Source organism: Bubalus kerabau, chromosome 1 (assembly GCF_029407905.1).
Source record: "Bubalus kerabau isolate K-KA32 ecotype Philippines breed swamp buffalo chromosome 1, PCC_UOA_SB_1v2, whole genome shotgun sequence".
Lineage (NCBI taxonomy): Eukaryota > Metazoa > Chordata > Mammalia > Artiodactyla > Bovidae > Bubalus > Bubalus kerabau.
In genome coordinates, this window is record NC_073624.1 from 64679873 (window position 1) to 64751961 (window position 72089).

Genomic DNA, 72089 nt, shown 5'->3' on the forward strand with positions numbered 1-72089 from the left:
TGCAATGTATCTTGCATTGCATCTTGAGATATCTTGGTTGTGGTGGTGGTTTCACAGATATATACATTTTTTCCAAACTCACTGAACTGCAAATCTTTTAATAATTGCAGTTTATTGTACATAGAAGAAAGAAAGAAAGATAGCACTAAGTCGTGTACAACTCTAGTGACCCTATGGACTATAGCCTGTCACGCTCCTCTGTCCTTGGGATTTTCCAAGCAAGAATACTGGAGTGGGTTGCTACTTCCTTCTCCAAGTGTACCTTAATAAAAATGAAAAAAAAATTGAATTAACAATCCCAAATCCTAGATACCAGCAAATCTTATGGAGCATTTCTCATATAGTTAACACTACTTACCCACCAACTCAGATGTATGTTCTTTGAGTTGTTCTTTCAAAAGAATAATGCAATAAGAACTAGCACTTTTAACTGATTGTACTGCTGTTAAAATTTGGCATAACAAATAAGATGATCAACATAAAATACCAATTAAATATTTGTCCAAGCCCATGGACATTGAACACCAAGAATGAACCATAAAGTAAACTAACAGACTCTGAGTGATTGTGACGTGTCAAGTTCATCAGTTATAACAAATGTACAGCTCCGGTGGGGGTTGTTGATAATGGAGCAGGGGAAGCTGTGCATATGTGGAGGCAAGAGGTATATGGGACATCTCTGTACCTTCCCCTTAAATTTGCTGTGAACACAAAATTGCCCTAAAGACATGTTTTGATTTAAAACACACATCAAAAAAGTACTAATAGATTTTTCTTGGTTTTGAAAATGGAGCATTTTGGTGTAGGGTGGAGAAGCAAAGAAAGAAGAGGATGGGCAAAAAAACTTCAAAAGTGACATCTGGGTCCTCCAAGATGAGGGCAAATAAAATCTAGGCCACAAGGCAATATTGTTAAGAAGCTGCATATCAGATTTATGGCTTTTTAACTTGATATATTTTAAAATATACTTCCTTTTTCTAATGTTTATTTGTTTGTTTATTAATTTATCTGGCTGCCCTGGTCTTAGTTGCAGCATGTGGGCTCTTCATTGTGGCATGTGGGATGCTGGCATCCCTAACCAGGGATCAAACCCAAGACCCCTGCATGCACAGAGTCTTAACCACTGGACCACCAGAAAGAAAGAAAGAAAAGCGAAGTCGCTCAGTTGTGTCTAACTCTTTGCCATCCCAAAGACTGTAGCCCACTAGGCTCCTCGGCCCATGGAATTTTCCAGGCATGCATACTGGAGTGGGTTGCCATTTCCTTCTCCAGGGGATCTTCCTGACCCTGGGATCAAACCCGGGTCTCCGAATTGTAGGCAGACATTTTACCATCTGAGCTACGTCCTAAATATACTTCCTATTTGGAGAATTAGAGGTGTAAGATTCACAATAGGTATTTCTTTTTTTTTTTTTTTAATTTTATTTTATTTTTAAACTTTACATACACAATAGGTGTTTCTTATAAAGGTCTCAGTAGGATGTCAAAGTCACTGTTAACAAACTGATTATTAAGTAAAAGAAAAAAAGTGCATGTGAACTGGCTTGCTGGGATATTTCATTCATATTCTAATACTAGGTTCTTACGACATTTGTTTCTTCAGGTGAATTCACTCTTGGCAGGAGGCAGTGATGAGAAATCATACAGCAATAACAACATTCATCTTCCTGGGACTGACAGATGACCCAAAACTACAAGTTCTGCTTTTTGTATTTTTGTTTCTCACCTACATGTTGAGTGTGGCTGGGAACCTCATCATTATCACCCTCACACTTTTGGATTCCCATCTCAAAACGCCCATGTATTATTTCCTCCGAAATTTCTCTTTCTTAGAAGTCTCATTCACCACGGTCTGTATTCCCAGATTCCTGTATTCTATGGCAACTGGAGATAATATTGTTACCTACAATGCTTGTGCCACCCAATTATTTTTTGTTGTCCTCTTGGCAGCAACTGAATTTTTTCTCCTTGCAGCCATGTCTTATGACCGCTACATGGCCATTTGTAAACCCCTGCACTACACCACTATCATGAACAACAGAGTCTGCACTGCCCTCGTTCTCTGCTGTTGGTTGGCTGGCCTGTTGATCATCCTCCCACCTCTTGGCATGGGCCTCCAGCTGGAATTCTGTGACTCGAATGTGATTGATCATTTTGTCTGTGATACATCTCCTATTTTACAGATAACTTGCTCAGACACAGTCTTAATAGAGAGAATTGCTTTGAGTTTTGCTGTGCTGACACTCATTTTTACCTTACTGTGTGTGGTCCTCTCCTATACATACATCATCAAAACCATTCTAAGATTCCCTTCTGCCCAACAAAGGCAAAAGGCTTTTTCCACCTGTTCATCCCATATTATTGTGGTTTCCATCACCTATGGCAGCTGCATCTTCATCTACATCAAGCCTTCAGCAAAGGAAGGAGTGGCCATCAACAAAGTGGTGTCTGTGCTCACAACTTCGGTTGCCCCTTTGCTTAATCCATTCATCTACACACTTCGAAACAAACAAGTGAAAGAGGCCTTTAAGGACACAATAAAACAAGTTGTATTTCTCACAAAGAAGTAAGAGACTATTAGTGTTTTTGAGACCAAGGTAAATTAAATTAAAATCTTAATAACTCAGAAGTAACAATTGTGAATTTGCCAAATAAATGGTTTCTTTATATTCTGCAGATTCATCAAGCTAATCCAACCCCAGGAAGATTTTTCTCTTATAATACAAAAGCCAAAATAAAGCTTTTTCTTCTTTCCTTCAAGTTTATTTCATTCAGTATGGTTTCTTCAATTAATGCATGTTCCAGAGACAAGATTCTCCAAAATAACCCATCATAAAAAAGAAATTTAAACAAATAAAATAATATTTCTGATCATATAACCATCTCATGACACAGAATATAAATGCCCAGAGAGCATTTCTCACTCATTGGGAAGACTTCAGTATCTAAGACTCATTGGGAAGATACTTCCAGTATCTAGTGTTCAATTGTACAAGAGTCATTAGTCATTAAAGATTCTTTACCAAAGCTTTAAAAATGATCTTTAAAATAGTAAAGCTCTCTTTCTCATTTTAAAATGTTTATTTTTCAGGAATGAGTAGATGGTATTAATAGAGCAAATTCAAAATCAGTGAAGATAATTATATTCTTACTTTTAAATCAATTTATATACAAAAATATTTCTGCTGGACTTTCTGAAAATTATTTGGCTGTACTACATCCTGAAATATATGATTACAGAAGAGAAAGAAAAAGAATTCCAAATGCTGAAGACCTCTACTGACATTACCATCAATGGTGCTTAGACATAGACACAAGAAGAACAAGCCATGAATTTAGGAATAAGATAAGTAAATCTTAGTTAATTAAGTTCTCCAGTATCCAAACTTTTACTATCCCTTGATTTAAGGAGAAAGTTAGAAATTAGGAGGGTTGATCAAAACATCAGACAGTCCATGATTTGGGAAGGATATTCTTTTTTTAATATAAATTTATTTATTTTAATTGCAGGTTAATTACTTTAAAATATTTTATTGATTCTGCCATATATCAACATGAATCTGCCACAGGTATACACGTGTTCCCCATCCTGAGCCCCCCTCCCTACTCCCTTCCCATACCATCCGACTGGGTCATCCCAGTGCACCAGCCCCAAGCAACCAGTATCATGCATCTAACCTGAACTGGAGATTCGTTTCACATATATTACACATGTTTCAATGCCGTTCTCCCAAATCATCCCACCCTCTCCCTCTCCCACAGAGTCCAAAAGACAGTTCTATACATCTGTGTTTCTTTTGCTGTCTCACATACAGGGTTATCATTACCATCTTTCTAAATTCCATATATATGCATTAGTATACTGTATTGGTATTTTTCTTTCTGGCTTCCTTCACTCTGTATAATAGACTCCAGTTTCATCCACCTCACTAGAACTGATTCAAATGTATTCTTTTTAATGGCTGAGTAATACTCCATTGTGTATATGTACCACAGCTTTCTGATCCATTCATCTGCTGATGGACATCTAGGTTGCTTTCATGTCCTGGCTGTTATAAACAGTGCTGCGATGAACATTGGGGTACACGTGTCTCTTTCAATTCTGGCTTCCTCGGTGTGTATGCCCAGCAGTGGGATTGCTGGGTCATAAGGCAGTTCTGTTTCCAGTTTTTTAAGGAATCTCCACACTGTTCTCCATAGTGGCTGTACTAGTTTGCATTCCCACCAAAAGTATAAGAGGGTTCCCTTTTCTCCACACCCTCTCCAGCATTTATTGCTTGTAGACTTTTGGATCACAGCCATTCTGACTGGCGTGAAATGGTACCTCATTGTAGTTTAGATTTGCATTTCTGGATAATGAGTGATGTTGAGCATCTTTTCATGTGTTTGTTAGCCACCTGTTTGTCTTCTTCGGAGAAGGCAATGACACCCCACTCCAGTACTCTTGCCTGGAAAATCCCATGGGCGGAGGAGCCTGGTGTGCTGCAGTCCATGGGGTCGCTAAGAGTCGGACACGACTGAGCGACTTCACTTTCACTTTTCACTTTCATGCATTGGAAAAGGAAATGGCAACCCACTCCAGTGTTCTTGCCTGGAGAATCCCAGGGATGGGGGAACCTGGTGGGCTGCCGTCTATGGGGTCGCACAGAGTCGGACACGACTGAAGTGACTTAGCAGCATGTCTTCTTTGGAGAAATATCTATTTAGTTCTTTGGCCCATTTTTTGATTGGGTCGTTTATTTTTCTGGAATTGAGCTGCAGGAGTTGCTTGTATATTTTTGAGATTAGTTGTTTGTCAGTTGCTTCATTTGCTATTATTTCCTCCCATTCTGAAGGCTGTCTTTTCACCTTGCTTATAGTTTCCTTTGTGGTGCAGAAGCTTTTAAAGTTAATTAGATCCCATTTGTTTATTTTTGCTTTTATTTCCCATATTCCGGGAGGTGGGTCATAGAGGATCCTGCTGTGATGTATGTCGGAGAGTGTTTCGCCTATGTTCTCCTCTAGGAGTTTTATAGCTTCTGGTCTTACGCTTAGATCTTTAATCCATTTTGAGTTTATTTTTGTGTATGGTGTTTAAAGTGTTCTAGTTTCATTCTTTTACAAGTGGTTGACCAGTTTTCCCGGCACCACTTGTTAAAGAGATTGTCTTTAATCCATTGTATATTCTTGCCTCCTTTGTCAAAGATAAGGTGTCCATAGGTGTGTAGATTTATCTCTGGGCTTTCTATTTTGTTCCATTGATCTATATTTCTGTCTTTGTGCCAGTACCATACTGTCTTGATGACTGTGGCTTTGTAGTAGAGCCTGAAGTCTGGCAGGTTGATTCCTCCGGTTCCATTCTCCCTTCTCAAGATTGCTTTGGCTATTCGAGGTTTTTTGTATTTCCATACAAATTGTGAGAGTATTTGTTCTAGCTCTGTGAAGAATACCGTTGGTAGCTTGATAGGGATTGCATTGAATCTATAGATTGCTTTGGGTAGTATACTCATTTTCATTATATTGATTCTTCTGATCCATGAACATGGTATATTTCTCCATCTATTAGTGTCCTCTTTGATTTCTTTCACCAGTGTTTTATAGTTTTCTATATATAGGTCTTTAGTTTCTTTAGGTAGATATATTCCTAAGTATTTTATTCTTTTCATTGCAATGGTGAATGGAATTATTTCCTTAATTTCTCTTTCTATTTTCTCATTATTAGTGTATAGGAATACAAGGGATTTCTGTGTGTTGATCTTATATCCTGCAACTTTACTATATTCATTGAATAGCTCTAGTAATTTTCTGGTGGAGTCTTTAGGGTTTTCTATGTAGAGGATCATGCCATCTGAAAACAGTGAGAGTTTTACTTCTTCTTTTCCAATATGGATTCCTTTTTAATCTGGCCTGTAGGTTATTTTCTTTCATCACTTTAAGTATGTCTTGCCACTCCCTCCTGGCCTGAAGAGTTTCTATTGAAAGATCAACTGTTATCCTTATGGAATCCCCTTTGTGTGTTACTTGTTGTTTTTCCCTTGCTGCTTTTAATATTTGTTCTTTGTGTTTGATCTTTCTTAATTTGATTAATATGTGTCTTGAGGTGTTTCGCCTTGGGTTTATCCTGTTTGGGACTCTCTGGGTTTCTTGGACTTTGGTGATTACTTCCTTCCCCATTTTAGGGAAGTTTTCAACGATTATCTCCTCAAGTATTTTTCTCAAGGTCTTTCTTTTTGTCTTCTTCTTCCGGGACTCCTATGATTCGAATGTTGGGGCGTTTAACGCTGTCCTGGACGTCTCTGAGATTGTCCTCATTCTTTTAATTCGTTTTTCTTTTTTCCTCTCTGATTCATTTGTTTCTACCATTTATCTTCTAATTCACTAATCCTATCTTCTGCCTCTGTTATTCTACTATTTGTTGTCTCCAGAGTGTTTTTGATCCCATTATTGCATTATTCATTATATATTGACTCTTTCTGTTTCTTCTAGGTCCTCGTTAAACTTTTCTTGAATCTTCTCAATCCTTGTCTCCAGGCTATTTATCTGTGATTCTATTTTGATTTCAAGATTTTGGGAAAAAAAAAAAAAAAGATTTTGGATCATTTTCACTATCATTATTCGGAATTCTTTATCAGGAAAATTCCCTCTCTCTTCCTCTTTTGTTTGGCTTGGTGGGCATTTATCCTGTTCCTTTACCTGCTGGGTATTCCTCTGTCTCTTCATCTTGTTTATATTGCTGAGTTTGGGGTGTCCTTTCTGTATTCTAGCGGTATGTGGAATTCTCTTTATTGTGGAATTTCCTTGCTGTGGGTGGGGTTGTACAGGTCCTTGTCAGATTTCTTGGTTAGGGAAGCTTGTGTCGGAGTTCTGCTGGGTGGAGCTGGATTTCTTCTCTGTGGAGTGCAATGAAGTGTCCAGTAATAAGTTATGAGATGTCAATGGTTTTGGAGTAACTTTGGGCAGCCTGTATATTGGAGCTCAGGGCTGTGTTCCCATGTTGCTTGAAAATTTGCGTGGTATGTCTTGCTCTGGAACTTGTTGGCCCTTGGGTGGTGCTTGGTTTCAGGGTAGGTATGGAGGCGTTTGATGAGCTCCTGTCAATTCATGTTCCTTGGAGTCAGGAGTTCCCTGGAGTCGGGGTTTGGACTTAAGCCTCCTACTTCCAGTTATTGGTCTTATTTTTACAGTAGTTTCAAAAACTTCTCCTTCTATACAGCACCATTGATAAAACATCTATGTTAAAGATGAAAAGTTTCTCCACACTGAGGGACACCCAGAGAGGCTCACAGAGTTACATGGAGAAGAGAAGAGGGAAGAGGGAGTTAGAGGTGACCTGAATGAGAGGAGGTGGAATCAATAGAGGAGAGAGCAAGCTAGCCAGTAATCACTTCCTTATGTGCGCTCCACAACTGGGCTGCTCAGAGATGTTTACGGAGTTATACAGAGAAGAGAAGAGGGAGGAAGGAGACAGAGGTGACCAGGAGGATAAAAGTGGGGAATCAAAAAGAGAGAGACAGATCCAGCCAGTAATCAGTTGCCTAAGTGTTCTCCACCATCTGGAAAACACAGAGATTCACAGAGTTGGGTAGAGAAGAGAGGGGGTAAGGAGGAGACAGAGGCGACCTGGTGGAGAAAAAGGAGAGTCCAAAGAGGGAGACAGCAGTCAAGCCAGTAATCTCGCTCTAAAGTAAAAATCGGTACTGAAGATTGGGTTCTTAAAGGTACAAATTCAATTCAGTTGCTCATTCGTGTCCGACTCTTTGCAACCCCATGAATCGCAGCACGCCAGGCCTCCCTGTCCATCACCTACTCCTGCAGATAACTCAGACTCACGTCCATCGAGTCAGTGATGCCATCCAGCCATCTCATCCTCTGTCGTCCCCTTCTCCTCCTGCCCCCAATCCCTCCCAGCATTAGAGTCTTTTCCAATGAGTCAATCTTCGCATGAGGTCACCAAAGTACTGGAGTTTCAGCTTTAGCATCATTCCTTCCAAAGAAATCCCTGGGTTGATCTCCTTCAGAATGGACTGGCTGGATCTCCTTACAGTCCAAGGGACTCTCAAGAGGCTTCTCCACACCACAGTCAAAAGCATCAATTCTTCGGTGCTCAGCCTTCTTCACAGTCCAACTCTCACATCCACACATGACCACTGGAAAAACCATAGCCTTGACTAGACGGACCTTTGTTGGCAAAGTAATGTCTCTGCTTTTGAATATGCTATCTAGGTTGGTCATAACTTTCCTTCCAAGGAGTAAGTGTCTTTTAATGTCATGGCTGCAGTCACCATCTGCAGTGATTTTGGAGCCCAGAAAAATAAAGTCTGACACTGTTTCCACTGTTTCCCCATCTATTTCCCATAAAGTGATGGGACCGGATGCCATGATCTTCGTTTTCTGAATGTTGAGCTTTAAGCCAACTTTTTCACTCTCCACTTTCACTTTCATCAAGAGGCTGTTGAGTTCCTCTTTCTTCCGGCCATAAGGATGGCATCATCTGCATATCTGAGGTTATTGATATTTCTCCCAGCAATCTTGATTCCAGCTTGTGTTTCATCCAGTCCAGCATTTCTCATGATGTACTCTGCATATAAGTTAAATAAGCAGGGTGACAGTATACAGCCTTGACATACTCCTTTTCCTTTTTGGAACCAGTCTGTTGTTCCATGTCCAGTTCTAACTGTTGCTTCCTGACATGCATACAAAATCTCAAGAGGCAGATCAGGTGGTCTGGTATTCCCATCTCTTTCAGAATTTCCCACAGTTTATTGTGATCCACACAGTCAAAGGCTTTGGCATAGTCAATAAAGCAGAAATAGATGTTTTTCTGGAACTCTCTTGCTTTTTACATGATCCAGCGGATGTTGGAAATTTGATCTCTGGTTCCTCTGCCTTTTCTAAAACCGGGTTGCACCTCTGGAAGTTCACGGTTCACATATTGCTGAAGCCTGGCTTGGAGAATTTTTAGCATTATTTTACTAGTGTGTGAGATGAGTGGAATTGTGTGGTAGTTTGAACATTCTTTGGCATTGCCTTTCTTTGAGATTGGAATGAAAACTGACCTTTTCCAGTCCTGTGGCCACTGCTGAGTTTTCCAAATTTGCTGGCATATTGAATGCAGCACTTTCACAGCATCATCCTTCAGGATTTGAAATAGCTCAACTGGAATTCCATCACCTCCACTAGCCTTATTCTTAGTAATGTTTTCTAAGGCCCACTTGACTTCACATTCCAGGATGTCTGGCTCTAGGTCAGTGATCACACCATCGTGATTATCTGGGTCATGAAGATCTTTTTTGTACAGTTCTTCTGTGTATTCTTGGCACCTCTTCTTGATATCTTCTGCTTCTGTTAGGTCCATACCATTTCTGTCCTTTATCGAGCCCATCTTTGCATGAAATGTTCCCTTGGTATCTCCAATTTTCTTAAAGAGATCTCTAGTCCTGCCCATTCTGTTGTTTTCCTCTATTTCTTTGCATTGATCACTGAGGAAGGCTTTCTTATCTCTCCTTTCTATTCTTTGGAACTCTGCATTCAGATGCTTATATCTTTCCTTTTCTCCTTTGCTTTTCACTTCTCTTCTTTTCACAGCTATTTGTAAGGCCTCCCCAGATAACAAATACCAAAAAGCAAAGATTAAAACTCTAAAGTAGAGTTTGGAATTTCAAAAATATAATATTAAAGAAAAGAAGAAAAAAGAGAGAGAGAGGAAAAAAACTAACGGAGTCACAAAAATTATAAAAAATACATACATATATGAAGTTTTCTTTTAAAAAAAATAGGGTCTCTTTTTTTTTTGCAAAGTAATAGTAGGTTATAAAAGTGAAAATTAAAGGAGTAATAGAGGACCTAAATTTTTTTAATTAAAAAAATAAAAGAATGATTGTAAAAATATATCTAGGACTTTCTCTGGTGTTGTTGTGGTATTGTGGGGTTAGTTCATTTTCGTATAGTTGCTTGGTCCGGCTTATATTCTCAAGATCTATAGGCCCCTTCCCATGTAGTCGGTATAATGACAGGGTTTTAATCTATTGCACCTGTCACTTCCAAGGCAGTTTCTTCTGTTTAGCTTCTGTTTGCTGGTCTCTTCAGTATCTGATTTCCATCCTGACACAAAGGGGGCGGTGGTGGACACTTCCTTTTAGTCTCACTTGTTCAGTCGTGCTGTGGGGAGGGAGGGACACTGCAAGCAAATAACACTGGCATGTGCTCGCAGTGACTCAGCCACACTAGGCCTGCCCCCACTCACGGCACGTGCGCTCTCCCTGTCCATCCTGCTCAGACTCTAGGTTGCTCCACCAGGGACCGTCGGAGGCCAACCCTGGGCTGCATGCACCTCCCAGGTCTAAGCCGCTCAGGTTCAGGCACTTGGGTAGTCCTCAGAGGCACAGACTTGGCTGGGCCTGCGTTTTGTGCCCTTCCCATATCTGAGCAGCTCAGGTGATGAGGTGTTTGGCGAGCACAGTCACTGCGACTTATCACCTCCCCAGTCCCTGCCACTTGGTTTTCTGGGTGTACAACCAGCGAACATTCTCAGGCTGATGTTGACCATCCAGAACCCCAAATCTTAGTTAGCAAAGAAGCCTGCTTGCAGTTTGATAGATAATGTCTCTCTGTGGCTGTGATTGCCCCCTTCTGGCTTTGGCTGCCTGTCACCAGAGGGGGGTGGTCTGCAGCCCGCTATCTCTGTTTAGTCCTTTGTTCTATGCACGGGCCTGGCGGTGTCTTAGGTTAGGGCTGGCTTTGTGTGTGGTAGCTATCCCACAGTCTGGTTTGCTATCCCAAGTTAGTTCCCTCAGATTGCCCTTGGGGCATTCAGGCCTGGTCCTTACTCTAAGCCATGCAACCCACGCCTCCCTGCCCAGCCCCTGCTTGCCAGTGCTGGGTGCAGGCATCTGTGCTGCTTGTCCACTTGGGGAGTTACTGTTGGGCTCATAATCTGTGGGTTTTAATTATTTATTTACTTTTCCTCCCTATTTACTTTTCCTCCCTGTTGCCCTCTGTGCTTCCAAGGCTCGCCACAGACTCGGCAGTGAGAGTGTTTCCTGGTATTTGGAAACTTCTCTCTTTTTAAGACTCCCTTCCTAGGATGGAGCTCCATCCCTACCTCTTTTGTCTCTATTTTTTGTCTTTTATATTTTTTCCTACCTCCTTTCAAAGACAATGGGCCGCTTTTCTGGGTGCCTGATATCCTCTGCCGGCATTCAGAAGTTGTTTTGTGGAATTTACTCAGCGTTTAAATGTTCTTTTGATGAATTTGTGGGGGAGAAAGTGGTCTCCCCATCCTATTCCTCTGCCATCTTAGGTGGGTCCTGGGAAGGATATTCTAAGGAGTGTTTTGTTGCTTATCCTAGACTACTGAAGATAAAATCCAGGTATAGTGTGAAAAAAATGATAGACTTACAGAAGATAGAAGCAGTAAAACAGGTAACAGTTACACAAGGACCTTGGATCAAATGATTAAAATTCTTTCTATTAAATGGTAATGACAGTCTTTGTAATTCTGCACTTGTGAAAATAAAATTTTGTGCTTTCACAATATTATCTATGTTTATTAACCATCACCTCGTTGCTCAAATGTACTTTTTATTTTGATCATATTTTTAATTGTTTTTTACATGATAGTGGCCATAGCATGAGTGCAAGCTTCTTCTATACTTCAAAAATATTCAGGGAAAATAGGACTCTATTCTCCAAGACCTTTCTTCTTTTTCCATTTAAAATTTCTAAAACACCAAGAGTCCATACTGATACAAATAAGTGATGGAATAAATTAACAAAGGAGGGAAAAATATTGTGCAGAAGGATCCCAAATAATTCATATAGATACTCCTCTTATAGAGGAGAAACTAACAAACACTACATCAGTCAGATGATCCAGATCAACATCATAAATCATGTTGATAGTACGTATCCTTGACAGCAAGTGAAAAAAAAAATGCCACTTTACCTCTGTGGTCTTCTTCCCAATATTGTCAGGCAACTTCTTATATTAATAAAATATCTAACCAGCAATCCTCAAAGCTGCCAAAGTCTTCAAATATAAGAACGTCTGAGAAACTGTCACAGGTAAGAGGAGCCTAAGGAGATCTGACGACTAAATGTAGCATAGTGTCCTAGATGAGGTCATGGAAGAGGAAAAAAAAAAAAAAAAAAAACCTGTGTAAGCTAAGGAAAGCTGAATAAAATGTGGACTTTATTTAATAATAATATATCAGTACTAGTTCATTGGGCTTCCCTGATAGTTCAGTTGGTAAAGAATCCGCCTGCAAAGTAGGAGACCCGGGTTTGATCCCTGGGTTGGGAAGATCCCCTGAAGAAGGGAATGGTTACTCACACCACCATTCTTGCCTGAAGAATTCCAAGGACAGAGGAGTCTGGCAGGCTGCAGTTCATGGGGTCTCAAACAGCTGGACACGACTGAGTGACTATCACTTTTATTATAGTAAATTTATTCATTATAGTCCTAAACTACTTCCCTTGTGGTTCAGCTGGTAAAAAATCCGCCTGCAATGCAGGAGAGCTGGGTTCGATCCCTGAGTTGGGAAGATCCCCTGGAGAAAAGATAGGCTACCCAATCCAGTATTCTTGGGCTTCCCTTGTAGCTCAGCTGAGAAAGAATTCGCCTGCAATGCGGAAGACCTGGGTTCAATCCCTGGTTTGGGAAGATCACATGGAAAAAAGAAAGGCTGCCCACTTCAGTATTCTGGCCTGGAAAATTCCATGGACAGTATGGGGAATCACAAAGAGTTGGACACGACTGCGAGACTTTCACTTTCACTTTTTCACTAGTTCATTAATGGTAACAAATGCATCATCCTAATGTAAGATTTTAAAAGGATAATTTGGGTATATGGTATACAGGAATCACCCTTAGTATTTATTCTGTGGGAGATCAGTCATGTCTGGCTCTTGGTAACCCTACGGACTGTAGCCCTCCAAGCTCCTCTCTCCATGGGATTCTCCAGGAAAGAATACTGGAGTTGGCTGCCACATCCTTCTCCAGGGGATCTTCCCAATCCAGGGATTGAACCCGTGTTTCTTACATCTCCTGCACTGGCAGGTGGGTTCTTTACCACTAGTGCCACCTGGGAAGCCCACTACCTTCTCCATTTTTCTGTAAATCTAAAATGTTCTTTTTTAAAAAAAAAGTTCTTAAAAAAATAAAATCTATTAAAAAATAAATATAAATCCTCAAGTCAAATAGCAACTATTTCTCCATGCTGAGAAAAATCCATGGTTACTTAAGTGATGGATTTGAATGAAGACATAAAGATGTGTTTTGCTGGCCACTCAATGCAAGGATGCCTCCCAACTCCATTGTTCTGTCTCTCATTCTTCTCCTTAGTCTCCTCATGACCAGTATTTGATGCTCTCATTGCAACTTTCTTACCAATCTCTCTGGGATGACTTCTCTTAAACATCTACTTAACTTTGTTCTTGGAGATGGCAACAAAATGTCTTTATTAGTCCCTCAGAACCAGGATCCCTAAGGAATGTATTGTTTCTCAGCACAATTCATCCCAATGTGGCTGTTCTGAAGAGAGAAAAAATATGTTACTTTGGATGTTTAAAAACCTCTAAAAAGTTAATGATAGTGCAATGGTAAAGAACACATTTGACAATGCAGGAGACACAAGAGATGCGGCTTTGATTCCTGGATGGGAAGCTCCCCTGGAGCAGGAAACGGCAACCCACTCCAGTATTCTTGCCTGGGAAATCCCATGGACAGAGGAGCCTGGCGGGCTACAGTTCATGGAATCGCAAGAGTCAGACATGACTGAGCAACTAAGTATGCATGTCTGGATCTACAGTCTGTGTATATGATGGAAGCACAATACTACTTTCTATTCTGGCAGGACCAATAAGGGGATAGAACCCACCTTAGACTCAGAAAAGATTAGAAAAGTGGAAAAGTAAGCGGAGAAAAGTGGAAAAGTAAGCAGAGAGCATTTCTTTAAGAAAACTGGATCAACAAATATAAGAGTCTGTCTTTTAAAACTCTTTGGGTTAATAGTTCCACCTGGGCAAAATGTTTTATGCAAATATAAAAATTAGAAATAATTAATGATATTTACTGGCATTAATACTAGATGAAAGCAAAGTATAAGTTTCTTACAGAGTTTCAGTCTGGATGACTGGAATTATACTGCTCTTGACACAAATAGGCAATTAACATGGAGAATCAGCATTGTGCTTTTTGATCATTTCTCCAAATTGGTCTTTCCACCTTCTTTCAAGATTCTTACTTCTTAAATCCACATTACTACTTTTTCCAGAATAATCTTCCATAAATGAATTTGAGCTTTTCACATTCCTCAAAAAAATTCTTCAGTGCCTCCTTGAGGACAGATTTTAGTCAAATCTTAAGATAGGACTCTAGGACTTGAGTACATCCAGTGTAAAAATTCTTTTTCACTGTCCTCTTCTAATATTTCAGGCCTTCTATACAGTCAACATGAGATCATGCAGCAGAATTTCTGCAATGCAGTTTCTTCAGTCTAGAAGATCCATCCATTTTTGAAAAATAATTGCTTCTAACATAAAATTGTAAATCAGCTATACCTCAATAAAAAGAATTTTAATAAATAAAAAATAACTGCTTTATTGATATATAATTCACAAACCATAAAACTCATCCTTTTTAATTGAAAGATTCTTTAAATTCTATAGTGCTTTACAATTTTCAAAAATTCCACACATATGCTTTCATATAATCCTGTAATAACCTTTCTTTTCCCTTTCCGTCTCCTTACTGGTAACCACTAGTTTGTACTCTATATTGCAGAAGTAGAAAACAATCTTATGGCTCTAGCAGGGTGAAAAAGGAATAGGGCTAAATTGGGAGATTGTGATTGACATATATACCTTACTATATACATAAAATAGATAATTAATAAGGACCTACTGTATAACACAGGAAACTCTACTCAAAATTCTATAATGGCCTATATGTGAAAAGAATCTAAAAAAGAGTGGATATATGTATGTATATAACTGAGTCACTTTGCTGTACAGTAGAAACTAACACAACATGGTAAATCAACTATGAAAGTGTTAGTCGCACAGTCGTATCTGACTCTTTGCAACCCCAGGGACTATAGCCCACCAGGCTCCTCCATCCATGGATTTTCCCAGGCAAGAATTCTAGAGTGGGTTGCATTTCTTTCTCCAGGAGATCTTCCCAACTCAGGGATAGAACACAGAGTCTCCTGTGTCTCCTGCAGTGACAGGTGGATTGTTTGCCATCTGAGTCACCAGGGAAGCTATAAATAAATCAGTCTGGCTTCCCTCAGGGAATTCTGAGCAGCTTCTCTCCTAAATTCATCTGAACTATCTCTAGGCCATGTGGAGAGAATCAAGTCTTTTGACTTTTCATCTGATTCTTTATGTTTTGCAGATGACCTGTTGTTGCATCTTCCTTTCTCCAAAGACACACCTCCCCTGATGTATGATGAAAACTTCTATTTCAAAGAATTTCTTCAAGTTCAATACACTGTAGATTAATTAGTGACTTTTGAACCTGGGCTCCCAAGGGAACCTTGAGTTTGTTTAGTCTGTTGTTCCCTTCACATCTATGGTGGACTCAGCAGATATAACTAATCCTGTTCTTGTAAATGTAAATTTTAGGAGGAAACCTGTCTCCCTGTTTGAAAAGGCCAAAATCTCAATTTCTCAAACTGGAGAGAGTTGCAATCAGCTTCCACAGTCTTTTCATCTTCTCAGTTAACCATAATTCAGTTCAGCTCACTTCAGTCACTCGGTCGTGTCTGACTCTGCAACCCCATGAACCAGGAGGCACACCAGGCCTGCCTGTCCATCACCAACTCCTGAAGTTCACCCACACTCATGTGCATAGAGTCGGTGATGCCATCCGACCATCATCCTCTGTCGTCCCCTTCTCCTTCTGCCCTCAATATTTCCCAGCATCAGAGTCTTTTCAAAATACATGAACATTTTTTCCTACTGATAGAGTGGAACCATAAAACTGAAATTTGGTTTTTTTTTTAATTTCTTAAAAGGAGAGGTGACTGGAAATTAATAGGCATTGGTTACTGACGAGAACATTCTCACAGAATTTTTGTGAAATACTAATGTGAGGTGCACACAAACAATGTGTTAAAGTCTACACTTACTTGCCTTCAGTCATCCATTCTTGTCTAGCTTTGAGTCACACGAAGGACTTTTGTGATTAAAGTGCATGCAGAAGCCATGAAGGACCATCAAAGAGGTGAGTATAATCAAGCTAATATTTTTATCAGCATAATGACTTTAGCAGAAGACTGTAATTTGGGACAAGCTGCTATAGCAAAAATTATAGGCAAGTCGAACAAGCAAATAAGAAAAACATTACTTTGTAGAGAAAAGAGTGGAAGTTGGAAGGAGTTGTTTCATATGAAATTCCTTGTAAGGAAAGTGAGTTTATTTTTTTAATTTTGAAGTATAGTTGATTTACAATGTTGTGTTAGTTTCTTCTGTACAGCAAAGTGACTCCATTATACACGTATATATTCTTTTACATATTCTTTTCCATTATGATTTGTCAAATGATATTGAATACAGTTCTCTGTGCTGTAGAGTTGGTCCATTTGTTTATCCATAGGTCCACTGTTTATCTACCCTATATATAATAGTTTGCCTCTGCTAATCCCAAATTCCCATTCCTTCCCTCCCTTACCCACTGCCCTTCAGCAACCACAAGTCTGTCCTTGGTAAGGAAAGGAGTTCAATAAATAAATAAGTAATAAGTAAATAAGTATAGTGCAGTAGTTTCCATTGGCTGGGCCTGTTGCTGGGCAAGGAAAATTCTTCCTGTCAGGGTCTGTGATTGATGTCAAGTTGTAGTATGTGAAGGTTCTTCCTTCTGGCCTTCTGCCTCCATTTTAAATGAAGTTTCCTTCAACTTTTTTCACAGCATCCTGTTTCCTTCATCCTGTATCATTGCTCTCCTCTGTTGACATATTTGGTTTTGAATAATTAAACTTTACAACTGTGAAGTATAATAAAATTTGTTCTGTAAGTTTGTTGATTTTGACAGATATTCACCACTCGAAACTAATAGACTCAAATTTAGGTACTAAATAATGTTGACAATATTCCAGAAGAAGAATCAACAGATAGTTCTGAGATATTGCCTTGTCCTATGACATGTGACATGATTTTGCACAAGATCTTTGAATAATGTTCATGAAAGGGAGAATGGTTAAGAACAGAGACCAATAATTTATAGAGGATACAGTCAATAGGAAAAGTTCCAAGAAAGCCCTTTCCTCTCAGTCTGATGATAATGTCTCCCTCATTTTTCTCCACTACACAATCTAAATCTCCAAGCTGAGAATATAATCTTCTTTAATGAGCTTTATATTTTATAACACATTTGTCGCCATGTATGTAAACACATTAGGCTATTGGTCAATGAATACATTAAGTCAGGACATTTCTATGCTATTGCACAGGAGTTTATTAATTTATTTCCCAGATGAAATTGAAATATGGAAAAAGTAGCTACTGACAGGGAAAAAATAAGGAAGTTTTCAGGGACCAAAGAATAGTCCAGGGCAAGGTATCATATGAGGCTACCTGAAGCCAGAATCAAAAATAAGAGATAGAATCAGGTAGATAAGATGGAAAGACAGTTGGAAGTCAGAGATTTGGCCTTGCACATGAAGTCTCCTGTGATCAGTCCCTGAGTGACTGTATTACCTAGAATGGCAGCAGCTAGCAGATAACAAAAGCCATTTCACATCCCCATAATGCCATCTGAAAATCAGGTGCATCTGAAAGCTCTGCAACTGGATACAGTCCATTCCCTCATTGTGGAGGGCAAAGCCATGTTTCCTTAGACTCAGGGGAAACCCACCTCAAGCCTCTTTGTGGAAAATATTTTCCAACAACCAAGTGAAAACCATTCTTGCAAAAAAACTAATTGGTGTTTACTGGGAAGATCCTGTTCTAAAAGGGAAAAATCAGGAGCCCTGGAGACAGAGTACAGATGGGAAACATTTGAATAGCTAGAGTGTGATTAATCATAGGTTTTAAAGAGCAATTGTCTGCCTACTACTGGTCCTAATTCAGATTCAATTAGTTAACTGACATTTACTTTGGTCAAATAGGCAGAGGTGGCATCATATAAAAGATTGATTCTCGACTCAAAAAAAACAGGGGAAATGAGAACATGGGGAAGTCAGTTATCCATGTCCTCCCATCTGCCCAATAATGAAAAGCTATACACAGGTAAAGTGGAAGGAAGTTTCAATGGCAGTATTCTTCAATGTTTAAGAACTGAATCTTTGGAATCAAATTATTTGTCTTCATATCCCCACTTTACCATACCTTTGATGGATGGTAAACTAGATGGATAATTTAGGTTCCCTAATACTTATGAGGAGCTTCATTCAAGGCTCACCAGTAAAGAACCCACCTGCCAATGCAAGAGACACAGGTTCAATCCCTGGGATGGGAAGATCCCTTGGAGAAAGAAATGGTAACCCACTCCAATATCGTTGCCTGGGAAATTCCATGGACAGAGGAGCCTGGCAGACTACAGTTCATGGGGTCACAAAGAGTCAGATATAATTTAGCAACTAAAAAACAATACTTACTCCTCATCTTCAAAGTGTGAATTGCAATACTACAGATCGGCAGAGAGTTGCTACATTCAGTTCAGTCACTCAGTCGTGTCCGACTCTTTGCGACCCCATGAATTGCAGCACGCCAGGCCTCCCTGTCCATCACCAACTCCCGGAGTCCACCCAAACCCATGTCCATTGAGTTGGTGATGTAATCCAACCATCTCATCCTCTGTCATCCCCTTCTCCTCCTGCCCTCAATCTTTCCCAGCATCAGGGTCTTTTCCAATGAGTCAGCTCTTCGCATTGGGTGGCCAAAGTATTGGAGTTTCAGCTTCAGTATCAGTCCTACCAATGAACACCCAGGACTGATCTGCTTTAGGATGGACTGGTTGGAACTCCTTGCAGTCCAAGGGACTCTCAAGAGTCTTCTCCAACACCACAGTTCAAAGGCATCAATTCTTTGGCGCTCAGCTTTCTTTATAGTCCAACTTTCACATCCATATATGACAACTGGAAAACCCATAGCCTTGACTAGACAGATCTTTGTTGGCAAAGTAATGTTTCTACTTTTGAATATGCTGTCTAGGTTGGTCATAACTTTCCTTCCAAGGAGTAAGCGTCTTTTAATTTCATGGCTGCAGTTACCATCTGCAGTGATTTTGGAGATGAGAAAAATAAAGTCTGACACTGCTTCCACTGTTTCTCCATCTATTTGCCATGAAGTGATGGGACCAGATGCCATGATCTTCGTTTTCTGAATGTTGGGCTTTAAGCCAACTTTTTCACTCTTCTCTTTCACTTATATCAAGAGGCTCGTTAGTTCTTCTTCACTTACTTCCATAAGGGTGGTGTCATCTGCATATCTGAGGTTTTTGATATTTCTCCTGGCAATCTTGATTCCAGCTTGTGCTTCCTCCAGCCCAGCATTTCTCATGATGGACTCTGCATATAAGTTAAATAAGCAGGGTGACAATATACAGCCTTGACGCACTCCTTTTCCTATTTGGAACCAGTCTGTTGTTTCATGCCCAGTTCTAACTGTTGCTTCCTGACCTGCATACAGGTTTCTCAAGAGGCAGGTCAGGTGGTCTGGTATGTTGAGATAAACTATGTCATGTGTTTAACACTACATCTGGCACCTAGTTTAAGAAATGTTAGCTGTTAGCCAAATAAAATTTGGAAGTTAATTTGAAGGAAGAAAAATGGACTTCCTTATCCAGAAGCATCTTTTTATGATTGAAATTTATTAAAAGAAATATACTTTCCAATTAAAACAAAATATCTCTAGAATCAATAGTTCAAAATATTTTGAGTTTTTTAAAAACTTAATGAAGCTTTCAAAAATTTAATATTGAACCATGTTCTGACTTTACAACAAGAAAGCTATTAGAAAGAAGCTTTCTGAAAGAGAAGAAACCCTCACTAAGTGGTTAACCTTTCACATAATAAGTAATTCACTTATTAAGTTTTCCAGAGAATTTTAGAGACTAAGAAAACGAAATAGGTGAACTAGTAATTGTTGGAAGCTAGAGAACACTTTAGAGTTAGAAAATCTGAATATCACAAAACAGATTCCTAAAACTTCTTTTCCCACACTTTTATAGGAAAGAAAATATATAATTAAGATTCAGGAGACAAATTTATTTTCTTGCCAATTATGAGACATTTATACATATACTTCCAACAATTTGTTCTCAACATCAAAATTAGAGGACTGAACAAAATGGTTGAGAGTATCAGCTGCATTTAAAATTGTATTGATATTTTCATAATTTATAAATAAAATTTTTATATAAAGGGGACTGGTATTCATTATGTTTGAGTGCTTTTTTTAATAAACAAAGAGATAAAAGGAAATAAATAAGAGTGTGGAAGAGACAGCTAAGTTTGCAGCACAGTCTGAATGAGGTATTCTGATTTGGCAGAAGGTTTTGAAAGGTCAGGGTACTAGGACAAGTCCAGAAGCTAACTTAAAGTTATGTGCATGTGTAGAGTGAGTTCAAAAAGAGGTGAATGGATTAAGAAATATGGTCAGCATGTTATGCCACAAACTGCAAACAGTAAATGACAAACCTAAGTACTTCTTTCTCTCTTGGAAAGAAGAGATCATACTTTGTGCTACGTATATGAAGAGCTCTATTAATAATTAGACTTTCCAAGGAAGCACTACTTGTGAGACTCCAGAAGTCCTCAAAATAAAAGTGGATAGAAAAGTTTATGGAAGTCTGGGAAATAAATTAAGGAGGATAGAACTATGATCACAGTGAAGGAAAGAATGGAAAGGGTACCAAACTTCACTTAACCAAAGAGGGAAAGTAAGAGACTTCCCTGTTGGTCCAGTGGTTGGGAATTTGCCTTCTAATGCAGGGAATGCAGGTTCAACCCCTGGTAAGGGAACAAAGAGCCCATATGTCATTGTTGTTTAGTTGCTAAGTCATGTCTGACTCTTTTGCAACTCGCCAGGCTCCTCTGTCCATCGGGCTTCCCAGGCAAGAAGACTGTACTGGAGTGAGTTGCCATTTCCTTCTCCAGGGGATCTTCCCAATTCAGGGATCAAACCCAGGTCTCCTGCATTGGCAGGTGGATACTTTACCACTGACCCACCAGAGAAGCCCAAGATCCCACATGCCACAGGGTAAGTAAGCCTGCATGCCACAACTAGAAAGGCCTGAGAGCCACCAACTAGTGAGCCTGTGTATTCCAAAGCCCGTGTTCTGCAAGAAGAGAAGCCTGCAGGCTGCAGTGAAGACACAGCGCAGCCAAAAACAAACAAAACCAAAGAGAGAAAGCACTTAGCACACACAACTCCTTTTTAAGGGAAAAAGAAGAGTGAAAATACTCAGCCTTTATTTAGTATTAATAATGTCCCTAAAACTATGCTAAGAACCTTGGGTTTAATCTTACTTAATTCTCACCATAATTCAATGAGGCACATGATATTAATATTTGCACTTTTTGGGTGATGAAATAAAGAGAGCAGAGGGTGGCAGATCCATTATTTGGCTCATTATCCAGATCATTACAGTAATCTGACTGATTCCAATACCCCAGTCCTTCACCATTACCATTTACAAAATGACCCAGGTAACTGAACTCTGCCGATTCAGGAATTACCTTTCCTGAAGTCTCAACCAACCTCCTAGAGAAGAATTGGGAATGGGGGTAGACTCAAGGGCTTGAACAGAATTCAGTCCTATAGCAGCTCATTTCCACAAAACATTTCTGCACATTAATCTTAATAACATAAAAATTTTTGTCTGGCTTACTCTTGGGCCAAGGCAAAGACACCTGGTGTCAGTTGAGGAGAGGGGCTTCCCAGGTGGCTCAGTGGTAAAAAAATCCGCCTGCCAATGTAGGAGCCATGGGAGAGGTTCAATCCCTGGGTTGAGGAGATCCCTTGGGGGAGGAAATGGCAACCCACTCCAGTATTCTTGCCTGATAAATCCCATGGACAGAGGAACCTGGCGGGCTACAGTCCATGGGGTCACAAAGAGTCGGACAAGACTTAGCAACTGAGCAAGCATGCACCCACGTCAGTTGAAGGGACTCAGGTAAAAGTGATCTCTTTACCCTTGATGCCAAACTTAGTTTCAATAAGTTTTGAGACATTATGGGAGGTAAGTAAGACTATATGGAAATAGATGAATGATGTTTCAGTTTAAAGGAAATCAGCCAACTTATTTCCATGTATAAAATGCTTGGTCCTTCTTATTGACTTGAAAAATATTTATTTAACTCTTCCTGTGTGCCAGACATGTTGCAAGGCAATCCACTGAGAATAGTGAGCAAAACAAATATGATTTGTGTTCTTGTGTGTCTTATAGTGGGGTAAGAGAATAAAGAGATGAAGTTTAAAAGAAAAATACATAATTGCAAATAGCAAAGGTGTGCCATAAGATAAACAGTGATGTTCTGAAAACCCCAAGTTCACAGGTTTGTTTAGGAGAGCATAGGACCTGCTCTCTGAAGCTGGAGGAACTAAAAAAGGGCACACTAAATGGGACCTGCCGAGTGAGAGAAGGAGTAGAAAAACTGAGGTTGGAGAGAGATAAGGAAGCCAGGTCACGTGGGAATTTTCAGGCCAAAGTGAGAATTTCACTTTAATTCCAAGTTCAGAAGGAAACCACGGAAGGAACTGAAACCAGGAAATGACACGGTTCAATGTATCAGCTTAAAAGAGCATTCTGGTTAATACGTAGAAGATGCCTCGTTTTCTTTTTTTCTAGTTTTGAAAGTAAAGAGAGTAGAAAAGCAATCTTTTTTTCTTTGCAATTGTTAAATGAGCATGTTTGGCTGTGGAATTCAGAAAAGACAGAGAGTGATAGAAAAAGCTTTAGGAACATTCCACCTTTCATTATAGTCAACTCTGTTTACATTCCACTGAAAGAAGATACACAGTATTTATGACCAGAAGGATTATTGGCATTCATTCTGAAGTCTTGTATAGAATAATAATAACATAATCATATATGGTGTTGATTATATTTCAGATAATTTTCTAAGTGGTTCAAACATATTGACTCGTTTATTCCTTTAACAACACTATGCAATAAATTCAGCTATTCTCCATGGAATAAAGAAAATGATACACAGAGATTAATAGTTTGCCTAAAGTCTGTGCTAAATAATGATAATTTGAGCCCAGAAAATCAGGCTCCAGAGTCCATGCCCCAAGCCAATGTGTTGTGCTGCCTCTCTGGTGTCTTTATATGATTCATGATAAATAACACTTTTGCCTTTATTTTTTCCTTTTCTACATGACTGATGTCATCTGAAAGAGTTTCATTCTCTAGACGGCTTTAATCTGGAAGTCCTTGTATCACAGACTTATAAGTATAATGATAAGAATGTTTAATACCAGCTTTTGGCCACACTATTGTATGAATCTTGGACGAGCATGAGTCACCACTGCAATCACATTATCAAATAAAATTATATTGTCTTGCCTGGCATTCTTACTCTACTCACATTTTTAAGCCATTTGAACCCTACTCAGCACCCCACTCCAGTACTCTTGCCTAGAAAATCCCATGGACAGAGGAGCCTGGTAGGCTGCAGTCCACGGGGTCGCTAAGAGTCGAACATGACTGAGCGACTTCACTTTCACCTTTCACTTTCATGCATTGGAGAAGGAAATGGCAACCCACTCCAGTGTTCTTGCCTGGAGAATCCCAGGGACGGGGGAGACTGCTGGGCTGCCATCTATGTGGTCACACAGAGTCGGACACGACTGAAGCGACTTAGCAGCAGTAGCAGCAGCAGCAGCATATCCAATTTCTACCTTATTTTAAGCAACAGAAGGTGCAGAAGTCAGAGGTCAGTGATGAAACATTACACTGTGTTAACACATTCATCCCGGTATGACTGACAGATGACCCAAATTTACAGATTTTGCTTTTTATCTTTTTGTTCATCACCTATCTGCTGAGTGTGATTGGGAACCTGACAATCATCACCCTCACCTTTATAGATTCTCGCCTTAAAATACCTATGTATTTTTTTCTCCGGAATTTCTTCATTCTAGAAGTCTCTTTTACCACTGTCTGTATTCCCAGATACCTGTATACCCTTGCCTCTGGGGACAATACAGTTACCTATAATCTTTGTGCCACTCAATTCTTTTTTCTTATTGTCCTGGGTGTGACTGAGTTTTTCCTCCTGACGGCCATGTCCTATGACTGCTACGTGGCCATCTGCAAACCCCTGCATTACATGACCATCATGAACAACATGGTCTGCAACAAGTTCCTCATTGGCTGTTACATGATTGCTCTAATCATCATCATCCCACCATTTGGCATGGGCTTTGAGCTGAGTTTTGTGACTCTAATATCACTTTGGGAGGGAGGAGCCAAGATGGCAGAGGAGTAGGACGGGGAGAACACTTTCTCCCCCACAAATTCATTAAAAGAGCATTAAAATGTCGAGTAAATTCCACAAAACAACTTCTGAATGCCGGCAGAGGACATCAGGCACCCAGAAAAGCAATCCAACTCTTCGAAAGGAGGTAGGAAAAAATATAAAAGACAAAAAAAGAGACAAAAGAGGGAGGGACGGAGTTCCGTCCAGGGAAGGGAGTCTTAAAAAGAGAGAAGTTTCCAAACACCAGGAAACCCTCTCACTGCCGAATCTGTGCCGAGCTTTGGAAGCACAGAGGGCAACATAACAGGGAGAAAAAATAAATAAACAATTAAAACTCGCAGATTGCGAGCCCTACGGTAACTCCCCCAGTGGAGAAGCAGCGCAGATGCCTGCACACGCCATTAGCAAGCGGGGGCTGGGCAGGGAGGCGCGGCGTGGGCTGCATCACTTAGAGTAAGAATCTGGCGTGAATACCCTGAGCGCTATCTGAGCGAAATAATTTGGGCTAGCAAACCAGACTGTGGGATATCTACCACGCGAAAAGCCAGCCCTAACCTAAGACACCGCCAGGCCTGCGCACGGAACCAAGGACTGAACAGAGATAGCTGCAGACCTTCCCCCTCCGGTGACAGGCAGCCAGAGCCGGAAGGGGGCAATCGCAGCCCTAGAGAGACATTATCTATAAAACTGTAAGCAGGCTTCTTTGCTAACTAAAACTTCTTGGGGGTCTGGACGGTCAACATCTGCCTGAGAAGGTGCGCCGGTTTTACACCCAGATAACTGAGTGGCGGGGAGGCGATAAGTCACAGCATTGGCGCTTGCCAAATACCTCATCACCTGAGCTGCTCGGACCTGGGAAGAGCACAAAACGCAGGCCCAACCGAGTCTGCGCCTCTGAGGACTACCCGAGTGCCTGAACCTGAGCGGCTTGGACCTAAGAAGTGCAGGCAGCCCAGGGCCGGCCTCGGATTGTTCCCGGCAGAACAACCTAGAGCCCGAGTAGTGTGGGCAGGGAGGCTACATGCGCCGTGAGCGGGGGCAGACCCAGTGTGGCTGAGGCACTGCGAGCGCACACCAGTGTTATTTGTTTGCAGCATCCCTCCCTCCCTCCCCACAGCGCGACTGAACAAGTGAGCCTAAAAAAAAAAAAAGTGTCCTCCCCCGTCCCCTTTGTGTCAGGGCGGAAACCAGACACGGAAGAGACCAGCAAACAGAAGAAGCTGTAACAGAGGGAAACGACTTGGAAGCTACAGGCAATAGATTAAAACCCTGTGGTTACTACGGACTACATAGGAAGGGGCCTATAGATCTTGAAAAATATAAGTCAGACCAAGGAACTAGCCAAAAATGAACTGAACCCACAATACTCACAACAAAACCAGAGAAAGACCTAGATATATTTTTACTATTTTTACAATCATTCTTTCTTTCTTTTTTTTTAATTTTCTTTTTAATTTTAAGTCCTCTATTGTTCCTTTAATTGTCACTTTTATAACCTATTACTTGGCCAAAAAAAAGACCCTATTTTTTTTCTTCTTCAGCAAACTTCATATATATATATATTTTATAATTTTTTGACCTTGTTTTTTTTTTCTTCTTTTCTTTAACATTGTATTTTTGAAATTCCAAACTCTACTCTAGATTTTTAATTTTAGCTTTTTGGTATATGTTATCAATTTTGTACCTATAGTTTTTTTTATAATTTCTGTGACTTTTTTTTTCTCTGTTTCTTTCTCTTCTTCTTTTATATAACATTGTATATCTGAAATTCCAAACTCTACTCTAGATTTTTTTTTAATTTTATTTTATTTTTAGACTTTACATAACAATTCCATTCACCATTACTCTAGATTTTTAATTTATGTTTTTTGGTATTTGATATCAATTTTGTACCTGAATTTTCTTTATAATTTTTGCGACATTGTTTGTTTTTGTTTGTTTGTTTTCTCTCTTTATTTTTCTTCTTCTTTTTTTTTAACATTGTATTTTTGAAATTCCAAACTCTACTCTAGAATTTTAATTTTTGCTTTTTGGTATTAGTTATCAATTTTGTACCTGTAGTTTCTTTATAATTTTTGCAACCTTGTTTGTTTTTATTTGTTTGTTATTTCTCTCTTTTCCTTCTTCTTTTCTTTAACATCGTATTTTTGAAATTCCAAGCTCTACTCCAGATTTTTAATTTTTGCTTTTATGTATTTGTTACCAATTTTGTACCTTTAAGAACCCAATCTTCAGGACCCATTTTTCACTAGGGAGGGAGATTACTGGCTTGACTACTCTCTCTCCCCTTGGACTCTCCTTTTTCTCCAGCAGGTCGCCTGTGTCTCCTCCCTAACCCCTCTCTACTCTACCCAACTCTGTGAATTTCTGTGTGTTCCAGATGGTGGAGAACACTTAGGGAACTGATTAGTGGCTGGATCTGTCACCCTCCTTTTCATTCCTCCCTTTTATCCTTCTGGCCACCTCTGTCTCCTTCCTCCTTCTTCTCTTCTCTGTATAACTCTGTGAACATCACTGAGCGGTCCAGTTGTGGAGTGCACATAAGGAAGTGACAACTGGCTAGCCCACTCTCTCCACTATTGATTCCACCTCATCTCATTTGGGTCACCTCTAACTCCCTCCTCCCTCTTCCCTTCTCCATGTGACGCTGTGAATCTCTCTGAGTGACCCTCACAGTAGAGAAACTTTTCATCTTTAACGTAGATGTTTTATCAATGGTGCTGTATAGAAGGAGAAGCTTTGAAACTACTGTAAAAATAAGACCGATAACTGGAAGCAGGAGGCTTAAGTCCAAACCCTGACTCCAGGGAACTCCTGACTCCAAGGAACATTAATTGACAGGAGCTCATCAAACACCTCCATACATACACTGAAACCAAGCACCACACAAGGGCCAACAAGTTCCAGGGCAAGACATACCAAGCAAATTCTCCAGCAACAAAGGAACACAGGTCTGAGCTCCAAGATACAGGCTGCACAAAGCCACCCCAAAACCATAAACATCTCATAACTCATTACTGGACATTTCATTGCACTCCAGAGAGAAGAAATACAGCTCCACCCACCAGAACACCAACACAAGCTTTCCTAACCAGAAAACCTTGACAAGCCACCTGTACAAACCCACACACAGCGAGGAAACGCCACAATAAAGAGAACTCCACAAACTGCCAGAATACAGAAAGGACACCCCAAACTCAGCAATTCAAACAAGATGAAGAGACAGAGGAATAGCCAGCAGATAAAGGAACAGGATAAATGCCCACCAAACCAAACAAAAGAGGAAGAGATAGGGAATCTACCTGATAAAGAATTCCGAATAATGATAGTGAAATTGATCCAAAATCTTGAAATTAAAATGGAATCACAGATAAATAGCCTGGAAACAAGGATTGAGAAGATGCAAGAAAGGTTTAACAAGGACCTAGAAGAAATAAAGGAGAGTCAATACATAATGAATAATGCAATAAATGAAATTAAAAACACTCTGGAGGCAACAAATAGTAGAATAACAGAGGCAGAAGATAGGATTAGTGAATTAGAAGATAGAATGGTAGAAATAAATGAATCAGAGAGGATAAAAGAAAAACGAATTAAAAGAAATGAGGACAATCTCAGAGACCTCCAGGACAATATTAAACGCTACAACATTCGAATCATAGGGGTCCCAGAAGAAGACAAAAAGAAAGACCATGAGAAAATACTTGAGGAGATAATACTTGAAAACTTCCCTAAAATGGGGAAGGAAATAATCACCCAAGTCCAAGAAACCCAGAGAGTCCCAAACAGGATAAACCCAAGGCGGAACACCCCAAGACACATATTAATCAAATTAACAAAAATCAAACACAAAGAACAAATATTAAAAGCAGCAAGGGAAAAACAACAAATAGCACACAAGGGAATTCCCATAAGGATAACAGCTGATCTTTCAATAGAAACTCTTCAAGCAAGGAGCGAATGGCAAGACATACTTAAAATGGTGAAAGAAAATAACCTACAGCCCAGATTATTGTACCCAGCAAGGATCTCATTCAAGTATGAAGGAGAAATCAAAAGCTTTTCAGACAAGCAAAAGCTGAGAGAATTCTGCACCACCAAACCAGCTCTCCAACAAATACTAAAGGATATTCTCTAGACAGGAAACACAAAAACGGAGTATAAATTCGAACCCAAAACAATAAAGTAAACGGCAACGGGATCATACTTATCAGTAATTACCTTAAACGTAAATGGGTTGAATGCCCCAACCAAAAGACAAAGACTGGCTGAATGGATACAAAAACAAGACCCCTACATATGTTGTCTACAAGAGACCCACCTCAAAACAGGGGACACATACAGACTGAAAGTGAAGGGCTGGAAAAAGATTTTCCATGCAAATAGGGACCAAAAGAAAGCAGGAGTAGCAATACTCATGTCAGATAAAATAGACTTTAAAACAAAGGCTGTGAAAAGAGACAAAAAAGGTCACTACATAATGATCAAAGGATCAATCCAAGAAGACGATATAACAATTATAAATATATATGCACCCAACACGGGAGCACTGCAGTATGTAAGACAAATGCTAACAAGTATGAAAGGAGAAATTAACAATAACACAGTAATAGTGGGAGACTTTAATACCCCACTCACACCTATGGATAGATCAACTAAACAGAAAATTAACAAGGAAACACAAACTTTAAATGATACAATAGACCAGTTAGACCTAATTGAAATCTATAGGACATTTCATCCCAAAACAATGAATTTCACCTTTTTCTCAAGTGCACATGGAACCTTCTCCAGGATAGATCACATCCTGGGCCATAAAGCTAGCCTTGGTAAATTCAAAAAAATAGAAATCATTCCAAGCATCTTTTCTGACCACAATGCAGTAAGATTAGATCTCAATTACAGGGGAAAAACTATTAAAAATGCCAACATATGGAGGCTGAACAACACGCTGCTGAATAACCAACAAATCACAGAAGAAATCAAAATTTGCATAGAAACGAATGAAAATGAACACACAACAACCCAAAACCTGTGGGACATGGTAAAAGCAGTCCTCAGGGGAAAGTTCATAGCAATACAGGCATACATCAAGAAACAAGAAAAAAGTCAAATAAATAACCTAACTCTACACCTAAAGCAACTAGAAAAGGAAGAAATGAAGAACCCCAAGGTTAGTAGAAGGAAAGAAATCTTAAAAATTAGAGCAGAAATAAATGCAAAAGAAACAAAAGAGACCATAGCAAAAATCAACAAAACCAAAAGCTGGTTCTTTAAAAGGATAAATAAAATTGACAAACCATTAGCCAGGCTCATCAAGAAACAAAGGGAGAAAAATCAAATCAATAAAATTAGAAATGAAAATGGAGAGATCACAACAGACAACACAGAAATACAAAGGATCATAAGAGACTACTATCAACAATTATATGCCAATAAAATGGACAACGTGGAAGAAATGGACAAATTCTTAGAAAAGTACAACTTTCCAAAACTCGACCAGGAAGAAATAGAAAATCTTAACAGGCCCATCACAAGCACGGAAATTGAAACTGTAATCAAAAATCTTCCAGCAAACAAAAGCCCAGGTCCAGACGGCTTCACAGCTGAATTCTACCAAAAATTTAGAGAAGAGCTGACACCTATCCTGCTCAAACTCTTCCAGAAAATTGCAGAGGATGGTAAACTTCCAAACTCATTCTATGAGGCCACCATCACCCTAATACCAAAACCTGACAAAGATCCCACAAAAAAAGAAAACTACAGGCCAATATCACTGATGAACATAGATGCAAAAATCCTTAACAAAATTCTAGCAATCAGAATCCAACAACACATTAAAAAGATCATACACCATGACCAAGTGGGCTTTATCCCAGGGATGCAAGGATTCTTCAATATCTGCAAATCAATCAATGTAATACACCACATTAACAAATTGAAAAATAAAAGCCATATGATTATCTCAATAGATGCAGAGAAAGCCTTTGACAAAATTCAACAACCATTTATGATAAAAACTCTCCAGAAAGCAGGAATAGAAGGAACATACCTCAACATAATAAAAGCTATATATGACAAACCCACAGCAAACATTATCCTCAATGGTGAAAAATTGAAAGCATTTCCTCTAAAGTCAGGAACAAGACAAGGCTGCCCACTTTCACCATTACTATTCAACATAGTTTTGGAAGTTTAGGCCACAGCAATCAGAGCAGAAAAAGAAATAAAAGGAATCCAAATTGGAAAAGAAGAAGTAAAGCTCTCACTGTTTGCAGATGACATGATCCTCTACATAGAAAACCCTAAAGACTCCACCAGAAAATTACTAGAACTAATCAATGACTATAGTAAAGTTGCAGGATATAAGATCAACACACAGAAATCCCTTGCATTCCTATACACTAATAATGAGAAAACAGAAAGAGAAATTAAGGAAACAATACCATTCACCATTGCAACGGAAAGAATAAAATACATAGGAATATATCTACCTAAAGAAACTAAAGACCTATATATAGAAAACTATAAAACACTGGTGAAAGAAATCAAAGATGACACTAGCAGATGGAGAAATATACCATGTTCATGGACTGGAAGAATCAATATAGTGAAAATGAGTATACTACCCAAAGCAATTTATAGATTCAATGCAATCCCTATCAAGCTACCAACAGCATTCTTCACAGAGCTAGAACAAATAATTTCACAATTTGTATGGAAATACAAAAAACTTCGAATAGCCAAAGCGATCTTGAGAAAGAAGAATGGAACTGGAGGAATCAACCTACCTGACTTCAGGCTCTACTACAAAGCCACAGTTATCAAGACAGTATGGTACTGGCACAAAGACAGAAATATAGATCAATGGAACAAAATAGAAAGCCCAGAGATAAATCCACGCACATATGGACATCTTATCTTTGACAAAGGAGGCAAGAATATACAATGGATTAAAGACAATCTCTGTAACAAGTGGTGCTGGGAAATCTGGTCAACCACTTGTAAAAGAATGAAACTAGAACACTGTCTAACACCATACACAAAAATAAACTCAAAATGGATTAAAGATCTCAACGTAAGACCAGAAACTATAAAACTCCTAGAGGAGAACATAGGCAAAATACTCTCTGACATACATCACAGCAGGATCCTCTATGACCCACCTCCCTGAATATTGGAAATAAAAACAAAAATAAACAAATGGGACCTAATTAACCTTAAAAGCTTCTGCACATCAAAGGAAATTATTAGCAAGATGCAAAGACAGCCTTCAGAATGGGAGAAAATAATAGCAAATGAAGCAACTGACAAACAACTAATCTCAAAAATATACAAGCAACTCCTACAGCTCAACTCCAGAAAAATAAATGACCCAATCAAAAAATGGGCCAAAGAACTAAATAGACATTTCTCCAAAGAAGACATACAGATGGCTAACAAACACATGAAAAGATGCTCAACATCACTCATTATCCGAGAAATGCAAATCAAAACCACTATGAGGTACCATTTCATGCCAGTCAGAATGGCTGCGATCCAAAAGTCTACAAGCAATAAATGCTGGAGAGGGTGTGGAGAAAAGGGAACCCTCTTACACTGTTGGTGGGAATGCAAACTAGTACAGCCACTGTGGAGAACAGTGTGGAGATTCCTTAAAAAACTGGAAATAGAACTGCCTTATGATCCAGCAATCCCACTGCTGGGCATACACACTGAGGAAACCAGAATTGAAAGAGACACGTGTACCCCAATGTTCATCGCAGCACTGTTTATAATAGCCAGGACATGGAAGCAACCTAGATGTCCATCAGCAGATGAATGGATCAGAAAGCTGTGGTACATATACACAATGGAGTATTACTCAGCCATTAAAAAGAATACATTTGAATCAGTTCTAATGAGGTGGATGAAACTGGAGCCTATTATACAGAGTGAAGTAAGCCAGAAAGAAAAACACCAATACGGTATACTAACGCATATATATGGAATTTAGAAAGATGGTAACAATAACCCTGTGTACGAGACAGCAAAAGAGACACTGATGTATGGAACAGTCTTATGGACTCTGTGGGAGAGGGAGAGGGTGGGAAGATTTGGGAGAATGGCATTGAAACATGTAAAATATCATGTATGAAACGAGTTGCCAGTCCAGGTTCAATGCACGATACTGGATGCTTGGGGCTAGTGCACTGGGACGACACAGAGGGATGGTATAGGGAGGGAGGAGGGAGGAGGGTTCAGGATGGGGGACACATGTATACCTGTGGTGGATGCATTTTGATATTTGGCAAAACTAATACAATTATGTAAAGTTTAAAAATAAAATTAAAAAAATTTTTAATAAAAAAAATTAAAATAAAAAATAAAATAAAATTTTAAAAAATAATAATAATATCACTTTGGCTGTGATGCTCCTCCTATCTTGATGATTACTTGCTCAGACTCAGAGTTCCTAGAGTGATTCTTCTTGGTCCTGACTGTGTTAAGACTCATTTTCACCTTGGTGCGTGTAATCATGTCCTATACATACATCATCAGGACCATTCTCAAATTCCTTCTGCCCAGCAAAGGAAAAAGGCTTTTTCTACATGTTCTTCCCATATAATTGTGGTTTCTATCACTTATGGAAGCTGCATTTTCATCTACATCAAACCACGTGCAAAAGAAGCGGTTGCTATGAATAAGGTGGTGTCAGTGCTAACAACTTCAATTGCCCCGTAATGAATCCTTTCATTTATACTCTGATGAACAAGCAAGTGGTACAAGCTTTCAAAGATATGATCAAAAGGGTTGCATGTATTTCAAAGAACTAAGATTAGTGTAAAACAACTTTCTATAATTTTAACAATTTTATTGAGATGTAATTTAACTATTATAAAATTCACAAGTTTTCATTGTACCATTGAATACACTCAAGTAAGTTAACAGAGCTGTCCAATCACCACTATAATCCATTCTAGAACATTTCCATCACCCCAAATATTTTTCTGATGACCATCGGCAGTCAGGCACAGCTTTCATCCCCTCACCTCCAGTACGAACACTGATCTCTTTTCCTTCTCTATAAATTTGCTTTTTCTGGACATTTCATACAAATGGAAACATATATGTATTTGTGTCTAACTTCTTTTATTGGGCATAATGTTTTTGAGGTTCATTCATGTTGTAGCAGTTATTAGAAGCTTACTCCATTTTATAGCAAATAGTATTCCATCACATGGATATATTACATTCATTTTTTCCTTCACCAGTTGAACATTTGGGTTGTTTCCATGTCATTGTGACACATATGTTTTCATTCTTTGTACCTAAAATGGAGTTGTTGAGTTGTATGGTACCTATAGAGCTGTTTTCTAAATCTGTACCATGTTAGTCTCACCAGCAATGTGTAAAGGATCCAGTTTCATGACATATTCACCAATACTTGAATTTTGACTCTTTTTTTATTATGGCCATTCTCATGAGTGTGTGATGACACCTGATTATGGGTTTAATTGGTATTTCCCTAATGATGAATATATCGATATTGAGCATCTTTTCCTGTGTTTATCATCTGTTTGTATATCTTCTTTGGTGAAATTTCTATTCAAATAATTCGCCCATTTTTAATTGGGTTGCTTGTCTTTTTTTTGTAAATTTTTGATTGCACTACATGGCATGCATGGTTCTTAGTTTCCCACCAGATATTGAACCCGTGCCCCCTGCATGAGAAACCTGAAGTTTTAACAACTGGACTGATAAGGAAGTTCCAGGTTGCTTGTCTTCTTACTGAGTTGTAAGAACTCTTTGTATATTTTGATCCAAGTCCTTTATCAAATATTTGATATTTGAAAATCAAATATTTTCTCCCAATTTGTGGTATGTGAATAAATCTGTGAAGTAATATTCATTTAAAGTCATTCTTTTCAGCATTGCTTGTAATAGCAAAAGGCATTAAGTGCAATGTTTTTCAATAGAAGGCTGATCTATTCAACAGAAGTTCCATTCTGTAGAATACCTTACATCTATTTAAAAAATAAAGTTAGCTTTTTGTATATTGACATAGAAAATTTTCCATTATGCTATATATTTAAAGTAAGAAAGATGCAAAACAGTGCATACATCCTTTCTGTTTAGAAAAAGATGAAAACTTATCATCTAATTATACATATGCCTAAAAATTCATTAAAACAATGGAAAAATAGTGAAAATATATGGATAGGTAACCAAGTATATAAGGATAAGATGATGAAAATGAGCTTTAACTGAGTATCTTTTTATACATTCTGCTTTTACAAAGCTTTAAAAACTCATATAATAAATATGAGTATACATCATGTAAATATATAAAAGTACTATATACAAATACAATTTATACAATATATTCCATCAAAAATGAACTTATATATACTATATAAAATACATTTATATTTCATTAATATTAAAATCTTATATTTACATTTTATTCACATCTGTATTTAATTCATATTTATCATTCATGCAAGTTCATTCATAATTCATACAATTTAAAATATAAGCTTATATTGAATGCATATATCATAACACTGAATGCCAATATGACACATTTAAGCATGTATCATGCTCTGAAAGTGTTAACTTGAGGCATTTTTTTTTAAGAAATATTTCTGTTTATTTGAAATTTAAATCTTTTTTTTTTAATTTTATTTTATTTTTAAACTTTACATAACTGTATTAGTTTTGCCAAATATCAAAATGAATCTGCCACAGGTATACATGTGTTCCCCATCCTGAACCCTCCTCCCTCCTCCCTCCCCATTCCATCCCTCTGGGTCGTCCCAGTGCACCAGCCCCAAGCATCCAGTATCGTGCATCAAACCTGGACTGGCAACTCATTTCATACATGATATTTTACATGTTTCAATGCCATTCTCCCAAATCTTCCCACCCTCTCCCTCTCCCACAGAGTCCATAAGACTGTTCTATACATCAGTGTCTCTTTTGCTGTCTCGTACACAGGGTTATTGTTACCATCTTTCTAAATTCCATATATAATGTCACTGGAGATCCTGTATCAGCAGCCAGATTTGAGGGGTGTTTTTAAAGTTAAATGCACATATTTGGAAAAGATGACCAAAGTTAAATTTTCAACTTTAATGGAATTTTTTAAAACTCTAAGTAAATATATTAAAATATAAAGATAAGATATAAAGATAGGATCAGAAATTAATGAAATGAAAAACAAAGATACAGCACGAGGGAAATTAATAAAGTGCTCTCCCAAAAAACAGAACTAATAAGCTTTTCATGTTCTGGTAAAATTGATAAACAAATAATAAGGAGGATATAGATAATATTAAAAATGGAGAGACTTTGATAGCTACAACTTAGATAGCAAAGATAAAAATGCCATAAAAATATTATATCAGTAAATGTAAATCTTAGTAAAATGAACTACTTCTTTTTAAAATGACCTGAAAAAATAAAAAGCCTAAATGGTACTATAAAATTTAAGGAAATTAATCAATAGTTTTGGTTTTTCCAGTTGTCATGTATGGATATGAGAGTTGGACCATAAAGAAGGCTGAGCACCAAAGAGTTGATGCTTTTGAACTATGATGTTGGAGAAGATTCTTGAGAGTCCCTTGGACTGCAAGGAGATCCAACCAGTCAACCCTAAAGGAAATCAATCCTGAATATTCATTGGAAGGACTGAGGCTGAAGCTGAAACTCCAATACTTTGGCCACCTGATGCAAAAAACTGACACACTGGAAAAGACCCTGATGCTGGGCAAGATTGAAGGCAGGAGGAGAAAGGGATGACGGAGGATGAGATGGTTGGATGGCATCACCAACTCAATGGGCATGAGTTTGAGCATGCTCTGGGAGTTGGTGATAGATAGGGAAGCCAGGCGTGCTGCAGTCGATGGGGTCCCAAAGAGTCAGACACAACTGAGCAACTGAACTGACTGAATTTGGTTGTTGTTCAGTTGCTAAGTCGTGTCCAACTCTTTTTGACCCCATGGACGGCAGGATGACAGGCTCCCCTGTCCTTCACCATCTCCCAGAGCTTGCTCAAATTCATGTCCATTGGATCCAATTTACTAGATATTTTTAAAATTGATAAAATTCAAAATTCATTCTTGATTAATTCTTAGTGAGTTATGAATGGAAGTGAATTGTGGAGTGTCCGAGTAGACCTGAAATCGTTAGTTTTGCTCTTTCCTACCCATGTTACTTACAAAAAAATAAAACCATCTGATAGTGAGGTATATTGTTTTACTTTAAATCATGAGTGTACAATCTCCTAAGTACTTATAATAACAAGTCATGTAATTGGGCAGAACACACATGAGATGAATGGGTGCCCAAAATCAAGGGAAGAGCTAATTCTCCCACAATAGAAGAAGGTGTGGTTTCACCAAGAGCAGCAACTTTGCATTCCTGAGAGCTTCTTCCCTGAACTCAGCAGAATTCCTTAAACAATGAAAAAAATGGTGAAAAGAAACCACACTTATGATTCATCAACAACAAACACTTACTGTTTTGCACCTGACCTATTTCTGATTCTATTGTTGCATCTTCCTTTCTCCAAGGACACAGTCCCAATTGAGAACAGTATTTTTTCCACCCAAAGTTAATTACACTATAGGGTAATTAGTGACTTTTGAACCTATGATCCCAAGGCATTGTATTGTTTCAGATGATCCCTGCTAACCTGTTGGGGACCAGATATAACTTATACCATTCTTGTTAATATGTAATTTGCAGAGAGTGCTCTCTTTCTGTGCAGAGGTCAAGATATCAGTTTCCCAAACCAAAAAGAGCTTCTCACCAACGACAAGAGTCTTTAATTCTTTTAACTATACAGAACATATGAGCATTCTTCCTAGAATTAAGTCAGAAAATATCCTTCATTTGGTATCCTTATAAGACTATAGAAGATAAAAGGACATCTGAGAAAAATCCCTGGGAAACTGTGGGCAATGGGACCCTAAGAGATCTCTGCTCACTCACACACTTGCCAGTGAGTGCAAGTGTGTGAGTGCGTGAAACATATTGTAGGACACACAATCAGCTAACAAAGGCTTCTCAGCTCTGAGTCACCCTAAGGATCTTTGTGGTTAAATTGCACAGAAGCCATGAGCAGCTATCTGAAAGGTGAGTATGATTTACTTGGTTCAAAGTTACAAGACAGAAAGCTTTGACCTAGGTGTTTCAAAACCCAGGTCCAGAAGAATTAAGAACAGTGTTTCACAATAGAAATCAATAGTTATATCCAATGTTATTCTATTCTCTGACAAGTGACATTTGAATTCTGATAAGACTTTAGAAAGGTGTCCTCTGGAAAAATTTGAAGGCTAGGACAGTACATTTTTAGGGGAAGAATATAGTCTCCCAAGTGTGAAACCCTAAGACTTCCTTTTCTCTTAATCCAGAAAAAATGTCTCCCTAATGTATCTATTTTGCTCAAAAGCTTGAACGTCTACCATTAGAGATAATTCCCTGTATTTAATGAGCAGTACCACAAAATATACTTGAGAGGGTAAAACATTGTGCTATTAATAAGTGTGTGTTAGTCACTCAGTCGTGTCTGACTCTTTGTGACCCCCTGGACTGTAGCTTGACAAGCTCCTCTGTCCATGGAATTCTCCAGGAAAAAATTCTGGCTGCTACTGCTGCTAAGTCGCTTCAGTCATGTCTGACTCTATGCGACCCCATAGACGGCAGCCCACCAGGCTCCCCCGTCCCTGGGATTCTCCAGGCAAGAACACTGGAGTGGGTTGCCAGGAGTAGGTTGCAATTTCCTCCTCCAGTTCAGTTCAGTTCAGCCCATCTCAGTTGCTCAGTCGTGTCCGACTCTTTGTGACCCCATGAATCGCAGCACACCAGGCCTCCCTGTCCATTACCAGCTCCCGGAGTTCACCCAAACTCATGTGCATCAAGTCAGTGATGCCATCCAACCATCTCATCCTCTTGTCTTCCCCTTCTCCTCCTGCCCCCAATCCCTCCCATCATCAGAGTCTTTTTCAAATAGTGAAGAGTCAACTCTTCGCATGAGGTGGCCAAAGTATTGGAGTTTCAGCCTCAGCATCAGTCCTTCCAATGAACACCCAGAACTGGTCTCCTTTAGGATGGACTGGTTGGATCTCCGTGCAGTCCAAGGGACTCTCAAGAGTCTTCTCCAACACCATAGTTCAAAAGCATCAATTCTTCAGTGCTCAGCTTTCTTCACAGTCCAACTCTCACATCCATACATGACCACTGGAAAAACCATAGCCTTGACTAGACGGACCTTTGTTGGAAAGTAATATCTCTGCTTTTTAATATGATATCTAGATTGGTCATAACTTTCCTTCCAAGGAGTAAGCAAGCATCTCTTAATATCATGGCTGCAATCACCGTCTGCACAGGGGCTATTAATAAGATGCCACAATACATCAATGAACTTTTGTATGTTATTCTGCATGAGTCTATGCAATATGTTTCAGGTGAGACTAAGGTAATAACAGATATTTGCAAGGAGAGAAGTTAGAATATTGTGAGTTCACAGGGCTTATCCCAGGTTGAGGAGAGCTTGGTGGACACCATATGTGGGCACTGGGAATCTAGATCAGAAGACAAGGAAGGATAACAGGAATGCTACTCAACTTTCACATCTGGTCGGGTGTGGTCACTCCCTGAGTGGTTCCACAATACCTGAGAAAGAAGCAGTTAATTGACCAACCATTTATTACACACCCAAATCAGACCCCTGTCCATCAATGCAAGACAGTGGACTCTGAAGTGAGATCTGAGCACATATTGGAAATGGATGCTGCACCCCCAGTGGGAAGGGAAAAGCCACATTTCCCTAGTCTCAGGGGAAACTCGCCTGAAGATCATTATGGGAAATAGGTGGAAACATCCAAGAGAAAACATTCATGTTCTAAACTAATTGAGCTCTCCTGGGAAGATCTTGTTCCATCCCAGTGATGAGAGAAACCAGAGGCCCTAGAGACAGTGACTGCAAATGGGAAACTCTGTTTGCTACAAATGTGTGTATTAGTTGCTCACTCTGTCTGATTCTTTGTGACCCATTGGACTGTGTAGACCACCAGGCTCCTCTGTCCATAGGATTTCCAAGGCAAGAATACTGGAGTGGGTTGCCATTTCCTTTTCCAGGGTATCTTCTTGACCCAGGGATCTTCCTGACCCAGGAATCGAACCAGCATCTCCTGTATGGCAAGCAGATTCTTTTATGTCCGAGCCACCAGGAAAACCCTACAAATGTAATGAATTATTACTGTAGAAGACCAACTATCATTCTACTATAACCCTTAACTCAGAAATAAATACACCCTGGGCATTGATTTATTTCATTCCCTGAAACTTACCTGACAGCATCACAGAGAAGACGTTGGTCATTTTCTGTTTCTCAAAAGATGAAGAGGAGAAATAAATCAGTCTAATAAAGAGTTGAGAAGACAGTGTTTTACAGTGGTTATGAGCTGGGTCATATAGACAGATGGTTAATATTCCTGCTTTACCGCATCCTAAGTCATTGACCTTGGGCACAATTCTAAATATTTCTGGACCATGATTTCCTCAATTGTAAGATGAGGATTAAATTACAACCAGCCTCAGAGAGCTGCTTTGAGAATTAAATGATGTACTCTAAATGTTTAACATAATTATTGACATTTAGTACCTGCCTTATAAATATTACCTTCCTTGAAGAAGTTTGTGAATTAAATTGAATAAAATGAAAAGGGGATTCTCTACACTGATATCTCCATTAAAAGCCAATTCTTATCCCAGGAATTTCCTCATGACAAATTTATTCTTCAATTAAAAACATAAATATGCCTGAAGTGAGTAACATAAATATGGTTACCAGTTTATAAAACCCTAGGTGAATTATTTCCTCCTACAGCACTGATGGTAAGTGTTCCCTGAAGTAATATAGAGACTGAGGAATCAGCTAGAATGGACCGAGTACCCTTGGAAGATTAAAACACACACACAATAGAAGTGGCAAGCTTCCTAAGGGGTGAGTGGAAATCAGGGAAACCAAAAAAAACCCTGAAATTCTCTCATAATTTTGGCACAGTGCAAAAAAAGCATAGAAATCAGATTTAGAAAACTGAGATTCTTCCTTAGACTTTGCTCCTAGTGAGCCTGGTGACTGCTGACCCTCTGATTTCTATCTTTACAATGAGAGGGTTGGCTAAAATAATTATTAAGGTGATTTGTATCTCAATTTATGTAGCTCTCTTAAGTCCTTGACCATTTCATTTACTGTAACCTGGCATCCATTTGACTAAGGTTTTGTTTTTTTGTTGTTGTTTTTTTCTCTCTCTCTTGTTCCTTTGCAATAGTTCAAAGAGAAAGAGATAAGGCAACATGTAGAGTCCATAAAAGAGATTTCTTATAAATGAGTGGGGGGAATTTCTGGGGAGTTCTCAAGTACAATGAAATGAAACAAGAGGACCTTAGGACAAGGAGAGAATATGAAAGCTGCAGTTACTGAGAGGAAGTGAATATCCCAAGGAACAATGCTTGAATTAAAAGACTTGGGCAGGAAATTACATTAGAAAGTATTAACAGTATAGATCATGAATGTTCGAGATTCAGAGAGAATAAGTCACATGTTACATTGTATATAGTTGAATTACTTCCATGTAAACAGACTTATCAACGAATATTACATTTGTGGAAATTAAGAGGACCTTATAATTTTGTATTTAATCTCAAAGATAGCAGAAAACTTAAAATATGTATACAGAATACAGTAAGAGGTGAGAGGTAAATCTAGGGATAAAGTGGGGAAAAGTATGAGACAGTATGTGAACACAGGGAGAGGCAGTAGGTCCTGGAAGAAGAAATAGAGTGAATAGAATGTATTTGATATCTGTTCTATGCCAGGCAGGATGCTAAAAGCCTGGAAGAATTTGTGTATTTAATCTTTATACTAACCCTTGAAAAACATACAATTATTATTTTCTTGTCACAGACCAAGAAACAGAGCCCATTACTGAACTTTCCAAAGTTTCATGACCATGTGTGAACCCAAGTATCAAGCCCTGGTATCTATTTTATTCCAGAACTTCCACTCTTAACCCCACCTCTTTTTTTTTTAAGTTTCTCTGGGTCTTCATTGCTGTGGGTGGGCTTTCTCTAGTTGCACTGAGCGGAGGTTATTCTCTAGTTGTGGTGTGTGGGTTTCTCGTTGTGGTGGCTTCTCTTGGTTGTGGAGCATGGGCTGTAGAGCCTATGGGCTTCAGCAGTTGTGCCTTGCAGGCTCTAGAGTGCAGGCTCAGTAGTTGTGGTGCATGGGCTCAGTTGCCCTGCAGCATGTGGGATCTTAGTTCCTGAACCAGGGTTTGAACCCATATCCCCATATCTTGGCCACCAGGGAAGTCCCATATCCTCCTGCTGGACCACCAGGGAAGTCCCATCCCTACATCTTAGAATTAACCCAGATGGGCTCTCTCAGAGGAGACCTAGGACTGGGTGACAATTCTCCTCGGCCAAGTTCCTTCTGAGAAAATGAGGCAAAGAGATGAACAAAGTGAAAACCTTGCCTCCAGGCCACCTCCTTCCCTCTGCAATCCCTCCTTCAAGACACCACTGTTAACCCCAAGTAGCTTTAAAAGATTAATTCTTATTAGACCTTAGGTACAGATGATGTAGTTTAGTGTAATCATGGGAGATGATGACTAAAATTGATCATTTATCTTTCTGATTTCTAGAATTGCCTCAATACACTGAGATCCTTAAGTGAAGATTAAAACCTAAAATATAAATGAATGATATAACTTTTCAGTTACACTTTAAACAAAACTAGTCAATCAATTATAGAGGACAAAATGCCCGGCCTCATTCACTCAGTAAACTTGTATTGCATATCTGCTATGTGCCAGGAAAAAAATCTAGCCCTGGGTTTACAGTGGTTTACAAAATAAATCCATCTGTGTTCTCATGGAACTTGCTATCAAGAAGAGGATGAAAGTAAAAGGTAAATGGATAATAAAAGAAATAAACAGAGAGTGTGCTCACGACATTGGAGGTAGAAACAATACAGACAGGATCCTCAGAGATGCATCTTTGAGAGGATTATGTTTAAGCTGGCACCTGAAAAATAAGATCCAGTCACACGAGAATGCAAACAGAGCATTTCTAGAAGAGAGAAAACTGCAAAAGGTCGGGGATGGAAAAGAATTTGGCATCTTCAAGGAACAGAAGACCCAAACAGCTAAGCTAGAGACAAATTAGGAGCATTTCACAGCAATGAGATCATGAAACATCTTATAAACCAGAGTAAGGAGTCTGACTTTTATTCCAAGGGTTCTGGAACTCCAGTGAGTGATTGTAAACAGAGAAATGGATCTTATGTAAGGTTTTGAAAATTACTCTGATTCTATCTTTCGAATAGACTTATGAGCGTACTTCTGTGTGGTTTAAAAGGGAAGAGAGCAGAGAGATGTGAGGCACCTTAGAGGAGAATGTGGATTATCATCACAAGCAAGGAAGCAGAGGCAGAGAGGAGAAAAAATTTAATTTCACAACCTTGACTGTAGTCACCCCTGTATCCCACATAGAACCAAGATGACAGCACAGCTTGAGGTTCTATTGTCAGGAAATTACAAACCGTGTGTATTTTTATGACAGTGTTTTTCTGTTCATTAACACTGATAATAAAGCCTAGCTTCCTTTCCATTAGGTTGTTAACCAAATAATTCCTTTACTATTGAATTAATACTACATTGATATAGTAATAAGAATCTTTAAGTAGAGCCTTCTGACTAGTACCCAGTACAATGCTCAGCAGTGAGAATGCAGTAGCAATAATGATTAATTAACCACTGCTCCAATAGCATTCTTTATTAACAGGTAAATAAAATAGCATTCTTGATTCACAGGTAAATAAAATAAAACCTTGGCTTATGTAACTAAGTTAACATTAGCTAGGAATTTCATGTCATCCCTCTGCTAACTCATGTAACAGTCTAGTTCTCTGATCTAATTTCTCTCTTTTTTTTTAACACACAGACACAACCACTGTCAGGAATCAGGGATGAAAAATTACACAGCAATAACAACGTTCATCCTTGTGGGACTAACCGATGACCCGAATCTAAAGATTCTGCTGTTCATCTTTTTGCTTCTAACCTACCTTTTGAGTGTTGCTGGGAACCTGATCATCATCACTCTCACTCTGGTAGATCCTCACCTCAAAACACCCATGTATTTTTTCCTCCGGAATTTCTCCATCTTGGAAGTGTCATTCACAACCGTCTGCATTCCCAGATTCCTCTACACAATGGCATCTGGGGACAACACTGTTACCTACAATGCATGTGCCACTCAATTATTTTTTGTTGTTATCCTGGCTGTGACTGAGTTTTTTATTCTGACGGCCATGTCCTATGACCGCTACGTGGCCATCTGCAAACCCCTGCAGTACACGACCATCATGAACAACACGGTCTGCATTAAGTTCCTCATTGGCTGTTACATGATTGCTCTAATCATCGTCCTCCCACCATTTGGCATGGGCTTTGAGCTTGAGTTTTGTGACTCTAATGTCATAGATCACTTTGGCTGTGATGCTGCTCCCATCCTGAAGATTACTTGCTCAGACACAGAGTTCCTCGAGCGATTCGTCTTGGTCCTGGCTGCATTGATGCTCCTGTTCACCTTGGTGTGTGTAATCATGTCCTATACATACATCATCAGGACCGTTCTCAGATTCCCTTCTGCCCAGCAAAGGAAAAAGGCTTTTTCTACATGTTCTTCCCATATAATTGTGGTTTCTATCACTTATGGAACCTGCATCTTCATCTATATTAAACCACATGCAAAAGAAGGGGTAGCTATTAATAAAGTGGTGTCAGTTCTTACCACCTCTGTTGCACCAGTAATGAATCCTTTCATTTATACTCTGAGGAACAAACAAGTGGTACAAGCTTTCAAAGACATGATCAAAAGGGTTGCATACTATTTCAAAGGACTAAAATGATTACTGAGTACAAAAAAAAAATTGTAAAAGTATTCCTTGGTATTCATTTATTTTTCTCTAATGGTATATTAGCCATGGTTTTATACATCACAACCTCATTCTGTTACACTTAGTACCTACCATTAATACATGTATTGATAATCCTTTTAGCTCAATCTATCTCCAGGAATACATAGGGGAAATTCTCTGTAAATATTTATAACCATATATCTGCTACTTACAGAACCAAGAAATGTAGGCAATATCAATGTACTATTATATTGGTGCTCAGCTACTCCTCTTTTACTGACTGATATGTCCTAAGCTGAGTCCCAGATCGCCCAGGAACAGCAGTGACAATGGTTTCACTGGTGTATGAATATGTCTGACCTCATTGTATACATTAAATAATGTGAATTTCTGTGAAAATATGTACTTTGCACATATGTTAAATATGTGAATATCAATTATACCTCAATAAAGCTGTGTTCAAGAGGGAAATTATTTGTGAAGTCATATGCACAGATTTATTTCCTTCTAGGATACACTTTCTGTCAAGTATGTGCTTGTTTGCCACTTTGATATTGATAACTGTATCTCTAAGACAACATATTATGGTAATTAATTATAACACCTTAAGGCTTTTTTCTTAATAGATGATCAGACTCTAATCTTAAAAATGTGAAAAGAAAAATAATAAATCTTCTAGATGAAAACTAGAAGAATATTTCCATGATCTAGGGGTAAAGAATTTTTTTTTTATTGGAATATGGTTGATTAACAATGTGTGTTAGTTTCAGGTGTACAGCAAAGTGATTCAGTTATACATATGCTGTGGTTGTTGTTTTAGCTGCTTAGTCATGTCCGACTCTAGTGGAGCATGTTGCCATTTCCTTCACCACCAGTTATACATATACATGTATCTATTTTTTTCTAATCTTTTCTAAGTATTTTACCATTTAGGTTATTACAGAATATTGAACAGAGTTCCAAGTGGCTAAAGAATATTTTTTTAAACTAAAAACAGAAAGCATTAATCATTTTTTTAAAAGCCTAAAAAATAACTTTTTTTAAAGTATGGTAAACTGAAATATTTTACAGTTAGGAAGATTCCATTCATCAAGAAACATTAGAGAATGAAAGGCAGATATATGAGTCTAGAAGAGTATTCAGATAAATGTGGGAGTATGAATTTTCCCTGGATTTCTTATGGTTCCTGTAAAATGTTAATTCTTTTGGTTGTCATTTGGGAATGCTAATTGGCAGTTGGGAATGCCAGTTCCCAACTCTTCTCCTGCCTTAAGAATTAGGTCTACAGCCATTTGACTAGTTAATTGCTCTGATCCAAAAAGATAATAATAAATTTCTATCTCCCCTAGCAAGTCAAATGGTTACAGCCAAAGACTGTCTTTAGGTTAAACACCAAGGTTTCAGGAAGACTAGAATCGTTCCCCTAATTATTTTACACATCAAGGAAGAAGGAAACTCAGGAACTTGGCTGCCATCTCTAAATTGTAAAAGCTAAGACCTGCATAGATCTATCTGACTCCTGGAGACATTTTATTTACCTATCAAATGGCTAAAGAGAAGACCCTTTCTGGAAAGGAGCGGACAACTGCCTCCTTTTCCTTTATAAGCAGAGAATTATTTCTCCTCATCTATTGCCTATGGGTTTCCCGGGTGGTGCTAGTGGTAAAGAACCCACCTGCCAATGCCAGAGATATAGGAGAAGCAAGTTTGATCCCTGGGTTGGGAAGATTCCCCAGCAGGAGGGCATGGCAACCCACTCCAGTATTCTTGCCTGGAAAATCCCATGGACAGAGGAGCCTGGCAGGCTACAGTCCATGGGGTCGCACAGAGTCAGACACGACTGAAGTGACTTAGCATGCATGCATTGCCTGTGGGTTTAGAATTGCTCACACAGGATATCTGACTTGGCTGTCATCATGTCACCACAGTGATTAGACTTAGGGTGAGGAGATCTAATACACTTATTATTTATTTGTGTTAGTCGCTCAGTCGCATCTAACTCTTTGAGACCCCAAGGACTGTAGCCCACCAGGTTCCTCTGTCCTGTGGGCTTATAAAAGTTTACTAATAAAGGTTGAATCAGATGCACTTTCTTAAGATCAGAGGATTACATAGCTACTCACCAAATGTTGAAAATGTTAGTCACTCAGGCATGTCCCAACTCTTTGCAACCCCAGGGACTGTAGCCTGACAGTCTCCTCTGTCCATGATATTTCCCAGGCAAGAATACTGGAGTGGGTTGCCATTACCTTCTCCAGGGGATCTCCCCAACCCAACCCAGGGATCAAACTGGAGTCTTCTGCATTGCAGGGGGATTCTTTACTGTCTGAAACACTAGGAAAGCCCCATATTTATTTACTGAGAGGTAAAAAAGCAGATCAGGAAGCAACAGTTAGAACTGGACATGGAACAACTGACTGGTTCCAAATAGAAAAAGGAGTACATCAAGGCTGTATGATGTCACCCTGCTTATTTAACTTATATGCACAATACATCATAAGAAATGCTGGGCTGGATGAAGCACAAGCTGGAATCAAGATTCCTGGGAGAAGTATCAATAACCTCAGATATGCAGATGACACCACCCTTATGGAAGAAAGTGAAGAAGAACTAAAGAGCCTCTTGATATAAGTGAAAGAGAAGAGTGAAAAAGTTGGCTTAAAGCCCAATATTCAGAAAACGAAGATCATGGCATCTGGTCCCATCACTTCATGGCAAATAGATGGAGAAACAGTGGAAATAGTGTCAGACTTTATTTTTCTGGGCTCCAAAATCACTGCAGATGGTGACTGCAGCCATGAAATTAAGACACTTACTCCTTGGAAGGAAAGTTATGACCAACCTAGACAGCATATTCAAAAGTAGAAACATTACTTTGCCAACAAAGATCTGTCTAGTCAAGGCTATGATTTTTCCAATAGTCATGTATGGATGTGAGAGTGGACTATAAAGAAAGCTGAGTGACGAAAAATTGATGCTTTTGAACTGTGGTGTTGGAGACGACTCTTGAGAGTCCCTTGGACTGCACGGAGATCCAACCAGTCCATCCTAAAGGAAATTAGTCCTGAATATTCATTGGAAGGACTGATGTTGAAGCTGAAACTCCAATACTTTGGCCACCTGATGTGAAGAGCTGACTCATTTGACAAGACCCTGATGCTGGGGAAGATTGAAGGCAGGAGAAGGGGACGACAGAGGATGAGATGGTTGGATGGCATCATCAACTCAATGGGCATGAGTTTGAGTAAACTCTGGGAGTTGGTGATGAACAGGGAGGCCTGGCATGCTGTGGTTCATGGGGTCACAAGGAGTAGGACACAAATGAGTGACTGAACTGAACTGACCTGACCTGAGAGGTAAATAATAAGAAATCTGCCTCTGATCTTGAATACCTCAGTGTACATTCAAGAATAAAATTAACAGTAATAAATATTTAAAAATCAACAATAAAATAGTATTATATTCCATACTTTGGTTTCAATTTAAAGTTACTGTGTATAACATCAACATACAAAAATCAGTTGTATTGTCTATATGTCAAAAACAAACCAGTAGAATATGAAACTAAAATAAGACATCATTTACAAATCAAATAGTGGTGAATGAATATATGCAAGATTTATTGGAGAAAAAGATAACATTCTATTTGCAGATATTTTAAAGATTCAAATAACTGGCTGTATTTTCACAAGTTTACTATAGGTATAATGCAACCTCAGTAAGGATTTCATAGATTTTTTTGTAATACTTGATAGGCAAAATTTCTGCCAAGTTACAAAGGATAAAAAATAATGACACACTCTAAAAGAAGGATAACAAAATGAAATTTTCAGAGATCACTAATTATTCTAAAGTGAAAAAGTGAAAGTTGCTCAGTCATGTCCAGCTCTTTGCAATCCAGTCCATGGAATTCTCTAGGCCAGAATACTGGAGTGGGTAGCCTTTCCCTTCTCCAGGGGATCTTCCCAACCCAAGGATTGAACCCAGGTCTCCAGCATTTTGGGCGGATTCCTTACCAGCTGAACTATCAGGGAAGCCCTAGTTAATTAAGACAGCATATTATTGTTGTAGAAATAGACAAATAGACCAATGGAAGATAATTGAACTTAGAAACTGACTCATATATATGTGAACCCTTAATTTATGATAAAGTTGTCACTAAAATGGAAAAGGACAGTCTTAACAGCAAACAACTCTGGGAATATTTGATGTCTATATGGGAAAAAGTGAAATTGGATATCAATTACAGAAGAAATCAATTTCAAATGAATTATAGACATAAACCTGAAAGTCAAAAAATTAAAGAAGATTATATAGAAGAATATTTTCATATCAGTGGGTTAGGGAAAATTTTTCTTAACTTAGGTACAACAAAAAAATTGATAAATTTTTAAATTGATAAATTTGACTGCATTAAAATTAAGAATCTGTTCACAAATGAAAATCATTAACAGAGCATAAAATAGTAAGATATCTGCAACTCATATAATCCAAAAAGTATTTATCTTCAGAATATATAAAGAATTCCAACATATCAATAGAGAAAAGACAGATAGCCCAATGGAAAAAAAGTGAGCAAGAGACTGGAAAAATGACTTCAAAAAAGAGAAATATAAATGGCTAATATTGCTATAGAAAATTCTTCACCTATACTAACAATCATGGAAAAACAAATTAAGATCACATGAGTTCAACATGACATAATGAGATAGGTAAATGTGGACAATCTGAAGTCCAAGTAAGGAAGCTATGGAACAGAGAGCAATTGGATATTGTAAACAATTCAACCACTTTGAAATCAATTCAGCATTACTATTAAAGTTGAAATAATACATACCCAATAAGCGAGCAATTCCACTTGTGGAATACATGTGTCAGTAGAACTGTGCATTTCATAGTGTTTCCAAAATGAAAAATAAATCCCTGCTAACTAAATGAATGAATGGTGGCAGATTCATACAATGGAATGCTGCTGCTGCTGCTAAGTCGCTTCAGTCGTGTCCAGCTCTGTGCAACCCCATAGATGGCAGCCCACCAGGCTCCCCCTTCCCTGGGATTCTCCAGGCAAGAACACTGGAGTGGGTTGCCATTTCCTTCTCCAATGCAGGAAAGTGAAAAGTGAAAGTGAAGTCGCTCAGTCTTGTCCAACTCTTTGCGACCCCATGCACTGTAGCCCACCAGGCTCCCCCATCCATGGGATTTTCCAGGCAAGAGCACTGGAGTGGGGTGCCATTACCTTCTCCGATACAATGGAATATTATAATGCAAATGAATGAGTCACAGCTATCAGCAGCAACACAAATGAACTGTATGCATAAAACTGAACAAAAGAAGTGAGACACGAAGGAATACATGCAATGTAATTCCATTTTTATAAAGGTTGAAAACAGGCAACACAAAGCTATATTGTTTAAGGATCCATAAAGTAATAAAATTGTAAATGTAAGAAATTTAATTTGTTGAAATTTTCTCATATATAAATGGAGATACAAATAAATCCAGATTCAAAAAATTTCTGAAATAATTGAAGAAGTTAATCCATGTAACAGACTCACCCCCTGCTTAAAAAAAGTAGAGATCACTTAATAGCACAGTTATTCATAATTTTCCCCTTGGCCTTGCTATTAATGTTTGTGGTGTTAGTATTGCCATTGATTTTTTATCTTTTGAAATCTCTGAGAACACAAACAATTATCCAAAATGAAGTTTATCACAGCATATGTTTTTTTTCCTTTTTGAGTATAATCTTTGTACTTCATTCTTATAATATCTTATAATATCAAAAAGATGAACAAGAAGAAAAAAATGGACAGAAAATAAGATAATATTTGATTATATTTGGGGGTAGGTGGTGAATGAATGACAATCATAATTTGAGACATGGCTTAATTTCTAATGAATTTAGAAGTACTGTACAGGGCCACTCACACTCCTACAAATGAAAGAGCCCCTAATGGTGCTTATTTTAGAAAAATGACTCACAAAGTATTTTCAGAATGTGGGGCTCTTCAATGACCCTCAAGTTGTGTCACCAATGTGGTAGCATGTTTCAGTGATAACCAAGTGGTAATTTTTCTAGCCATCTTCAAACGCCTCACCTCATTACTCTCATCTTCTCTCTCAGATTCTTAGGCTGTAGCTGACTCTCTCACTGTACCTTTTTTTTTTTTTTTTTGGTCTTTTTTCCCAAATATATTGAAATATAATTGACATGTAATATTGAGTAACTTTAAGATGTACAGTGTGATAATTTGATACTCTCATTGTACTTTTAACATAGTCTCCTTGGCCCTTCTTCTCTCAAATATGTGTCCACAACTTGCTCACAAAGGTGTCAACAACTGATGCTCATTAACACCTCTGAACTTGAGTCCACAGGGCACCTTTAGCTTCTTATGGAAATTGATCCCCATGTGCATTCTCTAAAAGGACAGATAAAACCTGGGTCACTGTTGATAACACAGGATCTGCAAAGAAGTCCATATCTTGGCTTCTAAGGAGAGCAACATAATTTATCACAGATCAGAAAATTGAGGGTATTTTCAGTATGATCAGTCCCCCTTTTAATCCTATCACTGCTACTTTTTACAGTTTTTTGGTATGCTATTTTGCCCCTGTTAAGTAGAACCCTTAAGTAGACCTTAAGTAGACCCTTCTGTCTCTCAAGAACTGAAGTTTAATCTAATTTGAATTATTTGAAGTAATAGAGAAAATAATTCTCTTACTATGTAGTTAAGCCTTATAAGTTTGAGTACTTCCATGAAAGAGCATGGAAGGATAAGGCAAGACAATACAAATAAATTATGCTAATTTTTTGCTCTTTGTAGACTCATATGTGAATCTCACCTTTGATTCATCTTTTAGTATCAACCAGGTAAACAGACCACCACAGTCATTCAAACTGTGAACAGTATAAGCCTTTTTTTTTTTTCATGGTTACATCACCAAGCTTTATTTTATTTTTGTTGTTGGTGGTTGATTTTTTTTGTTGTTTTTTTTTTAACTTTACAATATTGTATTGGTTTTGCCATATATCAAAATGAATCCACCACAGGTATACATGTGTTCCCCATCCTGAACCCTCCTCCCTCCTCCCCAGTATAAACCCTTTATGTTTCTAGTTTCCAAAATCACTGATGGAATCATTAGTGGACATAGACCATGAAATTTTACCATCGTGAAATTCTGGAAGAAAATGTAAAGCCACTGTTAAAAATTTCAGGTGAGTACAACCAGGGAAATAAGATCCAGATCTGAGAAAACCAGATTCAGGTTTCACCTTACCTGGTCTCTCAATATTCATGTATGGCCATCATGGGATATCAGTGATGTCTGAAAGTATATGACTTTTCTAACTAACCATACAGGTTGATTAAAGGATCCCTTAAAATGTCCTTTGCCACAAGAATATTTTTAATCAAATAAGGCTACAGGTGCAAAAATCTGTAACTATCAAGTTTGCCTTCCTTAGTGACTACCAGTATATCTACAAAGAAAAACTATAACCAATAATACTGGCATTAATTTCCTCATTTCTGTGCTCTAAGAACAGTGGAAACACATATTTTTGAGATTTATAACCAGCCTCTATTCCTAGATACCATTCAGCAGTCTTCAAAACTTTGAGCAAAATCCATTCTGGGAGCTATGTCCTATGACCACCACAATATCTCTCTCCCCACTTGTATGCCAGATCAGTGCCCAGAAGACTCTGGCAATGAAGTGTAAATGAAAAGTGAAAGTGTTAGTCACTCAATCATGTCCAAATCTTTGCAAACACCATGGACTGTAGCCTGCCAGTTTCCTCTGTCCATGGAATTCTCCAGGCAAGAATATTAGAGTGGGTTGCCATTCCCTTTTCCAGGGGATCTTTCTGACCCAGGGATCAAACCCAGGTCCCTTGTATTACAGGCAAATTCTTTGCCATCTGAGCCAACAGGGAAGCCCATAATGTATACCTGTGGCGGATTCATTTTGATATTTGGCAAAACTAATACAGTTATGTAAAGTTTAAAAATAAGATAAAATTAAAAAAAAAAAAGAAGTAAACTGGAAAAAAAAAAAGCATAAGGCTTAATGCATATCAATACAATTTAGTGATGGCAGAAGCCTGGACATAGGAAAAAACTTATGGTATAAAATGATAGCATCCTGAAACAGTCTCATAATCTTAAAAGCCAAATAGACATTCATCCAAAAAAAATTCAGGAAGATAGCAAAAACAAACAGCTTTGGATCTGGGGTTTATAGCGTTGCCTGTACTGGGAGAATTTCCACAGGTTACTTTAAAGAGGAAACCAGGCAACTAGACTGTGAAAGAGATGAGGGTCAGCTACATATATGATGAAGCATCAGGTAGTGTATGAAGGGGAACACAAAAAGAAGAGAAAAGAAGAACAAAGAGAAAAATTTATACCAAGAACATAGAAGTAAAAAAGACATAGAGAACTAAAATCTGATAAAATTATTTAAATGTAGGAAACTTATGAATATTTTATAAGTAAGGACAGATACAGACAGAGTCATTCTTGTGTGACATGTCTGTGTTAAGAACCCAGGAATAGGAGAAATGACAAAAGCTTTATTAATTGAAACAGTATTTTATGTTTTGGTGTTTTTACTCCATTATATGAATTCTCTATGCACATCATTCCTGTGTGTATTTTAGATCATTCTTTGTGTTTAATCAATTTTATTCATGTTTTAATGTGAAAATATTGATCCATTAAAATATTCACTTGCCAAAAAAGAGCTTTATGAATGAAGCCACTTACACAGGAACCCTGGGTCTCAATGAGCCATCCCTAGTCCAGTGGGATGCCACTTTGGGCCAATTTGGATGAAGACTTGATAATATGACCTGATTCTGTTGGTTCCAATTAACTTCATTTGTCCTAGCCTGAGAAACTCCAGTTTTCATCACTGACCTTCCCTTTTCCCTTTAGATCTACTGAAGGTCAACAATGAAAACCAAACCACATTTACTGAGTTTATTCTGTTGGGCCTCACAAATCAACATGAATCCAGGTGGTGATATTCATCTTTCTGTTCCTCGCCTACTTGCTAAGCATCTTAGGAAATTTGACTATCATCATACTCACTCTGGTAGCCCCTCACCTCAAGACTCCCATGTGTTTCTTCCTCTGGAATTTCTCCTTCTTAGAAGTTTCTTTCACATCCATTTTTATTCCCAAGCTTCTGACCAGCTTGACAACAGGAAATAAAGTCATCAGCTTTGCTGGCTGCCTGACTCAGTATCTTTTTGCTATACTCCTTGGGGCAACAGAGTTTTACCTCCTGACTTCTATGTCCTATGTCCACTATGTGGCCATCTACAAACCCCTGCATTACCTGACCATCATGAGCAGCAGAGGCTGCATACAACTTGTGTTCTGCTCCTGGCTAGGGGGAGCCCTGGCTATCTTGCCACCAATTATCCTGATAAGCCAGATGGGTTTCTGTGCCTCCAATGTTCTGAATCAATATTATTGTGACTATAGACCCCTCCTAGAGGTTGCCTGCTCGGACACAAGCCTTTTAGAATTAAAAGTCATCTTCTTAGCTGTTTTGACTCTGGTGGCTACTCTTTTGCTGGTGACACTTTCTTATACATATATTATCAGGACCATTCTGAGGATTACTTCTGCCCAGCAAAGGACAAAGGCTTCTGCCACTGTTCCTCCCACATGATTGTCATCTCACTCTCTTATGGCAGCTGCATCTTTTATACATGAACCCATCACCAAAAAAGGAGGGAATTTCGACAAGGAAATATCTCTGCTCATGACTTCAGTTAGTCCTTTGTTGAACCCCTTTATTTATACCCTAAGGAATCAGCAGGTGAATCAAGCTTTTAAGAACACCGTAAAAAAAAATTACGAAATTTTAATAATCATAATGTATTATTTTAATTAGTAAAATTAACAAATAATTGAGTTAATACATATCTAATAAGTGTTGACTATATTTCAAGGGATATTCTGGGCACTGAGAATAGAAATACAAGAAACATAGCTCCCAAATTTCTAAGAACCTCCAGGCCAGTATCAGAGAGAGATATAAAAGCATATAAATTATAATGAAACTTAATAAATGCTATTACAAAGAAATAAATGAGATGCCATAAAAAATGATTTGAGACAACTTTGCTCTTGATATTATGATTTCTGTCTTTTGAGACATTTGATTTCTCACTTATGAGACATTTGAGAGGCAAAAATGGTGTATAATGGGAACAGTAGGAGATTAATTTAGAATGAATGGTAGGAGCCCAGTAGTGAAGATATTTATTACACATTTAAGAGTTAACTAAGTATTGCTGAGCCAAGAGAAATTATAAGACAGTAATATATCAATTTTGCTTTATGAGGAATATAATAAAGCAGTGAATAAATTAACTTTTACATACAAGATGAGTGACAAGCAATTACTCAAGAATAGCATTCAAGCAAACAACAGTAAAGGTTTCATTATGGTCCATAAGATAGAGAGAAAGGTCACAATTACAATCTCAATTCAAGCAATGTAGTGGACAGAGATGAGAAAGTTTTCCAGCTTGGAAGACTGCATGGTTGATAAAGCCATAAGTCAAATGAAGGATTCAAGAGGAAAACATGTGTCAGCTTAATACTCACAAGTTATATTTAATCAAGTTTGTTTTGAAACACAGATGAAAAAATAAATGTATGAGAAGTATTTGTTTATCAGTGTGCCAATGGACTCAACTTTAGGACATGTGAAATGTAAGATTAATTTAAAGGTAAATTTGAGCAAGCTATCCAAGGAACAAGTGAGGTTTGGACATAAATGTCTGGCTTTTATCTCAGAGTGATTGAAGAGCACAGACTTAGGAAACAGTCTGAAAAATAGTTTCTAATCAAGGATATTCTGAAATAAAGTCTGCCAAGGGTAGCCATCAGGGAGATGAAAGAGGAGGAAGAGGAAGGAGACAGTGGAAAGAGAAGAAGGGAAGGAGACAGGAAAGAAGGGAGAAAGGAAATAAAGAGATATTATAGAAAAGGAAGTAAAACGTCCCCCTGGAAGTCAGAAATTATAGGCTTAAAAATTGTCAAAAGTGGAAGCAAAACAGTTGAATTGGCAGTGTTAAAAAGGTTCACTATACTTTCAAAGTTTTATAAGTGAAGTTCAAAATTATTTCAATCTAGTGATGCCAGACAACTAGAGGTCATGTAGAGAAGGAAAAGACTGTCATACCTAATTTAAAAAGAAATTAAAGTTTTAGACATGCAAGGTAGACACTGAAAGAAATAATGAGAACAAGAAAAATCTTAAATCTACTTGCCTGGCAAGTGGAAGCATTCCACTGTGCCTCTTTTCATAATAATAATCCACCATCTGTGCTGTTTGATATTTTCCTTAGAATTAGTGTCTTATGATTTCTTCTGAAAAGCTTCCTCAATTGTGTTTTTTAAATTTATTTCTAATTGGAGGATAGTTGATTTCTGCCATACAACAACATTAACCAGCCATAAGTATACATACGTCCCCTGCCTCTTGAATCTTCCTCCCCTCCACGCCCATCCCACCCTTCTAGGTTGTCACCTACCACTGGGTATAGATCCCTATGTTATACATCAATTGTATTTTAAATGCACAGGTGGGAGATTTTGAACATTTTAAAGAAATTAGCTCCATCACTCAGTCATGTCCAATTCTTTTGCAACCCCATGGACTGTAGCCCGCCAGGCTCCTCTGTCTATGGAATTTTCCAGGCAAGAATACTGGAGTGGGTTGCCATTTCCTTCTTCAATAAATACAAGTGGTACCATACAATTACATCATTTTCTTGAACAGCTTTTTTAATTGTCTCAGATCAAATCAGATCAGATCAGTCACTCAGTCGTGTCCAACTATTTGCGACCCCATGAATCGCAGCACGCCAGGCCTCCCTGTCCATCACCAACTCCCGGAGTTCACTCAGACTCACGTCCATTGAGTCAGTGATGCCATCCAGCCATCTCATCCTCTATCGTCCCCTTCTCCTCCTGCCCCCAATCCCTCCCAGCATCAGAGTCTTTTCCAGTGAGTCAACTCTTCGCATGAGGTGGCCAAAGTACTGGAGTTTCAGCTTTAGCATCATTCCTTCCAAAGAAACCCCAGGGCTGATCTCCTTCAGAATGGACTGGTTGGATCTCCCTGCACTCCAAGGGACTCTCAAGAGTCTTCTCCAACACCACAGTTCAAAAGCATCAATTCTTCGTCACTCAGCCTTCTTCACAGTCCAACTCTCATATCCATACATGACCACAGGAAAAACCATAACCTTGATTAGACGAACCTTTGTTGGCAAAGTAATGTCTCTGCTTTTGAATATGCTATCTAGGTTGGTCATAACTTTCCTTCCAAGGAGTAAGTGTCTTTTAATTTCATGGCTGCAGTCACCATTGGCCGTGATTTTGGAGCCCAGAAAAATAAAGTCTGACACTGTTTCCACCGTTTCCCTATCTATTTCCCATGAAGTGATGGGACCGGATGCCATGATCTTTGTTTTCTGAATACTGAGCTTTAGGCCAACTTTTTCACTGTCCACTTTCACTTTCATCAAGAGGCTTTTGAGTTCCTCTTCACTTTCTGCCATAAGGGTGTTGTCATCTGCATATCTGAGGTTATTGATATTTCTCCAGGCAATCTTGATTCCAGCTTGTGTTTCTTCCAGTCCAGCATTTCTCATGATGTACTCTGCATATAAATTAAATAAGCAGGGTGACAATATACAGCCTTGCATACTCCTTTTACTATTTGAAACCAGTTTGTTGTTTCATGTCCAGTTCTAAGTGTTGCTTCCTGACCTGCATACAAAATCTCAAGAGGCAGATCAGGTGGTCTGGTATTCCCATCTCTTTCAGAATTTCCCACAGTTTATTGTGATCCACACAGTCAAAGGCTTTGGCATAGTCAATAAAGCAGAAATAGATGTTTTTCTGGAACTCTCTGGCTTTCTTGATGATCCAGCAAATGTTGGCAATTTGATCTCTGGTTCCTCTGCCTTTTCTAAAACCAGCTTGAACATCAGGAAGTTCACAGTTCACATATTGCTAAAGCCTGGCTTGGAGAATTTGGAGCATTACTTTACTAGTGTGTGAGATGAGTGCAATTGTGCAGTAGTTTGAGCATTCTTTGGCAATGCCTTTCTTTGGGGTTGGAATGAAAACTGACCTTTTCCAGTCCTGTGGCCACTGCTGAGTTTTCCAAATTTGCTGGCATATTGAGTGCAGCACTTTCACAGCATCATCTTTCAGGATTTGGAATAGCTCAACTGGAATTCCATCACCTCCATTAGCTTTGCTTGTAGTGATGTTTTCTAAGGCCCACTTGACTTCACATTCCAGGATGTCTGGCTCTAGATGAGTGATCACACCATGGTGATTGTCTGGGTCGTGAAGATTTTTTTTGTACAGTTCTTCTGTGTATTCTTGCCATCTCTTCTTAATATCTTCCACTTCTGTTAGATCCATACCATTTCTGTCCTTTATCAAGCCCATCTTTGCATGAAATGTTCCCATGGTATCTCTAATTTTCTTGAAAAGATCTCTAGTCTTTCCCGTTCTGTTGTTTTCCTCTATTTCTTTGCATTGATCGCTGAAGAAGGCTTTCTTATTTCTTCTTGCTATTCTTTGGATAGCAATACCCAGCTGTGGATGTGACTGGTGATAGAAGCAAGGTCCGATGCTGTAAAGAGCAATATTACATAAGAACCTGGAATGTCAGGCCCATGAATCAAGGCAAATTGGAAGTAGTCAAACAAGAGATGGCAAGAGTGAATGTTGACATTCTAGGAATCAGCGAACTAAAATGGACTGGAATGGGTGAATTTAACTCAGATGACCATTATATCTACTACTGCGGGCAGGAATCCCTCAGAAGAAATGGAGTAGCCATCATGGTCAACAAAAGAGTCCAAAATGCAGTACTTGGATGCAATCTCAAAAACGACAGAATGATCTCTATTCGTTTCCAAGGCAAACCATTCAATATCACAGTAATCCAAGTCTATGCCCCAACCAGTAATGCTGAAGAAGCTGAAGTTAAACGGTTCTATGAAGACCTACAAGACCTTTTAGAACTAACACCCAAAAAAGATGTCCTTTTCATTATAGGGGACTGGAATGCAAAAGTAGGAAATCAAGAAACACCTGGAGTAACAGGCAAATTTGGCCTTAGAATACGGAATGAAGCAGAGCAAAGATTAATAGAATTTTGCCAAGAAAATGCACTGGTCATAACAAACCCCCTCTTCCAACAACACAAGAGAAGACTCTATACATGGACATCACCCGATGGTCAACACCAGAATCAGATTGATTATATTCTTTGCAGCCAAAGATGGATAAGCTCTATACAGTCAGCAAAAACAAGACCAGGAGCTGACTGTGGCTCAGACCATAAACTCCTTATTGCCAAATTCAGACTGAAATTGAAGAAAGTAGGGAAAACCACTAGACCATTCAGGTATGTCCTAAATCAAATCCCTTTATGATTATACAGTGGAAGTGAGAAATAGATTTAAGGGCCTAGATCTGATAGATAGAGTGCCTGATTTACTATGGACCGAGGTTCGTGACATTGTACAGGAGACAGGGATCAAGACCATCCCCATGGAAAAGAAATGCAAAAAAGCAAAATGGCTGCCTGGGGAGGCCTTTCAAATAGCTGTGAAAAGAAGAGAAGTGAAAAGCAAAGGAGAAAGGGAAAGACATAAGCATCTGAATGCAGAGTTCCAAAGAATAGCAAGAAGAGATAAGAAAGCCTTCTTCAGCGATCGATGCAAAGCACACCCCCAGGAGGTAGCAAATCAGCAAGGGTCTCCAGTACATGATCACCAGCATGTGAGTATTAGAACAAGGATAATTTTCTTCTCAGCAGGTCTTAGAGAACTGAGAGCTAAATAGTGAACAGCAGTATACAGATTTTGAGAGCTGGCAGCAGCAACAAGTCGGGCCAAGATGCAATGGACCACAGGATAGCAACCATGCTGAAGCAGGGGCAGAATCTGAAGTCTCAAGGACTGTGGTCACCATCAGTTTAGACTCTGATGACCTAAATGGCTTCAACATTTAGGCTAACAAAGTGGGGAAAGATACTCAATTTGTGCTGAATATCAGAGAGACCATTCTTATCATCAGTAGAACAAAGAAATGTGTTGGGCAACATTGTTCTGGGTCAGGCTCCCTTGAGATCATTCATTAATGCATGCATTTTCTAGCATAGTCTCTTGACAAACTACCAAGAAGAGCTTTAGTTCATTTTAGTAAAAGTATAAGAAGAGCCTCATTGAGGTCTGGTATTGTGGCTTCAATGGTAGCATGTCTGGAAGGAGAGGGGAATACTATTTCCAAGTGTCTACCATGATCCAAGAATAGTAACTAACAGCAGAGGGAGTCAGTGGCCTCATAAATCTATTTGCCACTGGCTAAGGGCCATCCCCCAAGGAGATAATCTTCCATTATATAGGCAGGGGCACGTTTTCCCTCATAAGATACATGGGTTAGTCACTGTGTTATCTTATGTTCCCACTGGAAAAGGGAAGTCCCTTTAATTCTTCTCAGGCCTTGAAAGCAGAGGCCATACTATGGACTGGCATTTCATGGGCCCACCAGGAAGAGAATAATGGCATCAGATCTGAGACTGTACCAGTGTGTGTTTCAGAAATCCAAGCTAATTCTATCAGCCTGTGTATTGTAATGAGGCTCTGAAAATTGAATTTTAGTATGCGACCTTGATTTGCATTTTGGGTATCTGTGATGCAAGAAATCCCTGGAGTTCTTTACCCAAAAAAGAGAGTGTGAAACAACTTCAACAAGGGACTGTTGTTGCTGCATTAGCCAGACCATGTGACCACATGGTCGGCAACAGACCAAGAGTCTATAAAAATGTGAAGGGGCCAATTGTTGGCCATCACGTCCTCCAGTATTAAAATGACTGTGCTGTGGTGCACTGGGATGACCCAGGGGGGATGGGATGGGGAGGGAGGTGGGAGGGGGTTTCAGGATGGGGAACACATGTACACCCATGGCTGATTCATGTCAATGTATGGCAAAAACCACTACAATATTGCAAAGTAATTAGCCTCCAATTAAAATAAATAAAAAATAAATAAAATGACTGTGCTGTCCCCTGGGTCCCACCTTTGATTAGGGATGTCCCAGTGCAGAAGATTTTCAGTGGGCTTCATCCTGTGTGATGTTGGTGCTGAATCTATAAAGCATACAAATTCCATTTCCTGATCACTCAGTTAATCCCAAGAGGCTCCCCAAATGACCAATGGATATGGGGAAGGGGTGACTTCTTCAGGCATCACTGCATCTAGCAAAGGATTGAGGACATGGAAATCATTTCCTCCTGTGGGTGAGATTTGCCAGAAGGCCCGGGTTTGGCTCTCTAAGTAGCATTTTCATTTGAATAATGAGGCCTCTGTGGCCATGCCAAGTTTGTGGGGTGGTGCTTCAAAGACCCAAGGCATAATGAACAACTGGGTGCAGAGTCAAAGGTTCAGGATTTGTAAAAGCACTTATTACAAGAAAGATCCACTATACAGCCAGCAGTTGCCATCCTAAGGTTGTGAAATGTGCAGCCAGAGAAGGCAGTTTTTTGTAGCAGAAACCCATGAACAATGACTGATTCAGGGACTCCAAAAATAACAAGATAAGGTAGCCAAAGCCTCTCCAGTGAAGAAGTTTGGGGGGTTGGGATGGTTGAATGACACTGATAGAAGTGCCTGTTTTATTGCAATTTAGAGCTTTTCGGTTTGGGGTGGCAAGCCATTCAGAGCAAGCCAATTTATATTCAGCCACTATGAAAAACAGTATAGAGTTTCCTCAAAAATTTAAAAAAAAAAAAAAAAAGAAAAAAAAAATGATCTATCAATTCCACTTCTGGGTATTTATTTGAAGAAAATAAAAACACTAACTTGAAAAGGTGCCTGTGCCCCCACATTCATTGCAGCATTATTTACAATAGCCAAGATATGGAAACAACCTAAGCATCCTCTAACAGATGAATGAATTAAGAAAATATATATAACTATTTAGCCATAAAAAAGAAGAAAATGTTGTCATTTGCAACAACATAGAGAGACCTTAAGGGCATTATGCTAAGTGGAATAGATCAGACAGAGAAAAACAAATAATGCTTGATCTCTCTTACATGTGTTCGCTGCAACACTGTTTACAATAGCCAAGATATGAAAGCAAACTAAATGTCCATTGACAGAAGAATGAATAAAGAAGATGTGGTGTATATAGATAGATAGAAACAATGGAATATTACTCAGCCATTAAAAAGAATGAAATTATGCCACTTGCAGCAATATGGATGGATCTAGAGATTATCATACTAATTTAAGTAAGACAAGCAGAGAAAGACAAATATCATATGATACTCCTTACGTATGGAATCTAAAAATAAAGTACAAATGAACATACTCTAAAAAACAGAAATAGAATCACAGATATAGAAAACAAACTTACGGTTACCAGGTGGGATAAGGGGGAGTATGATAAATTGGGAGACTGGGATTAATATGTACACACTACTACTATATATAATATAGATAACTAGGACTTACTATATAGCACAGGGAACTCTGTTTAATGTCATGTTTCAGCCTGGATGGAAGGGGAGTTTGGGGGAGAATGGACACATGTGTATATATACATATACATATATATACATATATGTGTATGTGTGTGTGTGTATATATATGTAGCTAAGTCCCTTTGCCTTGGTCTACCTGAAACTATCACATTAACTGGATATACTCTAACACAAAACAAAACATTTAATAAAAAGTAAAAGTAAAATAGATGACTATTAAGGACTTACTGTATAGCCCAGGGAACTCTACTCAATACTCTGTAATGACCTATATGGGAAAAGAATCTAAATAAGAGCAAATATGTGTTTGTATAACTGAGCCAATTTGCTGTACACTTGAAACTAACAGCACTGTAAATCAACTATTCTCTAATAAAAATTTTTGTAAATCAATAAATAAAATTAAAATCATAGATACAGAGAACAGACAGGTGATTGCCAAAGGCGGGGGATGGAGCTGGGAGAAATGGGTAAAGAGAGCCAAAATATACAAACTTCCAGTTATAAAATAAATTAGTTATGGAGATGTACTATATAGTTATTGGTACTGTATTGTATATTTGAAAGTTGCTAGGAGAGTCTATCTTAGAAAGCTTTTATCACAAGAAAAAAATTCTATAACTATGTACAGTGACAGATATTAGTTAGACTTATTGTGGTGATCATTTTGTAATATATATATAAATATCTACTCATTATCTTATGTTAATGCAATGTTGTATTCAATTATGCTAATTCTAAAATTAATTAATTAATTTTTAAAGCAAAACAAAGTGAGTCTATTTGCAAGAAGCAGCATAATGGACTGAAATCAAATTCCTAAATGAGGAGCATGTTGCTTCTGAGAACCAATTAAGCATGTAAATACTGAGACTCCTTTAAAATAGCAAATGCTGATAAAAATGGAGAATTGGTTCCTTACTACATCAGGTATAAATCATTCCTGGGCTGAGGAGTACTGTTCAGAAATTTTAGTGCAGTAGCGGGGCCTTGAATTTTATACGATGCAGTGGACCAATTCTGATTAGAAAGTTCTATGAAAAGTTTTGTTTAGCCCATGTGAGAGCATTGTTTGAATTTCCTTGCAAAAGGATGTTATCAATATGATGTCACAGCTGTATTCCTGGAATAAGTTGGATGTGGTTAAGATCTTGCCTGCAGAGTTATGTGCAATAGGCAAGGTTGTTGGAATATCTCACAGGGAGGCAAGTGAAAACATACTATTCCTTCAGAAGGTGAAGACAAATAGTTTCTGAGAGCCTGTAGAACTCTAGAATGTATACATAAAATCAAATCTTCCATAGAAAAATATTTTCCAGGTGCTGACTGGATGGAGTATTAATTTCAGAAATAATAAGTATGCAGATCTTAATGGAGGATACCATGGCATTAAAGTTGTTGTTGTTGTTGTTGTTGTTTAGTTGCTAATTCATATCCAACTCTTTTGAGACCCCATGGACATAGCCCTCCAGACTCCTCTGTCCATCGGATTTCCCAGACAAGAATACTGGACTGGTTTGCCATTTCTTTCTTCAGGGGATCTTCCCAATCCAAGGATTGAACCCACATCTCCTGCATTGGCAGGTGGGTTCTTTACCACTGAGCCACCAGGGAAGCCCCAAGGTTATGATAGTCCACTGTGAAGTGACACTCATTTATATCAAGTTTGAGCACTGGCCAACTAGTTTATTAAAGGGAAAAATAAAGGGAATAATGACTTGGGCAGGCGCACCAATCCCCTGGGTTCTCACTCCATCATTCTCAACATCACAAACTTCATGACCGTGGCAGATTCTTTCATGACACCCTTATGGTCTCCCAGGAACTTCTCTCCTCAGCCATATGTTTACAACTTGTTCTCCAAGCTGTCAACTGAGGTTTATTTGCACCTTTTATACTTGGGTCCACAGGGCATCTTTAACTTCTTTAAGAAATTGATCCCCATGTGCCTGCTCTAAAAAGAGCAAATAAAGTCCATGTCACTCTAATGAACACAGAAACTGCAAAGAAGCCCACCCATATCCTGCCTTCTAAGGACTCTGCAATAATCTTTCTTAGAACAGAAACATTTTCAGCTTATTAAAGTCCTCTTTTTTAATTCTATTATTGCCAGGAGAAGGGAGTGATTATTTGCTCTTTTTTTTATTATACATGTGAAGGACTCTATGTCTCAGAAACTGTGATTTGATTCTGATTCAGATTCAAAGAATGGAAGTAATACACTTCCTTCCCAGTTAAGCTCTAAAAACTTGGGTACTTCCATTGAAAGAATAATTGAATGTGGATGGGAAGCCAATTTTTTAAAATACTAAATTTTATACAACTCAGACACTCACATGGCACATCTCACCTTTGATTTACCTCTTGGGGACAACAAGGTAAACAGCGCACTAGAGTCAATCAGATCAATGAGGGTGAGAATACTGGATGTTTTAAAGTGAATGATGCTATTATTCTATAAATATGGATCGATTAAATCCTCCAACTGTGAAAATATGGATGAAAATGAAGCATTTGCCAAAGACCACAGGTTAGTACAGACAAGGAAGGCAGGATTGTAGCAGGATATAGGTCAATACCTCCAAAAGCTATATGGAATAATGGGGAGGTTGACAAAAATGATTGTGAGGGTGCAATATTTCTTACTCTTACACATGTGAATTAGAGTGGTATTTTACGTTGTTTCTGCTTCTTAATCAGAAAAACCTAAAGAGGCACACAGGATACTACCAGTAAAATTTTCTTCCTTGGGGATTACCAATTTATGTACAAGGACTCATTGTCAGAAACATGAATGTTCCTCTTCCTGGGTTCTGTATGCCAAGAAAATTTGAAGCACGATAAATTTATCATCCTTGGTTTGCCACTGAGGACTCTTTGAGGCTTTGAGCAAAATCTACTCTGAGATGCTGTCTGGATCTCTCAAGACTTCTATTCTCAGAAATATAGTCCAAATCAGTGTATAGGAGACTTTGAAAATGGCAGAGAAATAAAAGTAAATGCTAATGAATATGATTTATTAATGCCTTAAACTTGCTCATGTAGTCAAAATAAAATGATAGAATATTGAACTAAAGGTCTTTAAGTCCTAAAGCACTGTTACAAATTCGCCCTACAAAAGAATTGGTGTGGGCATGCTTAATCATGACCAACTCTTTGTAACCCCATGTACTGTAGCCCACCAGGCTCCTCTGTCCATGGAATTTTCTGGCAAAAATACCAGAGTCGGTTGCCATTTTCTACTCCAGGGGAATCTTCCCATACCAGGAGTCAAACCCGTATCTCTTGTGTATCTTGCAATGAGCAGACAGATTCTTTACCAAATGTGCCACCTGGGAAGGGGGAAGGGTCTAGAAATATCAGTTATGCATCAAGATCTTCAGAATTATCTACTTGGGGAAATTTCTATTGGTTGCTGGAACAAGGGAAGTCAGAGATTTATATAGTAGTGGAGATGAGGATCTATGGCAGGTATCCATCTAAACATTAAATAGTACAAGGAGGGGGAATATTGCAGGGAAGGGGAAATAGTATAGGGAAAGCACCAGAGGGGAGAGGGAAGCACAGAAAATAGAATCAGAGATATTTCTACCAAGTGCCCAGAAGTATGAGATTAACAGAGTCAGAGAAATATGACTTCAATATGGAGAACTTGTAAACATTTTAGAAGGAAAAGATGGGTACAAAAATTTATTCTTCTGAAAAAAATTAAGCAATTATTCTGTAATAATTCTCTTATGTGTGCAGGAATAGATCAACTTGAGGAATTACAAAGACTTTAGGAATAAGGTCATACATGAGCAACAGGGGGGCTCCCATGGAACAAGTCTAGTCCAATGGATACTGGTTTGGCCCAACCGGATGGAGAGTTATATATGATCTGATTCTGTTGATTACAATGAGTTCTATCTCCCCAGCCCCAAGAAACTTTAGTTTTCATCATTTTCACCTATTCCCTTTAGATCTACTGAAGGTCAACAATGAAAAACCGAACATTTACTGAGTTTATTTTGTTGGGCCTCACAAATCAACCTGAGGTCCAGGCACTGATATTCATCTTTCTGTTTCTCACCTACATGCTAAGTGTCCTAGGAAATCTGACAATCATCATTCTCACTCTAGTAGATTCTCACCTCCAGATCCCCATGTATTTTTTCCTCCGGAATTTCTCCTTCTTAGAAGTTTCCTTCACATCCATTTTTATTCCCAGATTTCTGACCAGCATGACAACAGGAAATAAAGCCATCAGCTTTGCTGGATGCTTGATTCAGTATTTTTCTGCTATATTTCTTGGGGCAACAGAGTTTTACCTCCTGGCTTCTATGTCCTATGACCGCTATGTGGCCATCTGCAAACCCCTGCATTACCTGACCGTCATGAACAGCAGAGTCTGCATACAACTTGTGTTCTGCTCCTGGCTAGGGGGATTCCTGGCTATCTTTCCCCCCATCATCTTAATGAGCCAGGTGGATTTCTGTGCCTCCAATGTTCTGAATCACTATTACTGTGACTATGGGCCCCTCCTGGAGCTCGCCTGCTCAGACACAAGCCTCTTAGAACTGATGGTCATCTCCTTGGCAGTTGTGACTTTGGTGGTTACTCTGGTGCTGGTGACACTTTCTTATACATATATTATCAGGACCATTCTGAGGATTCCTTCTGCTCAGCAAAGGGCAAAGGCTTTTTCCACTTGTTCCTCCCACATGATTGTCATCTCGCTCTCTTATGGCAGCTGCATGTTTATGTACATTAATCCTTCTGCAAAACAAGAAGGTGCTTTCAACAAAGGAATAGCCGTGCTCATTACTTCAATTACTCCCTTGTTAAATCCCTTCATTTACACTCTGAGAAATCAGCAAGTGAAACAAGCCTTCAAGGACACCATCAAAAAGATTGTAAAGCTTTAACAAAACAAAATACACTTCAAGGAAAGATATACTTCATTTAGTAAATATGTATTGAGTGTCTACCATAATTCAAGTGCTGACCTGGCACTTAAGGATAAAAATATGAAAGGCATATGTTCTAATTTCAGGGAATCTATGGTGTAATGTGATAGAAATGTATATAAACTGTAAATTGTCAAGTTTGCAGTTTACTTATAAGTCATAAGCTTCCGTGCGTGCATGTGTGCTGTCGCTTCAAGTGTGTCTGACTCTTTGTGACACTATGGACTGTAGCTTGCCAGGCTCCTCTTTTCGTGGGATTCTCCAGGCAAGAATACTGGAGTGGGTTGCCATGCCCTCCTCCAGGGGATCTTCCCCACTCAGGAATTGAACCAGCATCTCTTATGTCTCCTGTATTAGCATACGGGTTCCTTACCACTAGCTCTACCTGGAAAGCTCCAAGTCTTAGATCAGATCAGATCAGATCAGTTGCTCAGTCGTGTCCAATTATTTGCGACCCCATGAATCACAGCACGCCAGGCCTCCCTGTCCATCACCAACTCCCGGAGTTCACTCAGACTCACGTCCATCGAGTCAGTGATGCCATCCAGCCATCTCATCCTCTGTCATCCCCTTCTCCTCCTGCCCCAAATCCCTCCCAGCATCAGAGTCTTTTCCAATGAGTCAACTCTTCGCATGAGGTGGCCAAAGTACTGGAGTTTCAGCTTTAGCATCATTCCTTCCAAAGAAACCCCAGGGCTGATCTCCTTCAGAATGGACTGGTTGGATCTCCTTGCAGTCCAAGGGACTCTCAAGAGTCTTCTCCAACACCACAGTTCAAAAGCATCAATTCTTCGTCACTCAGCCTTCTTCACAGTCCAATTCTCACATCCATACATGACCACAGGAAAAACCATAGCCCTGAGTAGACGAACCTTTGTTGGCAAAGTAATGTCTCTGCTTTTGAATATGCTATCTAGGTTGGTCATAACTTTCCTTCCAAGGAGTAAGTGTCTTTTAATTTCATGGCTGCAGTCACCATCTGCAGTGATTTTGGAGCCCAGAAAAATAAAGTCTGACACTGTTTCCACCGTTTCCCTATCTATTTCCCATAAAGTGATGGGGCCAGATGCCATGATCTTCGTTTTCTGAATGTTGAGTTTTAAGCCAACTTTTTCACTCTCCTCTTTCACTTTCATCAAGAGGCATTTTAGTTCCTCTTCACTTTCTGCCATAAGGGTGGTGTCATCTGCATATCTGAGGTTATTGATATTTCTCCCGACAATCTTGATTCCAGCTTGTGTTTCTTCCAGTCCAGCGTTTCTCATGATGTACTCTGCATAATAGTTAAATAAGCAGGGTGACAATATACAGCCTTGACGTACTCCTTTTCCTATTTGGAAGCAGTCTGTTGTTCCATGTCCAGTTCTAACTGTTGCTTCCTGACCTGCACACAGATTTCTCAAGAGAAGTCATAAGTTTACAAAATATAAAAGAATATGGTAAGTGTTAATAGAGAAGGATGAATGAGAAAGTCTAAAAAGAACAACTGGAAAGAATTAGCTGTTTTCTGGAGTAAACTGGACATTGGTGAGTCAAGAGATGTTTTAAGAAAGGAAGTGATGCTATGAGCATTGTTTCTAAAGAAATCTCGTGTTACTGTTCTTCATTATGGAGCTGTGGAGCTATGATTCTATTAAAGTGAAAATATTTTTTATTCTCCTTCTCTTTTTCATTTATCTTACAACTGTAGCCATTGAAACTACCATCCTCCTGTAAATTAGGTCCACTTTTCTCCAAATGAGGCAAAAGCTCTCAAGATTTTGTCAACTTACACATTCATTCTCTAGAAGTTGTGGTTAGAATTCTAGAGGCAAGGTTTCCATCCTCTTGCCTGTTTTGCTGTTCATAGCTGACATCTTTCTAAGTTAATGACTGAGTTACCCACTCTGTCTCTCTCTCTCTTTGGTAGTCTTTGAAAAATTTTTTTTCAATCACAATTTAATTTTCATCTTTTTGTTTACTTTTGTTAGGTATTATAAAGGACAAATTTTGTGATATGGCTTCATTCTTTCAACTTTTCTCCAAATTTTTGCTTTTTTTACATAACCCATGGATACCTGTTTCATAAAGTGAAAAAAATATAAAGTATCACAAGTTTTATATCTAGAATGTTCCAAATTATCAATCTTCACAACCAACTGGGAACAGACTACCCTACCAAGAATTCCACACATGGATTTTAGGTAAAAACAAACTGAATTTGAAGAGGTGTTGGTAGGAACTCAATGTCAATGGAACTTAGGACATTTGGAAAGCTGATTATTTATACATAGTTTAGTAACATCCTAATTCATTGCAGAATGCTGATTGAGATGCAAATGGAACATCATCTGATGTATTCACATGTTTTATATGAGGTAATAATATTGAGTGGAATGATGCTTCTTAATCACTTAAGGAAAAAACTGTACCAGCCTGACCATGAGAGAAAATTTCCAAAGCCACAGAAGATAGTGAAGAGTGTATAATATTTTTAATAAATGACCTTTTTTGTAAACCATGGCTATTTTGAATATCTGGGTTTCCTTGATGGCTAAGCTAGGGATTGTGTTAGTTGCTCAGTCGTGTCTGACTCTTTGCAACCCCACTGACTGTAGCCTGCCAGGCTTCTCTGTCCTTGAAGTTCTCCAGGCAAGAATACTGGAGTGGATTGTCATTCCCTTCTCCAGAGGAACTTCCCAACCCAGGATTGAACCCTGGTCTCCTGCATCACAGGCAGATTCTTTACCATTTGAGCTAGGGATTAATGATGCCTTTTAATTTATTCCAAATTTACTGAATTATTAATTAATAGAGAAGTGTTCTCAAATGATCACACCTGACTCATTAACTTCCCCATATGCACATTTCTACCAAAGCCCGTGGTGAAATAGAAGACAACGCCATATAGTGGTTGAAAATACAGGCTTTAGTTCAAATCCCAGATTTTCAACCTTCTACCCAAGTCTCCTTGGAACAGTTTTCACCTGCCTAAAGCTTATTTTTCTCAACTCTAAAATGTGGATAATATAGTGTCTATCTTATAGGGTAGTTTTGAGAATTAAATAAAATAATAGGCATAAAATTTGTAAGAAATTATTATGTTTAAGAAATGACATCCATTATAACAATATGGATGTCAATATAATCAATGTCTTTTTCAAGAAACTCAGGCTTAACTAGTAAGAATAAGTATTAAATTGATTGGTTTAACATAAGCAGGACTGTAAAAATGATGGTCATTCGATTTGAAATCCCTGTGCAACAAGACCAGTTTATTTCCATTCCTCTTATGTCCACTTGCATCCTTGAATAGCTATTCACACATTTGATAAAGCAAGGCAGAACACTTGGCAGCAGATTCTTAGGACTAGGCTACCATCAACCCCATGTGACCTGGATATCTCTGTGTATAAATAAGATGAAGAAGAGCACTTGGTGTAAATCAAAGTACAAGGACACTGGCCAGGGCTTCACCCAGCCTTCATAATACAAACATTTAGAAATGAATTTTGGAAGGAATGTATCACCTTTTAAATGTACTTGTTCAAAAAAGAGAGAAATAAAAATAAAAAGACAAGCCATGCTTTTCTGAAACTGTTCATCTTGCTAGCTTTATGTCAATACTTACTGGGTATGTAACTCAAGTCACAAAGCAAAGGAATGAATTTACTGATTCTGCAGCTGAACTTTTGGAATGTTCAATGTCTAAATGTGTAGGTTGGTAGGCTTTATCTCTCCTGTCACCACTGTAGACAAGAATCAAAAGAAACAGCTTTACCTACCTAGTATTCTCAAGATAATATCAGAGCAGTGCTAGGGTAAGGAGATAATAAAAACACTGGGCATTCATTCCTCTATCCTCTCCCCAAAATCCCCAAGGTTGTGGACTTATGAATTACAAATCTAAACAGATGGTCTTTTCTGAATGCTGCTTCTTGCAAAGAGTTTAAAATAAAACTTAGAAATTTTCTGAAGAACTTTTTAAGAAGCCAAGTAAGGTAAGAACTGTTCCATAATGACTTGGACATTCTGCCCTGAGGATCAGCTTTGTCGTTTCATTAAATTCATTCAGAAGGTCACAGACCAGGGCTTAAGCTTCAGTCCACACATCACTGGACAGGATAGCTGAAGCTATGCAGAGGTCATGAGTTCAGAAGCCAAAAGAACTACCCATCTGAGGAATGCATCCACTGTGGGGTATGGTAAGGGCTGGGGACAAGATTACACAAAAGACAATATATGATCCAAAGAACAAAAGCATCAGGAGCTTAAAATTAGTATAAGTTCCTCAAAAAGATAGGAATGATACTGATTAAATGAAGGATAAAACATTACAAAAATAACTAGGTAAAAAATACTGCTGAAAAACATAAATGAAATAAAGATGAGACTAATACCAGGAAAGAAAGAACTAAAACAAAAATAAGGAGCTAGAAGATCAGATCTGATAAACCTTTCCATTCAGCAGTAGATAAACAACAGACTGGTTCCAAATCGGGAAAGGAGTATGTCAACATTGTATATTGTCACCTTGCTTATTTAACTTACATGCAGAGTACATCATGTGAAATGCCAGGCTGAATGAAGCACAAGCTGGAATCAAGATTGCTGGGAGAAATATCAAAAACCTCAGATATGCAGATGACACCACCCTTATGACAGAAAGTAAAGAAGAACTAAAGAGACTCTTGATGAAAGTAAAAGAGGAAAGTGAAAAAGTTGGCTTAAATCTCAACATTCAGGAAACTAAGATCCTGGCATCCGGTCCTATCACTTCATGGCAAGTAGATGGGGAAATAATGGAAACAGTGAGAGACTTTATTTTGGGGGGCTCCCAAATCACTGCAGATGGTGACTGCAGTCATGAAATTAAACAATTTTTGCTCTTGGAAGGAAAGCTATGACCAACCTAGACATATTAAAAAGCTGTTTTTTTTTAATAAGTAATGTCTCTGATACAGAAAAGTAAACAAATATACTTTGCTGACAAAGTCCCATATAGTCAAAGTTATGGTTTTTCCAGTGGTCATGTGTGGATGTGAGAGTTGGACCATAAAAAAAGCTGAGCACCAAAGAATTGATACTTTTGAACTGTGATGTTGGAGAAGACTCTTGAGAGTCCCTTGGACTGCAAGGAGATAAAACCAGTCAATCCTAAAGGAA

The 72089-nt window shown here is 38.6% G+C and overlaps 3 protein-coding genes and 2 pseudogenes across 3 annotated transcripts; all 5 read left to right on the forward strand.

Moving 5' to 3' along the window:
• Nucleotides 1-1631: 1631 nt before the first annotated feature.
• Nucleotides 1632-2570, forward strand: LOC129641606 (olfactory receptor 6C2-like). The gene has a single exon (XM_055566276.1). The coding sequence runs from the start codon at nt 1632-1634 to the stop codon at nt 2568-2570; it is 939 nt and encodes a 312-aa protein (XP_055422251.1).
• Nucleotides 2571-23868: 21298 nt separating this feature from the next.
• On the forward strand, nt 23869-33223 carry LOC129647559 (olfactory receptor 6C2-like; annotated as a pseudogene).
• A 10205-nt stretch (nt 33224-43428) lies between these two features.
• LOC129641607 (olfactory receptor 6C2-like) lies at nt 43429-44373 on the forward strand. The gene has a single exon (XM_055566278.1). The coding sequence runs from the start codon at nt 43429-43431 to the stop codon at nt 44371-44373; it is 945 nt and encodes a 314-aa protein (XP_055422253.1).
• Nucleotides 44374-51543: 7170 nt separating this feature from the next.
• Nucleotides 51544-54297, forward strand: LOC129647666 (olfactory receptor 6C4-like; annotated as a pseudogene).
• Nucleotides 54298-65975: 11678 nt separating this feature from the next.
• On the forward strand, nt 65976-66902 carry LOC129641608 (olfactory receptor 6C4). The gene has a single exon (XM_055566279.1). It carries the CDS (start codon nt 65976-65978, stop codon nt 66900-66902), a length of 927 nt encoding a protein of 308 aa, XP_055422254.1.
• Nucleotides 66903-72089: the final 5187 nt, after the last annotated feature.

Bases quoted from the DNA above. Each gene is read 5' to 3' on its own strand.
- LOC129641608 (XM_055566279.1), top strand. From the start codon at position 65,976: ATGAAAAACCGAACATTTACTGAGTTTATTTTGTTGGGCCTCACAAAT.
- LOC129641607 (XM_055566278.1), top strand. From the start codon at position 43,429: ATGAAAAATTACACAGCAATAACAACGTTCATCCTTGTGGGACTAACC.
- LOC129641606 (XM_055566276.1), top strand. From the start codon at position 1,632: ATGAGAAATCATACAGCAATAACAACATTCATCTTCCTGGGACTGACA.